The 72,089-nt window shown below is 37.9% G+C and overlaps 1 protein-coding gene across 2 annotated transcripts; it reads right to left on the bottom strand.

Annotated features, from left to right (window-relative positions):
* Positions 1 to 14,145: 14,145 nt before the first annotated feature.
* On the bottom strand, positions 14,146 to 69,906 carry LOC143436006 (rho GTPase-activating protein 20-like). 2 transcript variants are annotated; one of them, XM_076919827.1, is made up of 19 exons: positions 69,433 to 69,906; positions 51,502 to 51,713; positions 48,165 to 48,445; positions 47,136 to 47,255; positions 45,934 to 46,109; positions 42,620 to 42,800; positions 41,680 to 41,829; positions 40,070 to 40,111; positions 38,885 to 38,966; positions 33,150 to 33,227; positions 31,283 to 32,136; positions 31,029 to 31,092; positions 27,868 to 28,053; positions 24,128 to 24,298; positions 23,625 to 23,765; positions 18,919 to 19,028; positions 17,657 to 17,843; positions 15,203 to 15,323; positions 14,151 to 14,298 (listed from the first exon to the last, which is right to left on the bottom strand). In XM_076919827.1, the coding sequence occupies exons 6-11, from the start codon at positions 42,736 to 42,738 to the stop codon at positions 32,050 to 32,052; spliced, it is 558 nt and encodes a 185-aa protein (XP_076775942.1). In that variant the 5' UTR covers positions 42,739 to 42,800; positions 45,934 to 46,109; positions 47,136 to 47,255; positions 48,165 to 48,445; positions 51,502 to 51,713; positions 69,433 to 69,906; the 3' UTR covers positions 14,151 to 14,298; positions 15,203 to 15,323; positions 17,657 to 17,843; positions 18,919 to 19,028; positions 23,625 to 23,765; positions 24,128 to 24,298; positions 27,868 to 28,053; positions 31,029 to 31,092; positions 31,283 to 32,049. The 2 variants fall into 2 exon arrangements, with proteins under 2 accessions (XP_076775941.1, XP_076775942.1); XM_076919826.1 differs by having other exon boundaries at positions 14,146 to 14,298; positions 31,029 to 33,227; positions 69,433 to 69,892.
* Between the last annotated feature and the right edge of the window lie 2,183 nt (positions 69,907 to 72,089).

Below are 72,089 nucleotides of genomic sequence, written 5' to 3'. Positions count from 1 at the left end.
AATACTACAACCAATTTTAACAACCGAAAAAAAAGTTGTCAGAACCAACATCTTTTAAAAAAATGGGGAATTTTTTTTCTTGATACTAAAACTTGTTCTGAGAATTGTATATTGCAGAATATACAGCCTTGGTGTATCTACTCATCAAGCATACTGAGCAGACCTGCCCAAACCTCCGATGTCCTGGAATTCCATCTGGATTCAGTGAAGACACAGCATCAGAGGCTTATCAACTTACTCTTCCCCCCACCCCTCTTCTAAAATCTCAACGCCCTTAATCAGCTTGAAGAAGTTAAAGAAGAGTCAGCGCCCCTATTCCCTGAGCTTGGGGACTAATGTGCTTAATAATGGTCTGTCTTTCTAGGGAAAAGTAGTGGTTTTGTTGGAACAAGGGGGATTAGCTAGGACTTATTGCATAGCCATAACCTATTGGTAGAAATATGTGTAATCGTTTTAAAGATGAAGTTATAATTTCTTAAATGGTATAAAATTTACTTTGATTTAAAATTTAATGTTTTCATTGGTATGAGCTGTATAATTATTATCAAGATGAAGTTATAATTTCTTAAATAGTACAAAATTTACTTTGATTTCAAATTAAGGTTTTCATTGCTATGAGCCTCTTATTAATATAAAAATGAGACGAATATTGATACTCTCATGGGCATTGTGCCTGTATAACACATTTAGGAATACAAGGCCTAGACCCAGCCCTTTTTTAACTTTTTTAACTGATTTGGGACGGTTAACCTATGAGTTAAGGGACTATAGCAAATTCATGGCTTTGAGTTTATTGTTAGGGTGTTTTCCATATTTTATTTAGAAATAGCTGAAAGGAGTGAATAGACAACAGTCCAGGTTACCTTACATGGATAGTTGGTTTTCAAAACATCAGAAGTCCATAGAACTGACGCTACAAATATTTATATATTAATGTTCATATTGATTAGAGACCTGTCTGCTCCTGACAGCTTCCTGTTGTGGATTCTAAGAAGAAATTGAGCATCTTTGGAGTTACTGCAGTTGTGTGGTGACAGCCACTAGGCAAGAATTGCCTCTCTCCATCTACAGACAAATTACTGCCCAGAAAAGGACACACATGCAGAATAGTCGACTGATTATATCTGCCCAGACAGAGTAATCAGCCCTTAATAATCCTGCATCACTAAGGTCTGTCAGATGATTCTGGGCCAGAAGGATGAAGATTTGATGCTCCAACGTTTGGTAGTATAGGGGCTTTTCAGGTGTTCAGCAGTCTCTATAAATTGGCTAAGTTTTAGAAGTTATGTTTAGTGCTTCCTATAACTTCAGTTAAATCAGTCATTCTGGATTTCTGATGGGGTTGAAGACCTATAGTCTCATAGCCAATCCTGGCTATTTACTTTGAGAGAAAAGATCTGAGTAGATGGTTTTCAGCTGACATTCATTCTAAAGCCAAAAAGAGCCAGGATCAAAAGTAAGTGTTTTAGTTAGAAGAGATGACAGAGGTTCTAGTTAGTCAACAAAATGATGGACTGGGTATTAGAACTATCTTATACCTCACTGGTACAATTAGGAATAAGTATGCTCTAATTGTATTTTGAGAGAAAAGTTTTACTTTAACAGGAAGAGTGATATGTAGGAGGAGCTAAGTGGGAAGGAGTACTGAGAGGAAGAGATGGAGCAAGGAGAGAAGATGAAGAAGAGGAGAAGCTAGGTGATGAGAGAGAGAAAGAGAAAGGGGGCATGGAAGCAGATGTTCACATGTCTCCACCAGTCAAAGATAGTTTTTATATCTAGGTTGGGTATTGGGTTACGCTTCTGATTGAGCATTACCAAACTTATAAAGCCTTTGATTAACATTTTAAAAAATCGTATAAAAGTAAAAAGGAAAGGGGGGGGGCATGGGACAGGGGTGTTCTAGGGAGGGGAAATGTGGAAAGGGGATGGCATTTTAAATGTAAATAAAATATAAAATAAAATAAAAAAACTTGTCAAAACCAGAGAGTTCATAGATAACACATTATTTTTTTGTGGAATGAAAATCTCCTGCCCTAGAGGCAATACAAGTACTTTTCATTGTATCTACTTACCAAACCGAAAGAGGAACAAAAACAAAGGAATGATATTATTTACTGTTGCTGTACAGGGTGCCTGATAGTAGACAGTTTACAAAGCAATTGGCTTATTAGGTGATTGCTTCCTAGGCTGAAAATACAAAATGAGTAAGGCAGGTTTGTCCCATCAGCCTCTTAAGAACTTGCACCTGGATATATATTCCATCTTCTGAGATCCTCGATTTCTTTCTTCAGAGACTTGAAGTTCTTGTCATACAGATCTTCCACTTGCTTGGTTACGTTCACACCAAAATATTTTATATTATTTGTGACTATTGTGAAGTTCCCTTTCTTTGTGGTGTCTTTGTGAGGTTTAGGAATGAGTGTGATTGTAGCTTCATAGGAGTAATTGGGTAGTGTTCCTTCTGTTCTATTTTGTGGAATAGTTTGAAGAGAATTGGTATTAGGTCATCTTTGAAGGTCTGATAGAATTCCACAATAAAACCATCTGATCCTGGGCTTTTTTTGGTAGGGAGACTTTTAATGACTGTTGCTATTTCCTTAGGGGTTATGGGACTGTTTAGATGGTTTATTTGCTCCTAATTTAACTTTGGTACCTGGTAGCTCTCTAGAAAATTGTCCATTTCATCCAGATTTTCCAGTTTTGTTGAGTATAGGCTTTGTAGTAGGACCTGATTTTTTTTAATTTCCTCAGTTTCTGTTGTTATGTCTCCCATTTCAGTTCTGATTATATTAATTTGGATAACATCTCTGTGCCCTCTTGTTAGTCTGGCTAAGGGTTCATCTATTTTGTTGATTTTCTCAAAGAACCTGTTCCTGGTATTGTTGATATTTTGTATAAATCTTTCTGTTTCTACTAGGTTGATTTCAGCCCTAAGTTCGATTATTTCCTGTTTTCTACTCTTCTTGGGTATTTTTGCTTCTTTATGTTCTAGAGCTTTCAGGTGTGCTGTCAAGTTATTAATGTATGCTCTTTTCAGTTTTTTTGTAAGTACTTAGAGCTATGAGTTTTTCTCTTAACATTGCTCTCGTTGAGTCCCATATGTTTTAGTATGATGTGTCCTCATTTTCATTAAATTCCAAAAAGTCTTTAATTTTTTTCTTTAATTCTTCCTTGAACAAGTCATAATTGAGTAGAGCATTGTTCAGTTTCCACATGCAAGTATAAAGTGTCCTTTCTAACCTTTCTGATTACTTTTCGTTGCAAGTCGATTTTATATGATATTAGAATTGCTACTCCAGGTTGTTTCTTGGAACCATTTGATTGGAAAATTGTTTTTCATCCTTTTACTCTGAGGTAGTGTCTTTCTTTGTCACTGAGGTGTGTTTCCTGTATGCAGCAAAATTCTGGGTCCTGTTTGTGTATCCAGTCTGATAGTCTATGTCTTTTTATTGGAGAATTGAGTCCATTGATATTAAGAGATATTAAGGAACAGTGATTGTTGCTTGCTGTTATTTTTGTTATTAGAGGTGGAATTATGTTTGTGTAGCTATCTTTTTGGTGGGGTTTGTAGGAAGATTACTTACTTGCTTTTTCTAGGTTGTAGTTTCCCTCCTTATGTTGGAGTTTTCCATCAATGATCCTTTGAAGTGCTGGATTTGTGGGAAAATATTTGTAAATTTGCTTTTGTTATGGAATATCTTAGTTTCTCCATCAATAGTGATTGAGAGTTTTGCTGGGTATAGTAGTCTGGGCTGGCATTTGTGTTCTCTTAGGGTCTGTATGATATCAGTCCAGGATATTCTGGCTTTTATAGTCTCTGGTGAGAAGTCTGGTGTAATTCTTATAGGTCTGCCTTTATATGTCACTTTGCCTTTATCCCTTACTGCATTTAATATTCTCTCTTTGTTTTGTGCATTTGGTGTTTTGATTATTATGAGATGGGAGGTATTTCTTTTCTGGTCTAGTCTATTTGGCATTCTATGGGCATCTTGTATGTTTATGGGCATCTCGTTCTTCAGACTAGGAAAGTTTTCTTCTATAATTTTGTTGAAGATATTTATTGGAGCTTTAAGTTGGGAATCTTCACTCTCATCTATACCTATTATCCTTAGGTTTGGTCTTCTTATTGTGTCTTAGATTTCCTGGATGTTTTGGGTTAGGAGCTTTTTGCATTTTCTTTGACAGTTGTGTCAATGTTTTCCATGGTATCTTCTGCACATGAGATTCCCTCTTCTATCTCTTGTATTCTGTTGGTGATGCTTGCATCTATGGCTCATGATCTCTTTCCTAGGTTTTCTATCTCCAGGGTAGTCTCCCTTTGAGATTTCTTTAATGTTTCTATTTCTATTTTTGGATCCTAGATGGTTTTGTTTAATTCCTTCACCTGTTTGGTTGTGTTTTCTTGCAATTCTTTAAGGGATTTTTGTGTTTCCTCTTTAAGGGCTTCTATCTTTTTGCCTGTGTTCTCCTGTACTTTTTTAAAGGGAGTAACTTATGTCCTTCTTAGAGTCATCTACCATCATCACAAGAAGTGATTTTACTTCTGAATCCTGCTTTTCCAGTGTGATGGGGGTGGCCAGGGCTTGCTATGGTGGGAGAACTGGGTTCTGATGATGCCAAGTAACTTTGGTTTCTGTTGCTTATGTTCTTGCACTTGCCTTTAGCTATCTGGTTAACTCTAGTGTTACCTGCACTCACTGTCTCTGACTGGAGTCTGCCTTTTCAGTTATCTTGCTTGTGTCAGAGCTCCTCAGAGTCCAGATGTCTCTGTGTTTCTGTGATCCTAAGCTCCTGGTGGAAGAACTCCTGGGACCGAGGACACCTCTGGGATCCTGAAATCCTGCTGCTCTGAGTGTAGTGATTCTTCTAAGATGTCTCAGGATGTGGTGTCTTCACAGGAGCAGATCAGCTAGGTGTTCACTGGTCTGAGTGGAGTGACTCCTCTAGAATGGCTCAAGATACAGTGTCCACTGCTCTGAGTGCAGTGGCTCCTCTAGGAAGGCTCAAGATGTGGTGTCTCCACAGGAGCAGACCAACTAGGTGTTTGCCCCAGGCAAAAGGACCAGGCAAGGGGCATAAGAATCCTTGCCAGTTTTTATCACCTTGATCTCCATTTGTTTTCTTATTGTTTTGGTTAGAACTTCAAGTATTATATTGAACAAATAGGGAGAGAGTTGGCAGCCTTGACAAAAAAATTCTCTGATTTTACTGGTATTGCTTTACGTTTCTCTCCATTTACTTCAATGGTGAGTATTTGCTTGCTGTATATTGCTTTGATTATGTTCAGCTTTATGCCCTGTAATCATGATTTCTCTAAAACCTTTCACATGAAGGGGTGTTGGATTTTATCAAATCTTTTTCAGTGTCTAATGAGATAACCGTGTGACCTTTTTCATTCAGTTTGTTTATATGGTAGATTTCTTCATTTTTTTCTATTAAACTCTCTTCATCCCTACTTGATCTTGATTGATGATGTCTTAGATATGTTCCTGGATTCTGTGTTTGAATATCTTATTGAGTATGTTTTGCATCAATGTTCATATCAGAAATCAATCTCAAGTTCTCTTCTTTGTAGAGAGTTTGTATGGTTTGGGTATCTGGGTGACTGTGGCCTCACAGAATGAGGTTAGCAGTGTTTTTTCTGTTTTTATTTTGTGGAATAGTTTGGGGATTATTGGTATAAGCTACTATATAGGCAGTTTTGGAGACAAACCCATGAATTGGTGAGAAGAATGTACATTCTTTTGTGTTTAGCTTATTGATGCTTGTTTGGTCAATTTGATATCTGTTAGTTTCATTATGTCTCTATATTGTTTTCTCTTGATGTCCTTTTAATTGCTGAGAGTGGGCTGTTGTTGTCTCCCAGTATTAATGTGTTGTGTTCAATGTGCAATATAAGTTTTAGCAATGTTTCTTTTCACATGTGAGTGACCATGTCTTGAGGTATAGATATTCAGAATTAAGACTACATCGTGCTAGATTTTTTTTGATGAGTATGAAGTGTCCTGTCCTGTGCCTTTTGATAAATTTTGGATTAAAATCTATTGTATTAGATATTACAATGGCTACCCCAGCTTGTTTCTTGTATCTGTTTGCCTGGAAATTTTTTAGCCCTTTACTCTGACGTCTATCTTTATGGTCGAGGTGTGTTTCTTGTATGGATCAGAATGATAAATTCTACTTTTGCGTCCATTCTGTTAGCATATTTCTTATTATTGGGGAAATGAGTCCATTGATGTTGAGAGATATTAATGACCAGTGATTGTTTTTTCCTGTTATTTTGATGTTGGTGATTGTGTGTGTGTGTGTGTGTGTGTGTGTGTGTGCATGTGTATGGATTTGTGTGTGTTTTCCGTGTTTTTGCTGGATTGAATTAATTTCCTATGTTTTCTTAGATATAATTATCATCCTGGTGTTAAAATTTCCTTCTAGAATTTTTTCTAGGACATGATTTGTGGATAGATATAGTTTGAATTAGGATTTGTCTTGAAATATATTGTTTTTTTCCATGTATGGTGATTAAGATTTTTGTCTGGTGTTGCATTTTAGCTTCTCAACTTGTGGTTTTTTTGAGATTGAAAGATATGTGGCCAGGCCCTTTTAGATTTTACAGTCTCTGTTGAGAAGTCTGGTGCAATTCTGATAGATCCGCCTTTATATCTTGCCAACCCTTTTCCCCTTGCTTCCTTTAATCTTTTTCCTGTAAATTTTGTTTTATTTGTGATGGGGTGATTTACTTCTTATGGTCCAGTATAATTTGAGTGCTCTAAGCTTCTCATATGTTTATAGGCATTACTTTAGGTTTTGTATTTTTTTTAAAAGCTTTTAAAAAAATATCATCTGGCTCAGGGAGCCTGGATTCTTCTGCTATTCTAATTATTCTTAACTGAGGTTTTTTTAAATGGTCTTCCAGTTTTCCTGGGTGATTTGTGTCAGGAATTTTAGATTTAACATGTCTTTTACTGATAATATATTTCTTTTTTATTGGATTTATATTTACATTTCAGATTTTATCCCCTTACCTTATTCCCCACCCACCCAGGAACCCCCTATCCCATCCCTTCTCCTCCTGCTTCTATGATGATGTGCCCCCACCTACCCTCCCAACTCCCCATCCTCAAATTTCCCAACATTTGGTGTCCAGCCTTCATGGGACCAAGGATCTCCTCTCCCATCTATACTCAACAAGGCCATACTCCCCTACATATACAGCTGGAGTCATCGGTCCCTCCCCCCTATGTGCTCCCAGGCTGGTGGTTTAGACACTGGGAGATCTTGTTGGTTGGTATTGTTGCTCTCCTCATGGGGCCACAAACCCTTTCAGCTCCTTCAGTCTTCTAACTTCTCCATTGGAAACCCCTTCACAAGTTCAATGGTTAGCTGTGAGCATCTGCCTCTGAATATGTCAGACTCTGGCAGACCTCTAAGGAGACAGCTATATCAGGCTCTTGTCAGCATGCACTTCCTGACATCCAATCAGTGTCTACCTTTGGTGAATGAACATGGGATGGATAACAAGGTGGAATGGTCTCCAGATGACACCTCCTTCAGCTTCTGTCCCACACTTTGTCTTCATATTTGCTCCCTTGAGTATTTCGTTACCCCTTCTAAGTGGGACCAAGGCACCCACACTTGGTCTTCCTCCTTCATGAGCTTCATGTGTCCTGTGAGTTCAATCTTGGCTATTTCAAGCTTTTGGGCTAATATATGCTTATGAGTGAGTAAATACCATGTTTTCTTTTGTGATTGTGTTACCTTACTCAGGATGATATTTTCTAGTTCTATCCATTTACATAAGAATTTCTCAAATTCATTGTTTTTAATAGCCAAGTAATAACCCATTGTGTAAATGTACCACATATTTTGAATCCATTCCTATAATCTATTCCTTATATTGTGTCTTCCATGCTTCAGAGTCTCTCTCCCATTTCATGGATCTATTGGTGATGTTTGCATATTTAGTTGCCGTTCTCTTTCCTAGGTTTTCCACATTGAAGAATTTTGTGGCTTTTTAAAAAATTGCTTCAATTTGCACATTAAGGTCTTGCACAATTTTATTTCCTTCATTTGTTTAACTACATTTTACTGGATATCTTTAAAGAATTGGTATCCTCTTTAAAGACTTTCAGATGTTTGTATTTTCTTGTGTTGTTGGTGGGTTATTTTATTTATTTTCATTTTAAATGTTTCACCCTTCCCAGTTTCTCCACCACAATGCCTGTCATTTCTATTCTTGCTTCAATGTGGGTATTCACCTCTACACTCCCAACTTACTGCTCAAACATTCTCCTATGCTTGGGCATCAAGCTTCTACAGTACCAAGAGTCTCCTCTCCCATTGTTGTCAGATAAGCCAATCCTCTGCTACATATGCAGTTTGGGCCATGGATCCTCCCCCTATACTCTTTGATTGGGGGTTTTGACCCTGGGATCTTTGGGTGGTCCAGTTAGTTGATATTGTTCTAGCTATAGGGTTGTAAACACCCTCAACTCCTTCAGTCCTTCTAAATCCTCCATTCTTTACTTCTCTAGTGGATGTATATCTTTACTATTTTAAGGTCTCTATCATCTTTATAAAATTGAACTTATGGTCATTTTTTTGTGTTTTCCTCATGTTAGGATATCCAGTTCCTGATATAGTGGGGGTAACTTTACTTTGGATGTGTCATATTGCTCTGGCTTTTGTTGATTGGGTTCTTTTGAGATCTTTTAGCCATCTGTTCAGTCTTGGTCCATTGATGTTCCTGTTGTAGTAGGTACTGAGAAGTGGTCAACTACAATGGTCCAGATGTGGCAGGCCTCTGATGAGTATCCTGAATCTGTATGATTGCAGACCAGCAGGTATGTATGGTAAAAATCTATAGGTCTGTATGGTCAAGATCTGCAGGTCTGATGAGGTTGACAGAGAGGTTGAAAGAAAATGGAAGTCCTGAGGGGATAGCAGGCTATTTGGGCAGTTAGGGCTCAAGTGGAGTGACCTTTGCTGAAGTGCACTACAGTGGAGAGGGGGAACTTGTAGAGTCCACCTCCAGTAAAAAAACAGTGAAGGGATGGGGTTGACTTCCTACAGTCCAAAGCTCTGACCCAGAATTGTTCCTGTCTGAAGAAACTGCAAGGATAAAATTGGAGGAGAGCTTGAGAAAAAGGAGGTCCAGTCAAAGGCCCAAATTGGGATCCATCACAAAAGTGGATTTCAAAACAATTTTCATCAGAAAACGTTAAAAGATGACTATAGGAGTAAAGAGACAATCTGTGACTCTAGTAATATTTTTAAAAATATAGCAAAAACCGATGGCAAAAATTATGGAAACAGCATAATTATATCCACTGATTAAAATGCTAAGATTTCCTGGATTTGATGTGAGAGTCCACAACAATTATGAGAAGTTCATAGGTTTCTGACTGATGTTTTAGTCCTGGTTTTGAAAGCATGAAGGGATGTTAGGGAGCAGCTGAGTCTTGGGAACTATTATAAGGTAGGGGAGGACAATAATGGGGTGCATCCTCACTTTCTGTAGAAGCCCAAAGCATGAAGTGTTCATGGTAAAAAAGTTAGTGATAGACAACACATGAGATAGTGTTCCCCATGGGATCCCAACACAGCCTATTGGTGAGGTACAGTCCATTTGCAAGAAAAATCCTGGCATTTTATAGTTACCTGTACTATGGGATCTGTGCAGTCATGGAGTATAAATAAACTGAAGGAGCATAACAAACTGTGTCCTGCTAACTGCAGATCTAGGGAAATGGTGAGGTTTGTAACACAGAAGATAGTGAGTATCCAATATCTGATGCTGAACTTTTAAACTGTAGAAACTTCCAGGGTTTTTTTGTTTTGTTTTGTTTTTTAAGATCTGATTGTGACTGTTTACTTTTTCATTCATAAGGAATCTTTAACTCATTTTCATTTTTAAATGATTTTTAATTATTTCTCAATCATTTTATTTATTTATATTTCAAATGATATTTCTTCCCATTTACCCCTCCACAGCAAACCTCATTCCATTCTCCTTTCCCCCTTCTGCCTGCTTCTATGAGGGTTCTTATTTACCACTTTATCCAACCCTGCCTCACTGCTCAAGCCTAACCATATGTTGGGGCATTGGGCCTCCACAGGACAAAGGGCCTCCACTCCCATGGACATCAGATAAGGCCATCCTCTGCTACATATATGTCTAGAATCATGGCTTCCTCTATGTATACTCTTTGGTAGGTGGTTTAGTCCCTGGAATCTCAAGGAGGTCCAGTTAGTTGATATTGTTCTTCCTGTGGGGTTGCAAGCCCCTTTGGATCTTTCAGTTTTTCCATGGTAGAATGCAATAACTGAAAGACATTTAAAGACCTTTGGAAAACTTGAGACAATATTTTAGAGAGGCTCAACTTTATAATTGATTTGTGTATTTTAAAACAACAGTTTCTTAAATGTTTTAATTCGTAGACTTAGGGAAAGGCACATAAGATTCCATCCTAGACAAAGAATTATAGGAAATACATGTGTTGCCAGCGTAGACTATCTGAAGAAAAGACAAGGTTAGATTTGTTGTGGGCACAGTACAGCCTGGAATGCAGTGCAAAATCCAGCATATCTGAGAAACAAATGTCTGGGGAGCCGACAGAAGGTGGCTATCATCCTTGCAGCCATCTTGAGCCATATACCCTGACAAGAGATTTGTTTACAATAGCTTACAACAGCTGAGCACACTCTGATAACATCTTGTTTTAGGTACCCAGGATCTTCCCTTGGGTGTGTGACACTTAAAGGTGTGAGACTTAAAGGCATTACTTAAAGGTGTGATTTAGAGGCAAGACTTAAAGGCTTGATTTAAAGACTTGACTAAAGGCATGACTTAGAAGTGGGACATAAAACATGAGAGGCAGACAGAAGAGAGTATTCAAAACTTGGAACTTGGAAAGAGACTAGCAACTTGGAAGAGGATTAGGACTTGAGACTTTGTGTTGTAGCCCAGGACCTGAGACTTGGTACTAGGAACTAGGGACTTGGAGAGAAGAAGAGAGACTGAAGAATAAACAGGATTGAATCACACTCTATCTGGTCTCCATTCTTCAAGTCCAACCTTACTCTCTCTCTTGCTGAACCCCGACCCCTGGACTGCAGCAGCTTGGGGCAGTGCAGGCTCTAACAATTTAGCCCCCAAGGCCTTTGGCAGTGTGGCTTCCAACATTAATAGAGCAGTCCCTGACATTTTGGCCCCCAAGTGTGGGACTGAGCGGTCCATGACACAAATGATCAGGAGATGATTTACAAGGAATGGTAGAAACAAGGAAGTTCATGGTAAAAAACTTTTTTTCACTTAAATTATTATGGTATTACATCTAATATGTATGCACATTTTTATTACTAGATATTTCAACATTTAATATTACAGACTATAGTTAATTAAGGTGAATTGAAGACTTGGAAAGTCGAAAAGGAAAGTAGCCAAAAAGTAAGGAACTTCATACTATATTTACATTTCATTTACTTTGTAATATACTAGTAAAATGAAATTCTCTTGTCAGAGAGGATTGGTTAAGTCAATGGTCCTGCATGGGATAATCCTAAAGACAAATAATAAGGCCTAAATTACTGAACTTTAGAGGCCTCTTTACAATAACAGAATTTTTTTCTGAAAAATCAAATGAAAGACCCAGAACTATGTTCAATTATGTGGTAGATAAACTTTAGTCTAATAAAGACCTCTTGGATACTACTGACATGTAAGTGTCACTTACTGCCCCTCTTCTGATAGCTTTCTGTACTGGTTATTGACATACTTCATAAGTGTTGCAGGAGGGTAGGTACAACTACTAATTACTTCCCTAACATGTCAACTTGCCTGCTGTTTTATGTACCAGAGAAACTCAACTTCAAGCCAGAGGCTTCTAAGTCATATCCTGCTAGAATCAGTTGAATTCAGAGTCATCCCTGTAAGATTTATTTTGCAACAGGCACTAAACCTGTCACCCTGAGAAGAAACCAATGGCTATGACAAACATCAGTATTTTGGGGAAAGTAATTTAAAATATTTTAATATCTGGAAGGATTACTCTCAAAGAGATTGAAAAAAATGATGGCTAACAGCAGAAATCTAGTTGGATTTAGGAAGCTATTGAGGTCGTGGACATGAAAATTTATCAGACTAATTTACTACATCAGCCCAATTCCTTACAGCAGCATTCTAAATTTCATTCTTATACCCACATATAAGTGAAGCCATCAACTCTCATCAAAGAAGCCTCTTTGTACAGGAAATCGAGACCATCATAGAAAACCAAAACTGGAAACAATGATGAGATCAGTGGACTGGGGGAAAACCCAGCACCAAAGAATACTTGTATGTCACAGCACCAGTGTCTATACCTCAGGGAATATTGCAGAAATGGGGTTACAAAGACGAAGAGGCAGCACACCTGAAAGGGTGTTTTGAAATCTCAGAAAATAGATGCAAAACCACAATGATGGCAATATCAATGCAATGTTAATACAATGGTCATAATTCATGGGTCAAAATATTACAGGCAACTAAAGTTGGTAGGCAGAATATTCACCTTTTCTACAAGGGGTAGTCTAAAGGACTGTTTTATACAGCATATTCACCTTGGAAACCATATACATAAACACAAAAGGTGGACTCAAGTGTTTCTATTTTTATAGATAAAATCTTAAATAATCACACTTATATAACAATATTGAAACAATGAGTTTGAGAGTGGGGTGCATGCAATGGGCTAAAGGGAGGAAAGGAAGGCCACAGTGCTTAATTCTACTTTCAATAAAAATTTAAAATAATAATAGTGATAAATGAAACATTTCAAATATGTGTTAATGGGAGTGCAGGAGAGTCCTAGAAATATTTAACGTGGTATTTATGAATGTCTTTACTAGGGATTTTTCTATGATTTCCATATCTCAAATTTGAATCACAGACTCTTACTAGAAATACAAACCATGAATAAAGAATGCTTGTCATTGAGACAAAGGTCTTAGTTTAAGAAGAGACACACTACATCAAATATACTGTATACATATGTGGGTTTCTGAGAATATGTGATGCATGTGCAAATGTGTATCATCTGTGTGTGTGTGTGTGTGTGTGCACGCACATGCGTGCATGTAAGATACATAGCTGACTAAGAATATAGAGTTTTGAGCTTATTTATATTAGAGGACAGAGCCAAGTATTGGTCTTTTTCCCATCTTTTTTTGACACAGGATCTCTTTTGGTCATTACAGAACAACATGTTCATTCCAATCTGCAAATTCCATCTCCAAGTAGAAACTGCTAGCTTACACATAATTGTGGTACAATACCTAGTTTTGTTTGTTTTATAATGTAAGTTTTGATGAACCGAATTCATGTCACAAAGCCTGTGTCTCAATTGCTTTAGACACTGACCTTTCGTTTCAGACCATTTCCTATATTCTTTAAATTGTGATTCAACTCTAATTTTATCATGTGTGAGGATTAATGTTGATTGTCAATGGAATTTTATTTAGAGCTATTTATGACAAAGGATCCCGAGCACAACTCTCAGGGAATATTTAATGTCATTAGTTTCTGTCTACGCCTAAGTAACTGATGTGGGTAAAGTAACACTGTAACTGGGCTGTACTGTTCCTTAGGCAAGCTTCCTGAATGTATAAAAGAAGAAGCTCCCTGAATGTGAACATTCATTGTCCTCTGCTTCTCAATTAGGTGAACAACTTCAGTAGCTCCAATCTCCTGACATCAGAACTGCTGTATGATGATACCCTGAGCCCTCAAATAATGACCTGTTTTTCCTAATGAAATAATTATCTAGAGTACCTATTCACAAAAGTAGGAACATAAATTCCTTTTTAAAAAAAATTGTTGCTCTTATGCCACGGAGCGAGTCTGATTTTATTGTACTACTACATAGTTGATTCTAAGCAATGGGGACTGTTTTATGGTGAGAATCTAGAAGAATTTGGTCAGACAAATCTCCCATGTTCATTTCGTGAGTAGTTCTTAGAATGTCATTTTGATTGTAGTTTGGGAAAGAAATAATAATTGATTATAGTGGATCTGTCACATGAATACAGGTGCCTGAGCAACAGAGGTAGAGGAGAAAACTGAACATGCCATTTTCCAAAGACTATGGAGAATCATGAATCAGGCACATTGAAATCTAAGCAACAACACACTTTAATGAAATTTATTATAATAGGTAAATATATATAATACACAACAGAAGAAGAGTATAGTGAGTGAAACTATTTGGAACAAATAGTTCCTTTGTGGAACATTATATGTTGAAGTTTTTCCATAGTCCCATCCTAAATAAAACATAAAATGTCTTTGTTAGACAAACATTCTCAGATGATAGATTCACCCCATTTCAGGTAAGACTACTTTTTCAGTGCACTTTCTGAACTCTACACAAAAAATTACTTGAGTTAACACTATATCTTCTTTTGAATGGTGTTACCTGTAAAATCTGGTATGTTTTATTTAGCATCTTTATTACTCTTCACATATGTGTTGTAATGGATCCTGTGCAGCTTAATATTTATAGCAAATCCTAAGCATCTGACAAGATTATTTCTCAAAGTAAATTAAGCAATAATTAGTGTTTTACACAAGGATAGCAAAGTTGCTGGCACATGCTTCAGTCTTGTAGTACATTTAATGGATTTGAAAATCAAGTAATTCTTTAAGTGATTTTTTAAAAAAAATTTATATCCAAGATATCTAAATGACTTGTGGACCATGGAAAGAAAAGTGAGAAATATAGCAGGTAATATTCTGAAAGTCTTACAGGGGCTAAATAAGGAGTCCCTCTGACATACATTCATTTACGTATGTGTATATATATGTATATCTATGTATATGTATGTATATATATACATATATATGTGTGTGTATAAGTGTTTGTGTTTCTGTATGTATACATATGTATATATACATATATTCATATATAATTTAAGTAAAGTGTTGTTTAAAAAAACTTTTCCCATACTCGAATATCATGATATGCCCCAATGCTGCTCTGATATTTACAAATTTATGAAATCAGGGAATTTTATCATCCGTCCATTCATGTGATGACTAATTAAAACTTCCCTTACAGTAGAACCTTCCTCCTGAGAAAGAGCAGAGGAAATCTTGAATTCTTCAATAATAGCATTTGAGGTTTTCCCACTATAGCCACCTATGGCCTTTTCATAACAGGTGACTTACCAGCAGTATTTAATGACATCTTTATGTCATCAGATCTCTTTTGACTATCATTACAAATTGTACTATCATCATCTCCCAAAACGTCTACATTGTTGTCAATCATGATTTGCATAAGAGACATCTGTAACACCAAAAGGCAAAAACAAGATCCTCTGTCATTTCAAATAGTTTACAAAATGGAAATCAATAAAACATTAAAATCTAAAATGATGAAGAAAAAAGCAGGTACTACAAGCAGATATGAACCTGTGAAATGAAGTCTGTGTCTAAAATGGAGACACTTTTGAAACTTAAATAATATAGTTAAAATTTCATAGCTATTGCAAAGAATGGAGGAACTAGTAAAGCAAAGTAACATTTCAGAACTGATATGCTGCCAGAATACCTGTGAGTGAATCAAAGTTTAATCGTGATTTTCGAAAGGTGGGGAGGAGGTAGATTTCATTGTGATGGTCTAATTGCAGGCATCACAATATATGATACCATCTTGGTGAGACCTTTTGGGTAGTTTAAGTGGCTTGGCTTTCCTGGAAGAAGTATGTCATTGGTTAGATTTAAAGTTACAGAGGCCAGGTGCCATTGGCTGTGTCCTCTCTCTGCTTCATGTTTTTTGCCTAAGATGAGAGCCACCAGGTCTCTGATTCCTGTTTGGTTGTCCTTCCTTCCTGCAGCCATGCTCCTCTCTCATGACTGTGAAGGAATGTAATCTCTCTACATCTCTAAGTCGCAAATAAATATTTACTTCTACAAGTTGCCTTACTCCTGGTGTTTCATTAAAGAAATAGAAAAATGACTAAGAAGCTGGTGAGAAGAGGGATCTTAGTTGAGAAAATGCCTCCATCAGATTGTCCTAGTGTGTAGCGAAGTCTATTGGACATTGTCGTGATTAACGATGGAAACTGTAGGGCTCCAGGAGGGTACCACCCTTGAGCCATTAATCAGACAAAGAAAGATATGAGGTGCAGGACAGGAAGCACAACTCTTACACAGGTTCTGCTTCAGTTCTTGCCTCCAGGTTCCTACCCTGCTTCAGTTTCAAACCTGACATTTCTCCGTATTTAACTGAGAACTAGAAATAAATCATGAAGTGTCTTCTATAAGTTGCTTTTCATCAGTGTTTTATCATAGCAATAGTAGCAAATTAAGCTACTTTCTAAAGTGAACAAGCTGTTCCCTGGGCTTTTCTACTTCATTAGGAGTAACAACATCACCATGACTTTCTTCCTGTGCACCTTATTCCTGGAAACTACTAGTAAAAATATACCCTTGTGCTGGGTGGTGGTGGCGCACTCCTTTAATCCCAGCACTTGGGAGGCAGAGGCAGGCAGATTTCTGAGTTTGAGGCCAGCCTGCTCTACAGAGTGAGTTCCAGGACAGCCAGGGCTACACAGAGAAACCCTGTCTTGAAAAAAAAAAAAAACAAAAAATACCCTTGCTTTCATTTCTTTCTGTTGTGTTTTTTGTTGTCTATCTTTTTTCCTTTTCAAAATGTATATTCTTCATTGATGCTCTGTGAATTTCTCATCATGCAACCCAGTAACACTCATTTTCATGTCCTTCCATATCTGCCCTCTCCACTGAAAACTCCCCCCCCAAATTAAAAAACAGTTAAATCAAGTTTTAAATTAAAATTAAACTGAGAGAAGAGGAGGTTGTGAGGAGCAGACTTAGTGGAGGTTACTTCAATCAGGATATAAAGTAAACAAATAAAGTAGTAAAAATATTAAAGCATATGAGTGTATAGTTAATTTAAGAGCTATAGAAAACCTGGGGTAAATAGACCTGAACTAATGCAAACATACACAATTCTTTTTTATATAAGTAGGATTTGGTACTAAAATGATAGAAAGTATATAAAATATACAACTTTTTATCAATATTCTTTATATCACATATTGTGTTTATATATATGTACATAATTATATATAAGTATATATATACACACAACAAACACACACACACACACAAACAAACACATGTATTTAAATTGTATGTAATTTGCTTTTCTATGACCAGAAGTGCACTTGGGGTGAGTTTTTCATAATTGTAATATGTCATAACAATGAAGCACCACTATCATGTGCTCCCAGTACATCTACAATAGAAAACCAATAAACAAAAAAAAACCCTAGTTAATCTGGATTTTTTCAACTTGACTGTTGTCTTTTGGACACAGCATGTTGTTGGTTAAACATCAGTATCTAAAATCAATATATGAAAAGAAAGAAAAAAAACAGTAAATAACAAAAGAACCAAAAGAAATTATTCATTTCCTTCAAGCTACATCAACTATCTCCCTTTCCAATCCTTCCTGAAATAGATCAGTGCATATCCCACTCTGGAAGAATGCAATCCCAGGGTGTCCCTTAATGTCAATGAGCTTTCTGAGGTAGTCCCAGTTCCTGGATCACCATGAGGACTTTGTTCCCAAAAGAAAAAATCAGATCCTTTTACCTTTTCTGAGCAGTCCCTCCCAAATAATGAGTTCCTGCAAGTCTGATCCCACAGCACATGAGGAGCTAAGTGGAGAGATAAGAAGTCGATGTCTAGGTGAATCCTGGAAGAGGTTTTAATTTTTAATGATTCACGGATAAGATGGTTGAGCAAGAGGACATATGGTTGTGGCATATTCAATGTAATACTATAAAAAGAAAAAGGAGAATTTTACTGTTGATTGTCTAACAAGTAATGTTACTTAAAAAAACTCTAAATAAAAAGAAAAATGAGCATAAATGTTTTGTAGATCAGCTACTTTTAAAATCAAAATTCAAAAGAAGAATATACAGCTAATGTATTGCCTAGAATATTTTCTGCAAATCACTTCTCCCTATAGAATCATGGGAATTTTTGAAAATTATGTATGAATATCTGTGTGCTACATGCTACCCACAGAACCCAGGGGAAGGTGTCAGGTTCCCTGGAAATAGAATAAATGAAGATAGTTACAGTCCATGTGTGTTCAGTGTATGGAAACAGTGTTGTTAGACAGTGAACCATCTTTCCCGCCACAATGAGGACATATTTAATATCTAATGTAGTATGAATAGACATAACACACTTGTGACACACTGGAACATGAGGAGTATAAAACACACTAGTGACCCTACACAATACAGTTATAAAAGCTTCTGCTATAGGTAAGACAGAGATACTAAGGTCATGGGTAGAAATTGGAGCTCAAAGTTAATTTTATCTAAGAAATCATTCCATGCAGTATCACCGGCAAGAAAAATGATTCAAAAAGTCAAAGCTATACCTGACCCAGACCTCTCTAGGTAGTTATAGTTAAGAAAGACAAACTCAGTAATAGCCTAATTTTCTAATCAATGACACATATTAAACAAGTACAATATTCACAATACTATGGTAATAATATTAGGATGTAAATAATCCACAAATATTATACATACTAATTTATTTCATACAGTAACTCAAACTAGGCTGACCTGCACACAACTGTGTAGCATAGACTGTCTTGCAAACCATGGCAGTTATAATGGAGATGACACACAAATGGTGGGACTACAGACATGGTACAACACTCTTGCTTGAGAAAGGCACCTGTTTATAAAGTGACTATACATGTCTGAGAAAAGGGAACCTCTCAGAATAGGACATCACTCCTTTTTATAGTCCTGTAAATACAAGCCTATGTACCTTCAAATTGCATTGCTTCTATCTTTGTGCAGTTCCTCAATATCTTACTCTATCATTACCTTTGTGTGGCAGAATTGTTTCCAAGCACAGAATCTTCATCTGGGATACTAATCCAATTTTCATATGAATCTGAAGAAGACCAGTTTCCTTGTATATTTCTAGTGAAATCCTTTTTTTAATGCCCAAAAAAAAAAAAAAACCAAGCATAGTAATGGTCAATGTACAGTGTAGAAAGTATTTGGGAAACATTTTTGTATAAAAATAACATTTTAGACCAGTGATTCTCAACCTGTGTGTCAAAATCCATAAGGGGGTCACAACCCATATATCCAGCATATCAGATATTGTTGGGGGCCGACTTTTAGCAGAAAGCGGCTATCAGCTTTGCAGCCATCTTGAGCCATATACCCTGACATGTGACTTGCATTACAATAGCCTACAACAGCTGAGAACACTCTGATAATCTTGGTTTAGATACCTTGAGATTAAAGGTGCGTGAGATTAAAGGTGTGTGAGATTAAAGGTGTGTGACTTAAGAGTGTAATTTAGAGATAAGATTTAGAGACAAGACCTAACAGGCATGTTTAAAGGTGTGACCAAAAGGCGTGGCTTAGAAGTGAGACATATAAAAGGCAGAGAAAGAACAGATCAGAATCAGACACATCAGACATTAGGGAGACACAGAGGAGAGGACCAGACACAGCAGAGAGAAGACAGGTAGCAGGCACTTGGAAGAGAACTTGGAAGAAGTAACTTGGAACTTGGAGGGACTAGGAGCTAGGGACTAGGCACTAGGAACTCAAGACTTAGGACTTAGAATGAAGAATAAACAGGATTGAATTACACTCTGTCTGGTCTGCATTCTTTGAGTCCGTCCTCACTCTCCCTCTTGCTGAACTCCGACCCGCAGACCAGAGCAGCAGCTTGGGCCGGGATCAGTGGCAGCCCAAACATGGTTCGGCCTGGGCCTCAACATTTTGCTTGGGCCATGACAAGATATACCATACATTATGCATTATAATTCACAACAATAGCAAAATTTCAATTATAAAATAAGAGCAAAATGGTGTTATGGTTAGGAATGACCACAGCATGATGAACTATATTAGTGTCTCAGGATTAGGAAGACTGAGAACAGCTGGTTGAGACCCTACTTTCTTAAGAGATTCCCAACCTGTCACCAACCAGAATTTTGGCTCAAATTTGGAACATACAGGCAGGAGTTTATGTGTTATTATGCAAGACTAGAATCAAAGAAGCAGAGTTCTGGCTCCAGTATCAATTAAGTAAACTTACTGTCTATTCATATTTCCTTTCCTGCCTTCCAGTCCACACTACTACCTGCAATCAGAGATCTGCAGTCTACTTCAGCCTGAAGCTCTGCCTGTCTCAAAGGCAGCCAGCTCCTATGTGGGACATTCAGATAGGAGCCTATCATAACTCCTCTCTGAGAGGCTCCACCCAGCAGCTGACTAAAGCAGATAAAGAAACCAACAGCCAAACATTGGATGGAGCTCAAGGACTCCTGTGGAAGTGTTGGGGAAAGGATTCATGGTCCTGAAGGAGATAGGGACTCCACAGGAACAACAACAGAGTCAACTAACCTGCACTATTGGCAGCTATCAAAAAGAATACCAAAGCTCCATCATGACCTATGGCATGTATGTAGTAAATGTGCAGCTCAGTCTCCATGTGGGTTTTCCAACATGTGGACTGGGGGCTATCCTTAAAGCTGTTGACTGTCTGTGGAAACCCTTCACAAACTGGCCTCAGTAGAAGAAGATGTGCTAACCCTGAAGAGAGTGGATGTGCCAGGGGGTGAAGATAACACAGGGGACCCTAACATGCTCAGAGGAGAAGGGAAGAGACTCTGTGAAGGGTGATGAGGGAGGGGTCAGCATTCAAGATGAATAAATGAATGTGTAATGATAATAATATCAAAAATAAATAATAAACAATAATTTTTTAAAAAAAAGCAAAAAACAATCAAGGAACAAAACCAAATGCTTCTTCAGAAAATAATCAACCATCAAACAATGACAGGGCCAGAAAACACCTCATTCTGATCATATAATTTGTTGAATTAGTACTTTTCAGTTCACAGTAAAGTTGGAATATACATGTACAACTCTGCTTACAGGCTCACCTGGAATAGTAGCCAATGTTCTTACATGACCACCCTGTTTTACCTGTGAGAAGGTCTTACAGTTTCACATCCATTCCTTAAAAATTGTAAATATTCAACTATTTAAACTAATAAAATTAATTGTAAGCAGCGGGTTGTTTGAAGAACAGAAAAGTGTCTTTGTTCATGAAATAAAACAATTAACTTTCACAGGCGAAGGATAGCAAATCAGAAAAAATGGATGATTCCCAGATATTTCTGTACCTTTAAATTGTTCTCCATACACATGGTCACCTTCCGTTATTGATCCACTTTTCCTTGCATCATGAGGCCCCAGGCTTCTGGCAAGAAGAGCCAGAAACACTTGCCAAGCTCAAGGGCCAGGGAGGGATAATTCAGTACCTTTACCTAATGTTATTCAGCATGCCTACTCTCAGACCTTTGTCTTTTCTTGATATCTGGGGCCATTGCTCCACAGTCTACTGAGAGAAAAGCTGAGATCATGGCCAAAATAAAAATAAATCAATGATATTTGCTTCAGAGTTACTGCTGCTCACTGCTAAGTTAAGTGTTGTAGATTATTTGCAAGTAGGTTAGGCTAATTTTTGATTATTTGACATGGGGTTAGGATGGCAATACCTGGCAAAAATGAAAGTCCTGCTACATATTTTGGTAGAGAAGGAAAAAATTTCATGCATCTACTGGACAGATGGTAACATCCAAGTCTCTTATAATCTATTATTAGTTTGTGGTGGAGTATCTATTTTGTACTGTTTTTGTTATTTGTGAGAAATATTTTTTTATGATTTAAGACATGTATATTTTAAAACAAAATATTACCACTATTCTTCCTCCTTCTGCTATGCACTCACATGCTACAGTTATAGAGGTGACATGAGTGGGAACATTAGTAATGCCAAAACAATGCCCATCTGATATATGAGGAAGTTAACTTCCAACAGAAGGTGTTAACTTGTGTCTTTGTGATTAATCTTTGAGCTTGTCAGACTTTTGCCCTCCTTGCCTCTTATCCAGAGGTCATGTGTCCTAAGTTCAAGGAAACTGTGAGCATCAGGTAATCTCAAGGCCAGAAAGCACATATGCATCTCTCTAGCGATGGTGAATGTTGGTGATACAAAATCCTTCCTTACCATTAAAACTGAACCTACAATAAGCAGGGCCTCTTCATTCCAGTCAATCTGCAGTTGAGTGTTAATTTTATACTACAGGGACCAGCGTAATTTTTACAATAACAACCTGGATATTTGATCAAATTCTTGCCCCTTTTCCACAATTATGGATAATATATCTTGTGTGGATAAGGACAAGCTTCTATTATTACAGATCCAAACAGCAGAAGTACAAATATGTCTTTTAAGGTAAATCAGAAACTTGGCAATTATGGATGCATAGCTACAACTGAAAGGAATGAAGAAGGCATTGAACTTTTTTTCTTTTTAGCTTCCAAATATAGTATCTTCCCTAACCATTATTCCCAATTTGAAACATCAAGGTTGTCTTGGAATCAGATAATCCTCAGGACTGAACCACACCAAAGCATTTTGGTCAATGGTCCTCTCTTACTTTTTTCTTCTTCTATGATTATCTTTCTCAAGCATGCCAATCTAAGTTACTATTGGCCATTTCTCTTATGAAGACCAAATCACTATTTTACTTCCTGTCTGCCCTAACCTCTATTATAAATCCTATCATTTGTGTTTTTAAGAAAGCTTTCTTTTTCACTACACTTCTGAGACTTTCATTTCCTTCCTCTGTGACTTCTTATTTTCAACTATCTTTATCTAAAGATACTGTCACATTTAAGAACCCAGTGAACTGAACCCAATTTCAGTCATTTCCCATGTTTTCAGTCTGTAAAAATGATGACCACACACAGATTTACTCCATATTTTTGCTCTTTGAAATTGATTACATGATTACAGTTATTGATGACGGAAAAGTCTGCTCTAAAATACCTGAGGAGTGGGCAGTAATTCTCATGTGTCTAACAAGATAAACTTGTTCCCTTGCAGCATAAATTCCTGATGAAAACTTAGTGCTAAAATAGATGCTGGACATAAATGATTATTATACACTAAGTGGAAATCTAGTACAGTATTTAAAATACACTAAACTATACTAGGTGGCAATTATATATAGTCTACTAGGATAAAAAGATCAATATATATAGTAAAGAACAACATGTCCATCTAATGCATTGATAATATCAAATAAAGGTTTGTAGATATTTTTAATTATAAGATGGAGTAATCTCAGAGGCGATGTCATTAAGGTAAATTCTAGGTTAACATGGAATCATAACACAGCTGACAGAATTGATAGTTGGAGAATGAGGGGGAAACTTCCATAGATCCATTTCATCCAACATGCTGGTGAGTTTGGGTCTTTGCTGAAATCAGTGCAAAATATAGGAATACAATTTCTTTTCTCTCTTTTCATTTTTCTTTAAATTAGAAGACTCAAACTTTAGTAGTTTCTATTTCTGTTTAAAAAATCTTACACTCATGAATAGGTTATCTATTACATTCATTAGTTTGATGAAATAATTTACACTTAGAATGAAGATTTCCAGAAATTATGTGAAATAGGACAACTCTAGAAACACAAAATGAAGCTCACAAGTATTGGACCAGGCAGCATTCTGTCCATGGAAACAGTGGGTGTAAATTGACGAACTAGTTGGTTTTTTTGCTGCTGATGGTGGATTCCGAAAAATTGTTTTCCCGGTTTCAGACACATTTGCTTGTAATTTCTCTGAATCTAATAAAGAAGGAAATTGTTATTTGTTGTAACTGAATTCACTTAGGCCTTGCATGCCCTTCACATTTTGTAACCTGAATGCCTTCTGCATCACCACAAATACACAGAAAATAACTAATCAGTATTATTACATTTATAATAATGACACTGATTCATAAGGCACTGGATATCTAGTTGTATATGGCTCATACTTCTGCCATAAAATGTAAATTCTTGTATTTGCCTTGAAAGCTATGCATATAGGTAATGGAGTCAAGCAATAATATAGTACCAAACTTTACTCCTCCTCTGTGACTGTCTAACTAAACACCCATGGGCAACTTAAATTAACAGCAGTATCTGCACTTCACAACAAGACTTGCCTGTGGGCAGGTTGCCATCAAGACAAATAGAACTCAGCTCTTTTCCAAAGGGTTGTTCTCTTGAATTAACTCTTGGGACAGTACATGATTGGTACAGCTGAGGAACAGAGCCACGACGGAAATATGATGTCACCAAAGTTTTTTGTTTCTTATCATGTCTTTTCTTAACATCTGAGGAGAAAATGAGATCATTACATGGAACGTGTAATTTCTACAGTTCTTTTAAAAAACCAAATTTCCATTGCATTAAGTCTCTGTTCTACTGGGTTAGTCATCCTATAGTGTCTATATATTCTTTCCAATGCTCTACACTGTTACCAATCTTACAGAGATGTCTCTAAGACAGGATGTAGGTGTTCTCTATGACATGATCTAGTGTGAATACTGAGAAGATGATGCTCTGTAAGTCACATTGCATCATAAGATAATTGATATCCAATTGAACAAGTTCCCTGAACTCTGTAGAGGCAGGTGCTTCAGTAGTTATATCTGTTTTCATAGCCACCTTCACTTTTATTCACATCAATCAGTTTTCTATCGTCTTCAAATGTCATAGTGAAGCTATTCGCATCCTGAGTTTTCTTGTTGTGCTTGAAGAACCATTGTTAAACGTCTCTCATCAGTAGTATGTCCCCTTCATAGGAATGTATGTATGACTATTTTATCCAACTCTGGACCATGGTTTTAACTGTGTAAGTTCAAATCTGAGATCAAAGTTTAGTTTTCTCTTCTAAGACTTATTTTCAAAACTTGGACCACAATGAAATGTTATATATGCTACTTAAAACAAAAGCATTCAGAATAAACAAAGGAGTCATATAACAAAATATAAAATAAACAGTCTTTGTGAGTGTAGAACATACACGCTATTTGTCTAAAACAGAATAGTCAGGCCTGAAAACACAAGTAACATGATACAGACTGAATAAGATGTATGAGGTTTTGTGTGTTGTATGTATGTGTTCAAATCCACATGAATTTATCTGTGTGTGTATGTGTGTATATGCACACACAAAAACTTTTTATAAAAACAAAAATGTAAAAACTATAAAGGGGGTACATTTGAGTAAAGAGGAAAATAATAAAATTACACTATTATTTTTTTAAATCCAAAACTCAACTTTAAAAGCCCCATTCCTTAATTATCACGTCTATTTGAAATGCAGACAAAGGTGTATAAGACACAAGGTATTGAAGTTAAATCAGGATCAGATAAACCATCTAAATGGTACCATAACCCCTAAAGAAATAGAAGCAGTCATTAATAGTCTCCCAAGCAAATTAAGTCTAGGACCAGATGGGTTTAGTACAGAAATCTATCAGACTTTTCAAGGAAGACCTAATACCAATATTCTTCAAAATATTCCACAAAATAGAAACAGAAAGAACACCACCCAAATAGTTCTATGAATTGACAATTATGCTTATAACTAAACCACACAAATACCCAACAATGAAACAGAACTTCAGACCAATTTATGTCATGAATATTGAATCAAAAATACTCAATAAAAATTCTCACAAATCAAATCCAAGAACACATGAAAACAATCATGCATCATGGTCAAGTAGACTTCATCCTAGGGACTCAAGAATGGTTCAGTATATAGAAACCCATTGATGTAATTGACTATATAAACAACCTCAAAGAAAAAATCCACATGATCAGTTCATGAGATGCTGAGAAAGCATTTGACAAAATACAATACCCCTTCATGATAAAAGTCTTGGAAAGAACATGAATTCAAGTCCCATACCTAAACATAGTAAAAGGAATATAAAGCAAACCAGTAGACAACATCAAACTAAATGGAGATAAACTTGAAGCAATCCCACTAAAATCAGGGACTAGACAAGGCTGCCCACTCTTTCCCTACATACTAAATACAGTACTTGAAGTCCTAGCCAGAGCAATTAGACAGCAAAAAGAAGTCAAAGAGATACCCACTAGAAAGGAAGAAATTTTAAAAAAACTCTACTTGCAGATGATATAATAGTATACTTAACTGACCCCAAAAATTCCACCAGGGAACTCCTCAACCTGATAAACAACTTCAGCAAAGTGGCTGCATATAACATTAACTCAAATAAATCATTAGCCTTCCTCCACTCAAAGGATAAACAGACTGATAAAGAAATTAGGGATATGACACCCTTCACAATAGTCACAAATAAAAATACCTTAGTGTGACTCTAATAATAACACCATTATTTTTCCAGGCAATAGCATAATTACAATTTTGTTCTGTATGACAAAATCTTCAAGTCTCTAAAGACATGCCCCAACATCTAACAAGGACATCTTTTCCACTATGTTCATAGCAGCCTTGTTTTCAATAAACAGAAGCTGGAAAGAACGCAGATGTCCTTCAACAGAGGAAAGGATATGGAAAATGTGGAGCATTTACACAATGGAGTACTATACAGTTACTAAAAAAATTACTTCATGAAATTCTTACAAAAATGGATGGAAGTAGAAAATATCATACTGAGTAAGGTAATCCAGTCACAAAAAAACACACATAATATACACTCACTAATAAGGTGATATTAGCCCAAAAGCTAGGAATACTCAAAATACAATTCAAAGACAACCTGAAACTCAAGAAGAAGGAAGAACAAAGTATGGATGGGTAATTTGGTTCTTCTTAGAAGGGGGAACCAAATAATCATGGGAGGAGACACAGACACAAAGTGTAGAGCACAGACTGAAGGAAAAGACATCCAGAGACTGCAACACCTGGGGATCAAAGCCATATAAAGTTACTAGATCCAAACACAATTGTGGATGCGAAGAAGTGCTTGCTGACAGGAGCCTGATATAGCTGTCTCTTGAGAGGCTCTGAAAGAGCCTGATAAATTACAGAAGTGGATGTTCACAGCCAATCATTGGACTGAGCAGAGTCCCCAGTGGAGAAGTTAGAGAAAGGACTGAAGGAGCCAAAGGGGTTTGCAACCCTATAGGAAGAACAACAAGATGAGCCAACCAGAGTCCCAAGAGCTCCCGGGACTGAACCACCAAACAAAGAGTACGCATGGAGCAACTCATGGCTCCAGGTGCATATGTAGCAGAGGATGGCTTTGTTGGACACCAATGGGAGAAGAGGCTCCTGTTCCGGTGAAGGCTTCATGTCCCAGTGTATGAGAAAGCCAGTACGAATACGTGGTAGTGGGTATGTGGGGGGACACCCTCATAGAAGCAAGGGGAGAAGGGTGGGATAAGGTATTTTCATAGGGGATAACATTTGAAATGTAAATGAAGAAAATAGTGGATTAAAAAAAGAAGAAAACTTGAGTCTGGCCTAAGAGACTAATGTTATTTCTACTTTAGTCTGAAAAAGATGATCTTCAATTCCATACATAAAACTTTCCTGTTTCTCTTGCAATACAATAGCTTAAATGCAGTTTGTAGGTCCTTTTCTGCTTTGATCATGAAACTAAGGAAAATCATGTTCTAATGGGAGAAAAGATGTTTGCACACACACTCATGTGCATATAGTGTCTGGGCATGCCAGCGTATGTTGACTATCTATCTAGAACAAGTATAATGTTCTTCCTATAATCAAGCTTCATATAACAATATAGAGATCTCAGGCTAGACTTGGGCCATATTGTTTTGTTTGCGGTTTGTTTTCTACAGTGCCCCTTCCTCAAGCAAGAAAATGACAACATGCATTGGTATTTTGTGCCAAATTGAGATGGGAACTGAGATGGTACTTGAAGGAAGATGGAGGACTCACTTTGCTGCTGGCTTGTAGGTGAGTATGTTAAGGCAGGCTTTAAGATGAATTGCCCCTGTGCATCCAAGTATATGTCGTTCACAAGCAGCCCAGGCAAGCTGGGAAAAGCAGGGAACATTTTTGAGTTCCTTCTATTGAAGTTAGTTTGAAGGTTGGTCAGTATAATATCATGTAGACACTCCTGGCCTATAAGAAGAAAATAAGAGAATGAATTAAATCTAGTAATAATGAGTGGGCAAACCTTCCAATGGGATTTAACATGCACTGCTGTGCTTTGTGTCTCATTCTTCTTCTGGACAATGTAGACTGTATACCCTAAGCATTAGGAGACTTACAAGGATATTATAATAAAGGAAGGATGTATAAGCTGAAAACCCTAAAATCGAGGAGATAATTTTCAATTTATCACTTTATTTATATCTACCAGAGCACTTTGTTTGACAGATTCTGCTGTGTTCTGTTCCAACAGTATTAAGACCTGCCTATTGTAGTCTTGATATCAATAAGATTTTTACATCATGAGAAATTTAGTTTACTTGCCTAGTTTTATATTAATCAATTTAAATAATTCCCCCTGCATATATGTCTTCATATAATTGGGAGCATGGAACTCTATAAGTAATACTATTAGCCATAGAAAGCACTTCTCTGTCTAATACTTTTTTCTCTCATGATGACAACCACATTTATAGAGAGTCCATTTCCATTCACAATATGAGGACAGGGCTTCTTGGAATCTGTGAACTGGAATGGCCTCTGCTTCCTCCCATTGCTGTTCTCCTTCACAATGGTCAGGGTGATGCTTTATGGTCTAGAAAACACATGAGCCCTTCTGGACACACAACAGTTTCTTAGTACTCCAGTTGGAGACATGGACCTGGAAGAATGTGGCCTAATAATGAGGCAGGATGAATGTGTATGCAATAGACACCTTTTCTCATCACAGCAGATAATTTAGAAACTGAAGGTTATGAAGAGTCACCAGAGGAATGTGTACAATTCCAAAGCTGGATAGACAAATCGTGTTTCTTCATAGAGCCATATGAACGATAACAGATGAAGTAAACTCTCTCCTATCTGCTACTGCTTGGGAGGTCATGCAAGCACATTTAAAGAACAATTCAGTGTCTTTAAGGAAACTGCAATTCAAGACATTTTTTCTTGTGTGTGTGTGTGTGTGTGTGTTTGAAGATTTCTCACAAGCAGTAAGAATAATTCCTTTCTCACAACACAACTTTTAGACTATTCCAACAAACAGTTAACTCTGGGCCAGAAATACAAATACAAAATTGGAATTAAATCAATGTTCTTAATGTGCTCTCCCCTGTTTTAAGTTATTTCTTCTCTAATGAAATGTCAAAAGAGTATGTGCTGTGTGATAGACATGGTTTTCTAGGAAGTATGAAACCTTGGCTTTGTCCAGTTCTGATGAATCACCAATATGATTAAAGTCTTGATTTGCCTTTGTTTCTGACACAGATGGAATGTCAGTGCTACAATGAGAGCAAGATTTAAATCAATATTGAGATGAAAGGACTCCAGATCCTTCCCAGTGATCAATGGGAAAAAATATAGACATGAGGGATACTTACTAGCATATGGCCTGTGAGTTGAAATACACATTTAAAATCATGCTGAGAAACTAAGAAGAGCTTTAAGTTCTTGGGATTTCTGAAGCATCCATGATGAACAAAGCTCTTCCAAACCTTAAAATGTTATCAATTTGACACATTTCACTCCATAAATTTATTTTAAATGTCTGCATTTATCTTTTCATGGACTGAGTACTGCTATTGTGTCCACCTTATAAAAAGTGAAAAGACAAGATGATTTTGGCAGATTCCTGTATTTTCAGCACTCATTTGATTGAAATGGTAAGGGCTGAGAGTTCCTTACTTGCCTGAACTCAATAGCGATACTCTGTTGCATGAAGGAAAATAAAGTCCAATGAGTGGGTTAAGGGTCTAGTTTACTAAACCCCTGAAAATAAATATTGAGGACAACCAAAAATATTGGTTTTGGATTCCTTCAAATGATCAAGAATATCCCCACAGTTTCTTTTCATGATACATGAGAAAATTTTGAATAACAATATTCTCTCATCTCCAAAAGACATTGTTACTGTCACTTGTCTGAAGGTCACCTTATGCATTAGAGCTTCATGTTTCCGTTAGCTTTTAAAAGATCAACTTTGCAAGCACTCTTGATCTCACAATTTAAATCTTATCCAAATGCTTCTGATCATTTTATTACTATTATGTATTTGGCAATAATGTAGTTAGGGAGAAATTTAAAAACTGCATTAGAAGGAATGGCAGGTGATTCAATCAGGAAGTCTCCAATAATCTGATAATGATTTCTCATTCAGTAGGGGAATTACTGGTCAAAGGAAGATGTGAACTGAATATTTCACATGGACTCAGAGATATATATGCATATTTCTGAGTTATGAAACACATTATGTTTCATTATGAAACATAATCTACATAGTTTAGAATGAACAGAATTATTTTTAAAGTTTCCAAATTTCTTACTGCTTATGAAAAACCTTCACACAGACACAAAAGAAAAAAAGGCTTGTGGCTGAAGTTTCCTTAAAGACAGTGAGTTGTTCTTTGAACCTGTTTTCATTTTAATTTTAGACTTGTTTCTGGTTGTAACTGTTTGGCTTCTATGTACATCTTTGTACCATTCTGAGCCTGATACCTGAGCAGGTCAGAACAGGGAATTTGATCTCCTGAAACTGGAGTTATGGATGACTATTAGCTATTACCTGGGTGTTGGAAATCACTGAAAATTTTCTTCTACTTGTAGAATTTTCTGTAATGATCACCAAATGATTTTTTTCAGTTATTTTCTTCAGAAACAATACATACCGAGTTTTGTTTATTCTCTTTTTAGGAAAATTATGTTTCTCAAAAAAACCACAGAATTTCAGTTGTTTATTTTTGTTAGACCTACGACTCTTTCATAATGACATGTTATCATGTGCCAGAAAGCTGTATTAAAATTATTAATTATGAATATAATAAATGAAAAACTGTTTAGTTATTTTGCTTTAGTGTGTACTTATATTTAAGACTAAATAATGAAAACATTGAGACTTGAGGCTTAGATTACTGAACTCAGCTGGTCCTTCCTTAGATTTTCCTGTTACTTACCTTGGAGTAATCTTGGAGCTTCCCATTGGCCAGGACAGAACCACAGTTGGTATTCTTCAATGTACTGGGAGCCAAAAAGAACCAACCGTCACAAATAATCTGACAGTAGAATCTTGAAGAATCTAGTGGTTTCATTTCTTACAATTTCAAGCTCTCTAGCAGGGAAATTACTAGAACCAGTATTAATGGCATGTGTTCTGACCACGGGTTTGAGTCATCAGGACTAATTTCAGAGGAAACCCTTGGGTACCTACCTGCCTTTCCTCTCTGAGGAAACCTTGGTCTATTGCACAGTAGAATAATTGCATTCTGCCATCAACAGTAACAAAGAAAATATTATAAAATTACTTGCATAGATCTCTCCAGTCTGTCAGTAGAATATTGAAGGTTGATTTGGTTTGAGCACACCCTAGTACCCACAGAGTCATATACTCCCAGTGATTATGCTGACTTGATAAAGAACATTTGAAAGCTATGGTTGCTTCAGCAACATGAAAAAAATAGACCAAAACAGAGAAGCTTTGAAGGTGCCTAGGATTACACACAACTTTGGTTTTCATTCAGAGATAAGCAGCCTGTAGAAAGGACAAAGGTGTGTCTAATTTGGAAAATAGGCCAGATACTGGAAAGAAGTTCCACAACATTATTATTGCACACCAAGTAATGGATCCATTCAAAACAGTCATATAAATAGAAGGTCCTGTTGAAGTATTTAGAAGCTGCTGAACCCTGTGGTTGCATTAGGGATAGGCTGAAAGAAGCTGAGGAGGATGACCCTGTAGGAGGACCAGCAGTCTCACTCAATCTGGATCCCTGGGATTTCTCAAACACTGGACCACCAAAATGCAGCATAGACTAGCAAATATGAGGCCCCCAACACATGTACTGCAGAGGACTGCTGGGTCTGTGTTCAATCAGTGATGATACACTTAATCCTCAAGAGACTGGAGGCCATTGTGTGTTTTGAGGTCAGGTTGGGTGGCATATGAGGGGTGGGGACATCCTCAGGGAGACAGGAGGGTCAGGAAAAGGTATAGGATGTTGAACAGAATGAGTGAGGGTGGATGCAGGCTCGGCAGTCATCAATGAAATATGGAGTGCAAAAAACCTAAATAATAAATGAAAAGAAAGAAATGGTTAGCAACCTCCAGGATTGACTAAAGTGATAATATGCTCTAACTGGTATTATCATTAATTGTACTTTCTTGCTGATTCATGATTAAATCAATAAAATTGTCCCATAGAGTTCTTAAGTATTACACTAGGGGATTAAAGTCCACTCAATCAGACACGCTTACCTACACCCACCGAAACATACAAGGAGAGGAAATAGTGAGTCAGAGAAAGAGTGATAGAGACTGAGAAACAGAACGACACTCAGGGAGTCATCATACAAACTCACAGGAAGTGATAGAGAGCAATGTACACACGTTCAATAAACACACATACTCACACAAAGACAGAGACAGAGAGACACACTCACACAGAAAGTCAGAAATAGACAGAGATACACATGCACATTTAAAACAGAAAGACCAAATATACAGACATGTATGCAAAGAGAAAGAACATATACAAAAATCTTTATTATAGATTTAAAAATAACAACACCACACTAGAACATGCACACTTACACCTTGATGCACAGAGAAATGAAAACAAGAAGGAATGAGAGAGGATAGAATTTATATACCATGAAGGAAATCAATAAAATTTTAATGAAGAGAAAGTAAGAAAGAAAAAATGAAAAGAAAGAAAGAGAAAAAAATCTTGTCTCTAAGATTGGCATCTTTTAAATTATTGTGCGTGCATATGACCAATTAATCTCACTTTGTTAGGATGCATCTTTAGTGTCTAGTAACACTAAAAATATAGCTCAATATCCTTGGGCTATGAGTTTAATTTCTATGGAATCGTAGATAAGAAATTCAAGAAAAAGTCCCTGTAAAGATTATTATTATATCTTAGATACCATTGGTTCTAAAGGGAAAGGATTGTAAAATATGATTTGTAAATTTATCATGATTAAGTTTTATATGTATTATTTATTTGCATACACACTTGCACATACCTCAAAAACAAAATTCAAGTTTAACTCAAAGTAACTTGAAAATAACTTACAGGCACTCTAATCATCGGTAGTAGCTTCTTCATTATATCATTCACCATATCGATGGTTGTTGCTGGTACACATAAAGGCTATGAAAAGTACAGAGAAGCGTGGTATAAAATAACTTTGAACCTCATGATTACAAAATTAGTGTCTAATCATTACTATAATCTAAAGTCTGTAATGGCAACTCTAATACAGAAGAAACAATTAGATTTATTTCCTTGAGTTAAATCGGGAAGACTGTCAGTCTACCATATTAATCACAAAATTAACTATGTGGGTACTTGGAATTCAAACATAACTGTAACAGGTTGTATATAATGAAGGATTACTAAGTAGCCATGGGTGCAGGAGCACAGAATCCTGGTTTTTTTTCTTGAATTATGGCAGTGGAAAGCAGGGAGGGTGGTTAACACAGAGCAAAACCCTTTGCTTCCTTTCCATCCAGACTTCATCATTTTACATCCTTTCATTCATACACAGCATGAGCTCAGTTCTAGGAAAATCAGGACAAATGTAGCTGCACTTAAAAAATCAAACAAGACAAAAACAAACAAAAATAAAAAATTATAAACAAAACAAACAAAAGATGAGTGAGTACTCTCTTCATTATCATGCTTTGTATACAGTTAGATAATGTACAGATATACAACACTGAAATAAGTAATGGTGATAGAATTAGGAACCCGAAATAAATAATTTAGAATTACTCCATCACTTAATACTGCCAAGAACAAGCAAAGTGCTTGTATTATTAGCTCTCTACCACCTCTCACATTTAAAAATTGCTCCAGAGACCTAGGAAAACAGCAAGAAGAAAATAGCATTAAATCAAATGATACGAATCTGAGAAGATACCACTGTTACACTGGAATTCTAATACATTACCAAAGTGTATGACAGTGAGTAGATAGGTATATCTTTATGAAGTTAGTTTCTACAGTATCAGCTATTTGCCATAAGCATTGTAAGTTTCTCAGAAACAATCCTTTATGTAAGAATCATGACACAGTGCTGACTTCCCACTATCTATAACCAACCTTGACCCAAGACCAAAGGAAACCACTTCATAAGCCATCTCTTTCACAGAGTTTTCTTTAGTGTCTTCTAACTGCTGGGCATAACCTATTACTCTGAAAATAAGTGTGTGTGTGTGTGTGTGTGTGTGTGTATGTGTGTGTGTGTGTGCCTGCACGCAGGTGTGTGTTTTGCTGTATATTTCTCCAAGACCCTATCATAACATGCCAGTTTACGTGAATTTTATGAACAAGGACATCTCACACTACCTGATTTTATATCTTGCTATCCATAGAGTAACAATTAGGCAAAATATCTTAGAATGTGTATGAACAGCTCTGTTCTTGTAGTTTTAATGTAAACACGAAGGAACCAATGTGCGCATCTGCTCAGAATGTAGAGTTAGTCATCTAAAGGTGAAAACATAGCTCATGATTCAGAAATCACATATTCTAGAAGAACATAGTCGAACACCACATACATGAGCACACATACACATGCATGAACACACACACTGACACACACAAATGGAGCATAATACATTAAAGCTTCTGATATTTTGTTGAGTATCTGAAAACTTCTGTAAAATTTAAAAACAACAAAGTATTATTATAAAAAACCACACAGGAGGTAGAGAAATAATTCACATAGATTTTAATTCACATATTGTGAAATACTGTGTTATCAGAGAATTTCAAATATATTAAGATCTACTAATATTTGCAAAGATGTTACATTTCTTTTTGATGCTGATGTTGTTTATAAAACAGAAATATTTCAGAGACAGAGTTTTTAACCAAAATAGTTCTAAAAATAATGTTTTTAAAGCACGAAAATGAAAGACAGATGGGAGGTTTTTTAACATGTTAAAATATTTCTTGACTCATGGTGAACCAGGGATATGTAAGTAATTCTCAGAAGATCAGCCTTATGATAGATCACATGTTCCTACTACGAGGAAAAAAATTAGTAATTGTTCAATGATACAAAAATGTTTACTGTATAAAAAAGGAAGTATACACTCAGATAAAAATCCTGTAACTTTTTAATTTATATATTAATAAACAATGTCAAACAGTGAGGTTTTGCTATCACTAAGGTATGAATTTCAAAACATATTACTTAAAACCATCAGGGCATGTAGAAAAATGCTGTCCTCCAGCCATGGCATAGGCATTGACTCATGAAAACAGTGTAGTTAATTGTTATCTCTACAATATTAGGTCAAAAACTCAGTATTTTACATATTTGTATTTGAAGTCAAGAATAGGAGAGGACATGCACAACTTAGGGAGAAGTTTGGGGATATCTTAGGATTCATGCAGGTGAGTAGGCAGTGGATTTCTATAATTATATGAAATTATCAAACAAAGATGATTTTAGAATCATCTCCATCTATGTTTTAAAATATCAAGAGAGTCTGAGAAATCTACGTTCACTCCTAAAAATAATTTAAAGAAGTAAAATTGCAAGGACAAGAAATCCATAAGTAAGAATAGTAAAAACATTTTCCTAATTCATTGAAAGGAAAAAAACTACAGGATTATCTTAAGTAATGAAATACAGGGATGATTCAAAGAACTCTTAAACCTAAAGGGCCAAACTGTAAACAAAATACCAAAGAAAACCACCAAAAACTGGCAAATACATGAGTGATCATTACTGAATACTCACTAGGGAACCTGTAGAAAGAAAAGTGATGGAGGATATTTATTCAAATTAGAAGAATATTTTCAATTCCTGAAAACATCTCTTCAAGATCAAAAGGGAATTAAACATAGCATCTCCTGAAGAAAGGCTGAAAAGTGTCTATTACCAATCTTCAGAAATACAGAAAATGTTTTCAACAATTAAGGCAGGATAAAATATGAAAGCACTAGAGTTGTGGGTGAAAATAAGTAAAAATGTTTCCTTTAAGGAGTTGGACCTAAGTCACAGCGGTGTTGTAAGACACCAGGGAAATTGCTCATGTACAATGAGCTTTTGCCACAGCTGACATCAAGCAGCAGAGGCAAGAGAACACTTCCCTAAAGGACTATCTGCTCTTCTTCTCTTCTCTCTCCTGAAGACAAACCTAGTTCAGCCAAGCTAGTGAGTGTTCTCCTAATTTATGTCACTGGATAGAAATTACTTTACACTACATTTTTCTCTTTAAGTACTGATTTTATAACCTAGAAAGATGTGCAAAAGATGCCCCACCATGCCACAGGTGTCAGTGTTCCACTATGTTCATAGCAGACTTATTTGTGATAGGCAGAAGTTAGAAACAACCCAGATGTCCCACTAGAGAAGAAAGGATCCAGAAACTGTGCTTCATTTCCTGTTACTCAGCTATTAAGAAGGAAGACATCCTGAGTTTTGCATTCAAATGGATTGAGCTAGAAAATATCAACCAGAAGTGAGGTAACTCAGACCCAAAAGGACATGCATGGTATGTTTTCACTAATGATCAGATATTAGCCAGAAGAAAGAAAGAAAGAAAGAAAGAAAGAAAGAAAGAAAGAAAGAAAGAAAGAGAAAGAAAGAGAGAAAGAAAGATGATAGATAGATAGATAGATAGATAGATAGATAGATAGATAGATAGAATGTACCAAATACCCATGATACAGTCCACATATCTAAGTAATGTCAACAATCTAAAGGACCCAAGTGAGGATTCCTCAGTCCCACTTGGGAAGGAAAAAAGCAATCTCAGGTGGGGAGGGAGAGAGGGACCTGGGAAAGAAAGCACACAGGGGTGGAAGAGCCTATGGGGGGAAGAAGAGACCTGATCTTGTACTGGGCAAGGGAAAAGGACTGAAGCCCTGAGGGCCAACAGAAAGAATGGAAACAGCCTAAGGAGGTAGGAAGTACTGGGGACCCTCCAAAGTGCACCAGAGACCTGGAAGGTGAGAAACTCCCAGGACTCTAAGGGAGGGAACTTAGATGAAATGCCCAACAGTAGGGAGATGGAATGTAGAGAGCCCACCTCCAGCAGGAAGACAGGGCATCAAGAGAGGGAAGGGGTTGTCATCCCACAGTCTAACTCTGAACCATATTTTTTCCTGTCTGAAAGAACTGCAGGGATAGAAACGGAAAGAAGCCTGAGGAAAAGAAGGCCCAGCAACAGGCCCAAGGTAGGATCTAGCTCAAGGGAGGTTCCAAGGCCTGACACTATTACTGAGGCCATGGAACACTCACAAAAATGTATGTAGCATGACCACACTCCAGATGGCCCAACAAGCAGCAGACAAGAGCCAGATGCAGATATTTACACCCAACCAATAGACAGAAGCTGTTTATCACTGTGGTTGAATTAAGAAAAGGCTGGAAGAAGCTGAAGAGGAGGGGACCCCTGTGGGAGGACAAGAAATCTCAATTAATCTGAACCCCTGAGAACTCACAAACACTAAACCACCAACCATGCAGCATATACTAGCTGATATGAAGACCCCAACACATATACAGTAGAGGACTCCTGGGAATGGGTCAGAGAATTCGCACACAACCCTCAAGAGACTGTAGACCCCAGGGAGTTTAGAGGTTTGGCTGGGTGTGGGTATATGTGGTGGAGACATCTTCATGGAGACAGGAGATGGGGAGGAGGTATGGGATGTGGAACAGTTGGAGGGTGGATGTGGGGAATGAAATCTGGAATTTAAAATGTAAATAAAAGATGAAAAAGAAAAGAGTATGAAGATCAAATTGCGTGGTGATCATTATACACATCTTGGTAAGTTGAGTGCAATTTCAAAAGTGACGTGTTCAAATATTGACTCTAGGTACGTATTATACCCATTAGCATTTATAAAAGTCAGAGAGATGGTGATCCTCTGGGCTACATTCTGTTCTGCTTTACAGTAGGAATGGTCTTCAATGCTCTGCATGCTGCATAACATTTAAATTTATGATCTGCACTAAAGCCAATAGTGAAAATGGAACAATAATATAAGTATTAGAAAAAATAGACAAGTATTTAATAGCTGTGTGTGTAACTCAATGATAAAATTACTATGTAGTACGTGTGAGGTCATGAGATATATTCTAAGCTCTGTACACACCTATGAACACACACCAATGGTAAGTTAATAAAAATATTTCTAAACAGAAGATACAAGAAAAATATATCCATATGCCTAGAACATTCAACTAAATAAGAGGATCAAGAACCATGATTATGTACTGGGCCTTCCAAAGCAGGTGTCAGGATGCGCAGTAAGAGACATCCTGAAGGAGCAGAGGACAGAGGTATAAAGATAAAAAGTTATGATCCATCTGGATGAGGGGAGGAAATTAATTCTTGATAATATTTTGCTTTGTTTATGGTTATCTTATATAATTATTTGATTAATCAGAAATATTAAATAAATGACACTTGAACAACACATAAGTTAATATATAAGAAATAAGAACTTGGGATAAAGCAGCTTAATTTTAATAATAATAATCCTTGGCTTGGAAATGTATGCTGTTGCAATTACCTGACTCAATTTTCAGTCCTTTAAGAAAAAATATTTACTCTTTTATCTTGCTCTATGATGTGGATCAATATTGCTTCATATTTTTTTCTACATTTCACATATAAAAGACACATGTGTGCATGCCATACACTTACAGCTTTTCCATATACATAAATTCTTACTATCTCCCCCCTCCACCTTCTTCTTTGTTTCCATCTCCTTTACTCTACAAACTGCCTCTCTTTGCTAGTCATGACCTTGAAATTTCAGTTTTGACTTCCACATACACTGTCACAGGTTGGGATGTTCTCAGTGAATATCTGCAGTGAGAATGTTTTCTTGATACCATTCTTGGCTGTATCAATGGCTCTGCTCAAATGCAATAAAAACACAAAACATAGTAAAATTAATTTGTTAGTAGTTTCTTTTAAGCTAATCACTGTTAATATTTTATAAGTACCATCTTAGTGTTAAATACAGGACAATCAGTTTAGCAATATGCATTATTGGATTAGGGAACATTTAAAAATGTTTCAGAACCAAAACCTCGGTCAGGTAATAGTACATTGATCTAGGAAGCACAGCCTGTCCTCAGAACTTTTTGTTTGCAAGGTTATTGTCATCATGACTACATCTGGAATGAGCTACAATCCAGAAATGAAGGGCACACCTGTAATCCAAACCTTGAGGCTGGAAGACACAGGCTTTTGACTTGGACCTTGACATGCAGATCTTGAGGCATAGGTGCCATGAATTGCTTAGGCCCAGGCAACATAGAATTGGCACACCCACCCATGGGATTAATATCCCAGGAGACTGAGGGACGTGGATCTCTGAGTGCAAGGTCTGCCTGGAACAAAGCAAGGTCCCAATGTAGGCATGGTGGTACACACATCTGAGCCACACCTTCTGATGGAGGTCTACATAAGGACATTGACAGAAGGCAGACTCACTCTTCTTTGCCTGACTGCAGTTACTGCCAGCACATCTGTTGATATCTACTTCTTCAGGATTCCAGTTTATACAGAAGATCAGGTGAAACAAACTAGCCTCATGGGCTGAACAACTATTAGATTTTTTGATTTCCCATTCACAGCTGCCCAATGTTGGGTTGGTTGGACTACAGAATGTAAGTCATTACAGTAAATTCCCTTAAATCTGCTTGACCTCAAAGGAGAAAGTAGCAGATGGTTTGGATGCACACGGTAGAGTAACATCTATGAAATGGAATTTAAAGTAAGACTGAAGAGTACTGTTTACTCCAATAGAAAGAGGAGACAATGAATACAGAATTCCTCAAAATTAAATAAAATATGCAATAGACAGGAGACTCAAAAGCAGTATCCAGTGATCATCTAATCAACAACATACTTGGAGACAGGCTACCAAATATAATTTTAAGAAAGAAATAAAGCACAAACTGCAATTCTCATATCAGTTACAGAATTAAAGTATAATCACAAGAAAAATACCTTTTCAGAAAATAATACCATTGATCTTTCTGTTCTTTCGAACTGTAATGTTAAAAGAGATAAACAGGATTAGAGACGAGAATGATAAAATTATTTCACATAAAAATTATAAAAATTATTATAAGGCAATGGCCACCATGAGGGTACAGGGGTAGATGGCATTTCCCACATGACTGCCCTTCTGAATGACATGTTTCATGGAACACTTGTATGACAGGAAGTTGAATATAGTGTGGAAGCTAGTTGGGAATGTCAAGACTTGACCATGTTCTAAGAGCTGTGTGATTATGCCTGGGTCAGCAATTACTTCTAGCATCGGTTTCATATATATAAAAGGATAGTTAGTTGTTGAACATAGGTAGGAGTGGAGGTTCTTGGTTCTGTGAAGGCTGGATGCCTGAGTGTGGGGGAATATGAATGCAGGGAGATGGGTTGGGGCACATCCTCATAGAAGCAGAAGGAAGGGGGATAGAATAGGGGTTTTCTGAGTGGGAGAGAAATGGGGAAAGGGGATAATATCTAAAATATAAAAAACATTCCAAAAAAATTAATTCAATTATAAAGGTGTATACCACCAAAAATAGAGGAAAAGGAAAAAGTCCAGTGTTCTCTTAATGTGAGGTCATGTTCACACAGAAATGTACCATGATTCATAGAAGACAGGAGATCCTAGAAACTAGTACTTCATCTGTGTGTCATCACATTAAATCTCCTGGTATAAATTAATAAGACCACCACTATTCTACTTTAGCATGTAATACTCTCAATTAAGATGGATTAAAGATGAACTCACAATGCTAACATTGTATAACTGCAAATTATATGTGGAATCAGTTAGAACTTATTGATATTTGACACAATCACAGTGTCTTATAGTCATCAATATTATGTTCTTGTTCAATGTTTTTCTTATCCAAACAGCAACCATTACCCAATGTACTACTACTCTTCCCCATGTTCACTACCCTATGTCAGGTATAGTTTTTCCATCTGTAAATTATGTGTACATTGTTTCCTCGTCCTGAAAATAATTATCCATGCTGCAAAATCTTTCATTCACAGAACTTTCTTCTCCCCTTTTCCATGGTTCAAACATCTCTAACTCAACCTGATTTTCTATGGAGAAATCATTCCTGCCCAAAGACTGGCACATTCTTGTTTGTGCCATTAACTGTTCACCCACTCTATCCTCCAGGTGCAACCAGTTTTATCAGAAGAGTGGCTCATGCTTCTACCCCTCAACCTACACACACAAACATACACAGACACATATATACTTAACTTATTGAATGTCAGTAAAATAAAAAGTGATGTTATTGCAAGAAAACATATTGTTACATGGTCATATTTAGGGGTTGGTTCTGATGCTGTGATCAGGAATCACTGCATGTGAACACTGAAGGTAATGTTTTCCAATTGGGGAATCATCTAGAACCATCAAATACGAGAAAAATTTGAGTTGGCAACCTGTATACAATCAGACTAAAATGGATTTGTATTTTGCAAACATTCTGGTTAATTGGTTTAAACTGTGAATTATGAAGCATTAACTGGCCTTCAATTTATATAGCTATCCTATTGTGAATACAGGTACAAACTGTAGGTCTTACCGAAAGATGACATAAAAATTTTTAGTGGGCCAAGATATGTAAAGGGTCTTGGAACTACAGTTTTCCTTTCTTCTGACAAGGAACACATCATCCAAGGCCCACAGGTTATTCAGTGGGAATATACATTTTATCTTAAACTTCTTCCTTTTCCTAGAAAGAGAATCAAGTATATGTTAGTTTGATTTGCATTGTAGTTGTAATCACTTGTAGATATACCCAGTTCTTCCTGCCCCAGAGCAGAACAGGACTCCTTCATTTTATCACTCAGGCACAGTTCAAACCATGGTAGATGGAATTCAACAAATCATGTGTTGAAAGAAGTTACTGGATACAAGATTCTCAATGCACACAAATTGACATAGCCTTATTGTTTTTGGACGAGAGAATGTGAATGGCTAATCTATGAATATACATTGTGTATGCATATGTGTATATACATATGGCAGTTTTAAGATGTGTTTCAAGATTTCTTTCATCAGTTTTGTTTATTAGTAACCAGTTTGCTTTATTTCCTTAATTTCCATAAAACATTGGTTAAGATTATATATTTTAATTAATTACATTTAATAATCTTTCCAAAATAAACAATATTGAAATATTGCCTGACTGAATAAAATTCATGTTCCACATCCTTCTCTGTATATTACAGTGACTGATCAGGGTTGGCAGCCAAATTTACCAAATTGGTAGCAGGAGAGAACATTAAATAATTCGCTTTTTAAAATTATGTCTAAAACATTTGTCAAAACTAATTGAGAAACTTGTAGGGAGTGTCCACCAAACCTAAGCCATGGTAGAGGAAAGAGAAGTTGCAATCCTGGAGAAATAAATTGTAATCTATTTTAAAAATGAAGTAAAAGGACATAGGTTATTTTTGTACAAAAAGGCCTAAGTAAAGTGTAGCCTCTCATAGTAAGGAATGCATGCTGCGTATACTCACAGGTTGCTAGACACAACCAGAACATCATTAAATAAGGATAGATATCTTTTCTTCCTTTCGTTGTAGCTCTTGATTTCCACAGGGCCTTGGCACAGCAAAGTTCGATGCATTTGTTCCATGTCGCCCTTAACAAGTTATTTCTATATCAAAAATATAGGATACTCCTGGTACAGGTCTCCACCTGACAGAACAAGATTTAGTGGATAAGTTATAAGACCAATGTTCATACTACATTTTGAAGAGGTCATGAAATTAAAATGCAGTAAAGTTGAAAAAAATCTGAGAAATATTATAGCAACATTTATAATGATAGCAGTTAACATATGATATACATGTATGAAATTAAAAAATGAATAAAAATGGAGTAATTGTAACTTGTAACATAAATGATATCCTAATGAAAATATATATTATGTATATATGTATATATACATAGATATATATACACACACACACAAACACACACACACACACATACAGCACACACACACACACACACACACACACACACACACGTCTTTTCTTTTATTGGCCTATATAACTGTTTCCTTAAGAAATTTCCTCTTAAAGTGATTGTCCCTTCTCCAAACCGTTTTGAATGATGAAAACTTAGAAATCTACAGGTGGTATACATTGTCTTTTCAAGGTGTATTTGGATTAATCTAAACAATTCAAGCCAGAGACTTCTGATGTTCAGTTGAGCTGTCAAAACTGTTATAAAAAACTCGATCTTTGTCAAATCAGCAAAACAAAGAAACAGTCAAACCAACCCTTCGGCTCTCAAAAATATATGTGAAGTTGGTTTTTTCCAAAATAAAGGGTCATTTCATTGACTCTTGCCAGTGGCTCCTGTACGGATATCATCATGGATTCTGGGCCTTAAAAACACTTGTACATTTTTAAGTCTCCACCTAGATTTCTGTACCTCTACAAACCTCTCCATCTCCTGTGCTATGCTAACTATACAGTCTCCTCCATCTTTATGAGTGCAAAGTTTCTCCTACTCAAGTTATCCCCATTTTCTCTCCTGATATTCTTCCTTCTCTAATACCCAGACTTGGCCATAGCAAATCTGTTTCTTTTTTCTCTCTACTCAGAACTCTTCCACCTGCCTCTGAACATGATTCTTCTCATATCCCTAATAAAATTCTCCCCTGTGATACTGGAGTGGCAAATCCTTCTGGTGGTTTCTTTAATGTGACCTGCTCAAATAAATGGTATATTTATGATAGACATTTTCTTTAAGGGAATATAATTCTGGCAGAAACATGTTATATCTTTCAAACAATATGTACAGAGGCACCATATCTTTTAATTGGAAAGCATTTAGGATTCCTGTGAATCACAATGTCAAAGAGATATACCTGCCAACAGTTGTCATCAATACTTCAAACAATAATGTAAAACATATGACAAAAAATACCAACTCAATTTCACAATAAGCAAAATTGAAAGCAAATGAACATGTGTGGAAAGTAGCTCTTGTCTATTGGAATTAATATTCAAATCCTTGGATAGACTCCAAAGAACACAATATGTATTAGAAACTATGACAATCGGAAGAAAGCAAGCAAGTTATTAAATTTTGAATGTACCAAAAAGTCTGACCAATTGTTTTTTAAATCTCCGTGGTCATGTGATTAAAACAATTGGGTTGCATATAAAATAATCCTCACTTATAAGTTGGGCAGATTTTTTTAAGATTTATAAAATCTCTTCGCCTGTATGCTCAAAGCATACCTCTCCTCGCAGAATAATTTTTTTTAGAGAAGACTGGTACTGAATATTTCTACAATGACTACGTATTCAAGAAACCATTGCTGAGTTGAGAGTTAGCTCATATGATCTGTAGAAATGAAGAAAGAACATTAACCGATATGATCAGTCTATTATGAGAATCTAATTAGTTATAAAATACCTTTTCTGGGCAGCCTGGAAGGGAGAACCTTTTAATAGACCTGAATTTTTTATATTTTTAGTCTTTCTTCCTCTTTCACTGAAAGATTTTTTATTTGATATTTTATTTATTTACATTTCAAATGTTATCCCCTTTCCTGATTCCATCTCCCCCCTTAACCCCCTATCCTATCCCTCCTCCTCCTTTTTTTGCTTTCAGATCATTATAATTACATGCAAGTATTAAGGTCAGTTCTAGGTTGAGGAACTAGCTATATAATAGATGCAAATAGTCAAGGAGCACGCAAGACAATAAACCCAGATAGTAAAAGAACAAACAGAACAATAAACAGATGGACTTGAAATTTTATTTTGCTTTCCTACTCCTGAACACCAAACTGGTGACTGCATTTGGTAGACAAACCACCAAAGTCTGGGGGCTCTGTAGTAATTAAGCTGTAGGACCATTGTGATGTCAATAGTCTAAGGCTCATGCCATCTGACAAGGTGACACATGCATTTCCTTTCCTTATACTTAGTGGCTTTAAAAGTTTTTCTAGCAATTGTTGAACTGTAAGCTTTTGTAAGGAATAACATTTTCACAACCAAGTATAGTATGAAAGTCATATAGCTGAGAGATCGAATATAGAGAAGGATAATAAATCAATAGACAAGTACATTCATAGATACTCTTTGGGTGGTTTCTTTACTGTACTCTGCTCATATAATTCCAACAGTAAAACATATATTAAGTGAATATCATGCTGCCCAAAACATATATCTTTCAATTATATGTAGAGAGACACCACCTATTGCCTAGAAAGCAGTTAAGACCCATGAGATTCAAGGAGTCAGGAGGAACAGCAGGCAATGGTTATCATCACTCACATTCCACAATAATGTAAAGATGTTTACAAAAATAATACCAACTCAGTTTCATGATATCGAAAAGTAAATGAATATGTTTTGAAACCGATTCCTTTCGACCTGGATGAACATTAAAATATTGAAAACTTAAAAAAAAAACCACAACATATCTAGGAAAAAATAACAATTTTCTGAAAACCACAGAGTTCATAGACTCTAGGTTGAAGTCTGACCAGTTTACATCAAAAGTTTGTGTTCATAGTAGGTAAAAACAATTAAATAGTCTAGAAAATAATCCTCTTTCATGTGCAAGATAGGTATTGTTTGAAGACTTATAGAAAACTTTCTCCTGGAGGCTCAAAGCATACCACCCTTTACCTGACAACTCTGTTTTTTTTAGAATATTGGTACTAAAAATTTCTAATGAGTAAGTTTTTATGAAAACACTGCTGAGGTAAAAGTTAGTTCACATGTCCTGAAGGAATCAAGATAGAACACTTCTTGATTCCATTAGACTATCATAAGAATCAAGTTAGTTATTGTATACATACCTTTACAGTGGAGCCTGCAATCGAGAACCAATCAATGGACTTGAAATTATCGCTTTCCTTCTAGGCACTAAAACCCAAAGTGAACACTGCAGTTGGTAAACCAACCACTGAAGTCTGAGGAGTCTTTGGGAGTCAGGGTGGCAGGTCATTGTGATGTCAAGATTCAAAGGCTTATGCTGTAGTTGACAAAGTGACAAGTGCATTTCATGTCCTTCAATATTTTGGTTTTAAAAACATATTCTTTTAACAATTGTTGAACCATAGGTATTTTTTATTAAATAATAGATTTTCACAAAAGTATGTGTGATATGATAGATAGATGATAGTTAGATGATAGACAGATAGATGATTGATAGATAGATACATTATAGATTCTCATTAGTAATAATACCAGTTAATGAAAAGGAGAAACATTGTAAAATGCATATTCATTTCCAAATATTCTCAATACATATGTTTTTACATATCAAAGGTATACATGAAAGGAAATATCATTAACACTGTGAACCTGAAAGACCAACATGCAAGAATCATAGGAGACCTTACAAATGAATGTGCTTTACTGAATATATTCAGAAAGCTTCATCCATAGGGAGGTCAGAAAGCATTGAAGATATGTATATTATTTTTCCCACCACAATGATGCTTATTTCAGATTATAGTTAAGTATAAAATATACTAGTTAAGTCAATTCATTCTATCATCTACAATGTCAGTATAAAAACCATTAAAATAAATATAAAATACAATTCTATTTTATTTTATTACTATTATTGAAGTTTGAGATTTAAGAATTAGGTCCTGTTCTTCCTTTCATCAGATGAATCATTATATTTTCTTCCACCTTCCTTTTATTAAATATAGATTCTTTATTTATACAACACATTCTGATAGTTTTCACTACCACCTCTCTACCATACACACACACACACATGCATGCACATACACACACACACATACACACACACACACACACACACATACACACACACACACACATTCCTTCTCTCATATCTGAGTTCAGTTTATTTTTCCTCTCATTAGAAAAGAACAGGCTTCTTAAAGATAACAACATAACGTATCAAAATAAAATACAGTAAAATAAAACAACACCCATTATAATAAAGTTGGACAAGCTAAGCCAACAGAAAGTAAAAGACCCCAACACAAGGCAAAAGAATCCGAGGCTCACTCATTTACACTTTCCTAGTATATATACAGAGGGTCCTTGTAGACTTCTGCAGGCCTTGCAATTCCTACTTCAGTTTCCATGAGTTATTTGAGTTTTGTTGCTCCCCTGCTCTTCCATCCCCTGCAGCTTCCTAATTCCCAGAATAGAAAAGCAGTCTTTATAATCATTATTACAGAATTTGCACGCTACAAATATTCATTACTTTTCAGAATAAATTTAAAAATCTTGTAATATGGGAATTGATAGATTAAGGTAAATGACCAAAGTATCAATGGGTCCAAGATTTCCGTATTTCAGTCAGTTAGAAGTGATTGTAATTATACAGATTTTTTCTCTATATTTATATATCATTCTACTTACTCCCTTAGTACAAGCACTTAAGTAAAAAATTAAGAAAAATATTTAGGCTTCAAACATTATTTCTCAATCAGAAATTATAAATTTGTACATAACTCACTTTGCAATGCTGACAGAATTAAGTTTGTTCCTCTTGAACAATGTGAAGTAAACTGAGGATTTCTACTCCATGGTAAGTCATGCAAGTTCCAAAATTAGAAACCGTTATGCATGCACATTTATAGAATATACAATTATTACACATTTAAAGAATGGAGTTGTGTCAGAATCCTGAATGCTTGTGAGAAAGCTCCAAGGAAACAAGATGTGAATCTGGTAGCCTCAGTTTCTTCAAATACAAAATTGTTCTTGGAGTGTTTTGTGCTCCTCCCAGGGGTACTGGATAGGCATGTTTACTTCAGCTGTTGTTATTCACATACCTCCATGGAAATACAGGTTTTTGTCATGTGTGCCTTGTCCTTGTAATTGAAATCCTTACTCCTCTTTTTTTTTTTACTCTTTTTCTTTATCTTTTTTTCTTTCTCCTGCCCTTTCCCACCCACACACATCCTGGGACTTCAAGTCTCTGCAAGGTTAGGTGCTTCATCTCCCATTGAAGCCCCAATGTAGCCCAGCTAGAACACTTCACAAGGACAGGCAACAGCTTATAATACAGCCCCCATTCCATTTATCTGTGACTCACATGAAGACTGGGATGCACATCTGCGACACATGTGTGTGGAATCATAGGTCCAGCTCGTCTATGAGCTTTGTTTGGTGCTTCAGTGGAATAGTGTTGAGAGTCACAAGAATCCAGGTTTGTACACTGTTGATCTTCCTGTGGAGTTCCTATCCCGTTTGGAGCCTGCAATGCTTCTTCTTATTCTTCAATAAGAGTCACCAAGCACCATCCATAGATTGTGTGTCTGTGTCTGTTTGAGTCAGCTCTCGGGCAGAACCACTCAGAGAACATGTAGTTCCTGTCTGGAATCAAAAACGAGCATCATGAGTAGTGTTAGGGATTGGTGCTTGCCCATGGTCACAAGTTGGGCTGGTTATTGGATGGCCATTCCCTTAGTTTCTTCTCTATCACCCATGCCTATATTTCTAATAAGATAAATTTGGGGTTGAAAGTTTTGTGTGTAGGTTGGGGATTCTGTAGCTTCACTGGGGTTTCTGCCTGGCTACAGGTGGCAGCCTCTTCAGGTTGCATTTCCCCAGTGTAGAAAGTCACAGCTAAGGTCATCTTCTTTGATGCTTGGGTGCCTCCCTTGTCCAATCTCACTCCTGTTCTGTTGATGCCCACTGTCTTCTCACCCCAGTCAGTTGCAAATATCTATTAATTTTCATGGCCATCTAGCCATCTCTCCTGACATTCCCTTACCTGGCCCTAAACCCAATATTCCCCCTCCCCATCACCATCCTTCCCAGTTCCCTCCATCTGCCTCTTATGAGTATTTCCTTCCCCCTTCAAAGTGAGATACAATCTTGGGCTTTCCTTCTTGGTTAGCTTCTTTGAGTCTGTGGAATGTAACATGATATATTTTATCATTTTATGGCTAATATACAGTGATAACTGATTCTATGACATGCATGCCTTTTTGGGACTGAGCAACTTCTCTCAGGATGATAATCTCAAGTTTGATCCATTAGCCTGCAAAATTCATGCTGTCTTTGGATTTTTTATTGGATATTTTACTTATTTACATTTTACATGCCATCCCCTTTCCCCATCCATCCCCCACAAACCCCCATTCTATCCCCTTCCTCCTTCTTGCTTTTATACCATTTTAATTACATGCAAGTATTAAGGTCAGTTCTAAGTTGAGGAACTAGCAAATACAATAGATGAAAATAGTCAAGGAACAAGCAAGACAATAAACATAAATAGTCAAATAACTGGCAAGGCCATAAACAAAGTCCTGTGATCACTCCTGTGATCAATGTTTCTAAAGGCTTATCAGGATGACTTAAATATCTGGGCCTACTTCCCTGTCCTAGCCCAAAGTAATTTCCATGCCTGTAGCCTACTTCTTTGTTCTATCCTAAGATTTAGATTCCTGCCTGAAATTACTTCTTTGTTCTATCCTCATGTCAGATTCCTGCCTGAATCCCAATTCCTCCTCTTTGCCAAAGTCAGATTTTTTCCAAGCAGCCCCAAAAGCTCTCCAATTTTCCCTTTTTATTTCATAAACAAGACTGAGCTTGTCTTAGATCATTCTGACAAGAATACCTTTCTTACCCATCATGGAATATGCATTCCCAAAGCAATGCACTTAGGTTGGTAAGGCTCTGTGCAAAATCTTACCCATCCTTGGCTTGCCAGCCTGTTAAATTAAGAACTCTGTCCTACTCCATTGTGTAGATGTACTGCATATTTTGGTTTGTTTCTTTGTAATATTTTTTGTTTTATCCATTCTTCGGTTGGGAGACATTTTTATTTTTTGTTTCTGGCTATTACATTAGTTCTCTGGTTTGTATTTTCTAGATGACCTCTTTTATTGGATATTTTATTTACATTTCAGATGCTATTCCTTTTACCCATTTCTCCCCCCTCCCCCAAAAAACCCATATCCCATGCCCCCTTTTCCTTTTTGCTTTTATACACTTTTAAAAAATGCTAATCAAAGTCTTTATACATTTGGTAATGCTCAATCGGAAGTGTAACCCATTACCCAACCTAGATATATCAACTGTCTTTGACTGGTGGAGACACATGAACATCTACCTCCATATCCTCACCCCTCTCTTTCTCTCTCTTTCTCTCTCTCATCACCTAGCTTCTCCTCTCATTCTTCTTCTCCTCTCCTTACTCCTTCTCTTCCTCTCAGTACTCCTCCCACAGTAGCTCCTCCTACATATCATCCTTCCTTTTAAAATCAAACTTTTCTCTCAAAATACAATTAGAGCATAATTATGCCAATTTCTACCAGTGAGGTACAAGACAGTCCTAATACTCAGTCCATCATTTTGTTGACTAACCAGAACCTCTGTCATCTCTCCTAACTAAAACACTTAGTTCTGAACCTGGCTTTTTTCTTAGCTTTAGAATGAATATCTGCTGAAAACCATGCACTCAGATCTTTTCTCTAAAAGTAAGTAGCCACAATTGGCTACGAGACTATAAGTTTTCAACCCCTTCAGAAATCCAGAATGGCTGAGTTAACTAAAATTATGGGAAGTACAAAGTATAGCTTCTAAAACTTAGCAAATTTATAGGGAAAACTGAACACCGGGACATTCCCTATACTAAAAAACGTTGGAGCATCTCATCTTCAGCCTTCTGGCCCAGGACCATCTGACAAACCTTAGAGCTGCAGAATTATTAAGGGCTGATGACTCTGTCTAGGCAGATATAATCAGTAGACTATTCTTCAAGTGTGTCCTTTTCTGGACAGTAATTTGTCTGTAGATGGAAAGCAACATTAAATTGATAGCAGTATCTGCACTTTAGCAACACAACTTGCCTGGCTGCACTTCTATTACACCCCTTGGCTTCCTTCCCCACTGAACTGTGAACTCAAATCTGAGATCATAGTGTCTAGGTTTCCCCCATGGGTGTACTATGTTATATTTTAAATCTTACTTAAGAGAAAAGCATGCTGGCACATGCCTTTATTTCCAGATCTTGGACACAGAGCCAAGAGGTTCTCTGTGAGTTTTAGATCAGCCTGGTCTACAAAGAAAGATTCAGGACAGCCAGCCAGAGGTTTTACATAGAGAAATTCCAATTCAGTATCAAATTGCTATTCTATGTATTAGACATATCTAAGTTAATAGTCAATATATCAAAATAAGTAACATGTCCCTAATTTATTAATTTATCTTATTTCTGATATTTACCTCATACATAGATTCAGGAACAGTGAAAAGAGGTATCAAAATGTGGAGGCAATTTCTAGCAATAGGAAATTATCTGTAACACACAGGTGCAGTTTCCCTTTATATGGTTTGGTTAATTCTTCATTGCTGTTTGTTATAAACCAAATTTTCATTGGTAAATGATTATTAAGTTATGGTAGTAGAATATCTAGACATACCTTTAATGTTCTCAGACACAAGAGGAGAAGCTTGACTTCTTGACAGTTCATAATGGCCAGGCTAGCATGTGCTGACACTGGGGCAGCTGCTGAGTCCATGTTCTGTTTCCTCCATGTTCCTGATGTTAGATGGAGTATTCTGGGAACATGAGGCCTTTTCTCCACTTGGGTGAAAAAGTGATGTTTGGTACCAGACAGAATGCATGTCAATTCTGAAAATAATTGGAGAATTTTCAATCATATATGTTATCAGAGAAATCCATGAAAAAAAACAAGAAAAACACAGAGTGTCTCTTGTCATTTTTCATGGTTGCAAATCACATTTTACTTGAGACTTGGCGTCTAAAAATATGTAGTTCAAAATTCTAAAAAAGTCAGTAGTTATAAAAATAAGGGGGAATATTACTGTTAGATGCTTGTGAGATTAGATATTCAAGTGTGTTCAACAATGTGGTATAATATATAAGAGGATAATTTCCTGCTTTCACATTGGGATGGCCAGTATGTGAAGCACACAGACCATGTGAGTAACTTTGGTTGCCTCTGACACACTCATGGCTGTGCATATCTGTAAGGATGCTTATAGAATGGCATACCTAAGGTGGGAAGAAGTCATCTGAATGAGGGACTATCCTACTGAAAGTTCCCATGGCTGGATAAAAAGCAGGAGACATGCAAACCCATCTGAGAAGTAATATTTACATGTCTCTGATAGCTCACTGCAGATGTAGTGGTAACAGCTTGATCCTTGCGTTTATTATAGTGGGAGGTATCTGAAATAATGTCTATTTGGAGCAAACTGGATAGTTATGGATATCCAGTGGAAGATTCTTTGGAACCCTATTTTTCTTCTGATATTTGATCCTATACAATACAAGGAACATTTTCCCCTCAGTCTATACTACAACATATACCTAACAGCTCCAAGGGCAGTTGGTCTATTGCCAATGAATCAGAAACTCAAACACTGGAAGTAAAAATAACCATTTGATCCCAGTACCCTAGACGTTTCAGCATTTTATTTAGCATTTGAAAGGCAGCTACAGAAGAATAGTGTACTATATAATTTCCCTAAACCAATAAAAACCAGCATCAAGAGGCCAAGGATATAGTCAACCAAACTAATCAGGCGTCATAATAACCATATCTGAAAAATAAACCAATCCAAAATATATTGTCTTTGTTTTGTTGGGATAATCACCTTAAAATCAAGTAGAATTTCACACATTCTAGACTGATTATATCAGAATTCAGTCATATGGGTTTATGGCTCTTAGAGAAGGTCCTATTGCCATGTCAATAAAGCAAGCATGATTCCCAACTCTGTTGTAAATATTTAACCTAGTATTTATAGATAATATAGCCCTTACCTGATCCAGTCTGTTCAGGTCAGTCAACAGGGTCTAGCAAGAGAGAGTGGCGATGAAGGGGCAAGAGACAGGAAGAATGGAGACAAGACAGAGTGTCTGATCCAGTCCACTTTATTGAAAGGAAATCCTGGGTATTTATAGGTACAAGCAGGGGAACACAGCTGAAGGCACTTTGCCACATGCCTTGCAGCTGTGGGCACTATACAACAAAACAGCATATGTGAGAAAAACAGTGTTTATCAGAGTATGCTCAGCTGTTGTGGGCTGTTAAAAACAAGTCTCTTGTCAGGGTATATGGCCTGAGATGGCTGCAAAGATGATAGCCACTTTCTGCCAGGAGTCGACTCCCAATAGGTCCCCCTTTTTATTTATTTTATACTTTCCCAAAAGGGCAGGCTGGGAAAAATTATGGAAACCTTATCTGTCTTAGGTCAGAACAAAGGACCCCAGCCTCCCTATCCTGTCTTTGGATACTCAACAGTCATTTGGTTGAGCACCTCTCTTAGGATGGTGAGGCCCCCAGAGAGGGGCAAGGGACTTCGGGACTTCAGTTGTTCTCTTACCCATCACTGACTATCTGGCTTAGCATGTAAGTTAGGGGTTAATCCTCATCAGTCTTGATGACAGAGGTTTTAGAGTACCCTACTTCCAGCCTGTAATAATGGACCTGTATGGGTTTCATTTGAATAGCGTAAAAAAGCCATCAGTCTGTTGAACAGCATGGACCCGAGAGAAGAAACTTAATAATGCCTGAATGGTTGGTATAAAAGCAACACTCTTTTTTAAGGGCAACATACAACCTCCTCTGTTAGAAAAGTAAAAAGTACAAGTCTCTTCTATTCTGTAGCAATATTTCAGCTGAGAAGGATAATGAATTTTACAAATGTGATATAGCAGATTCCATTCTTTCTAAATCCAAATCTATAGAAGTACAGAACTGATCATAGCTTTTGATCTCAACAAAACAAGTAATGAAATCCCCTCCTTGCCCCAGTCAATACCCCACTAAGTTGTAAATCAGGGAACCAAGAGTCCAATAGAGCCACCCTGGAAGTGCTGGAGGTGATGTCTCCTTCCACAGTGAGAACTTCCCAAGTCAGGTTTGCTAGTTTATCTGTTCCAGTTTGAAGGTTATTGTGAAGCATATTCATGTTTCTTGCAAAGATAAAAATACTATTCTCAGGGGGTTTCTCCTCCCTGGATTTGTTATTATTGTCTATTTGTTTAATCAGTCTCTCTGGCAGCCAGCATGCAGCATCCACTGTTTGGGAATATATGCAGACAGAACCTCTTCTCCAGATATGCACTGGATCTGACCCATGTCAGTTCAATGATTTCTTGCATTATCTTGACACATAGTGGGTCTTCTGCCTTCCATCTCTGTTGGGCCTCATTTTGCCTCAGAACCAGAGTCAGTATTGAGTTTGTTCTCAAGGCCCAAAACAGGGACAAATTGGGGCCCAACACATCTCCACCTTCAACATTAAATATACCACATCTCTCCAAAGGTCATACCTATTCCAGTACCCTGCACTCAGTGAGGAGGTTGAAGCAAGTGTCCAATGAGTGAAGGTCAAGCTCTGGAGTTTTCACAGTCTGAGCGACACTACTTATGTTCTGGGAAACACTTGACTTCTTGGTGAGATCTTGATCTCCTGTAAATGACCAACAACCTGTTCACGGAACAATGTTCCTCTGACATGATGAAAACATGTGGACAGTGAGACCACAAAAGGAAATGGTTCCAATGTCTACCACTCTAATGCACCCAATTCTGTCTTCTAGGGATCACTAACAAATCTGCATACTGCCCAGAAGATGAGTCAAGGTGTTGCAGTTAGCATGGCTGGTGACATGAATCACACAGAAGTTCATCACAAATCAGAAAGACAAGATTCAGGTGGTCTCAAGGGTCTTTCCTTAGTCTCCTTTTAGAGACAGAATTGAAATACACAGTGGACCTCATCTTTTACATTCAGGTAATATGATGAATTTAGATAATGTAGCCTTTATGCTAAGACACTGGGATTCCAAACAGCTATGAGAGGAAAGGGCCCAAAGTGGAGCTCAGTCCTGCAGCTCATACCATGCATAGCTGATGTCCTGAGGTTCTGTTCTCAGAGGGCAGCATGGGGAAATGTCTATTTCTTGTAAAAGGAAACACTCCCAAGCAGTCTCAGGTCTCTGCACCTCGAGTAGAGGCATTGATTGCACCACATGCTAAATAAAGTGAGGCTGGAAACATGGCTGCAATATGAATAATCCTACCACGCTTGCTGCAGTTGACGTCATGGATATGCCCCCTATAGCTTTATCCAATGCCATCCAGGTTTGAGTTACATACTCTTGCTAGAATAACAACCCAATGCTTCTAAATTATCAATATATGGGAGAAGAGGGTATTTATTGTGCTTTGGGTAAAAGTACCCATGTCTGTCCATACTTGACATAAATATTCACTGTGTCCTTGTGAGAAGGGGGAAACCAGGCTGAGGAAGGTCAGTCCTGAGAATGACTGCCCTGACAACAGAGAAACCCATCAAGGTGCACAGGAAAGGGCCACATCTGAAGCCCTGCTTGACAGGCCACAGACCCACTATTTCACCTTCCTCCTGTCTTTCTTTGTCCATTTCAGTCATTTTTACAGCCATCACCTTGGCACACAGTCTGCATGTCATCCAGTTCTTACACCTCTCCCATTGTGTAACATGGAAGGATGGTGGTCATGTCCAGTGTCCTGACAGTTCTACAGTAAGCCTGCCTCACTACACATTCAGACCTGTCACAGCAGACTTTGCTCTTGTGTAGTATGGGCAGATGGTGGCCACATCCAGTGTCCTAACAGCTCTAAAATGAACCCACTTTACTATACATCTAGGCCTGTCACAGCAGGATTTGCTGTGAACCATGTAGGCATTTTCCTCCTTTTGTGTACTTTTCTTGAAATGTAGACATAGGGGATGATATCTGAGCATATCCCTGAACCTTGTAAGTCTTCACAGCTCCTTCATCATGTCTGTGGCATTTTTTTAAGTTTCTTTTTTTAATTGGATATTTTATTTACACTTCAGATGCCATCTCCTTTCCCCATTCCCACCCTTGGAAAATCCCTATCCCATGCCCCATTTTCCTTTTTGCATTTATACATTTTTTAAAAAAATGTTAATAATAGGCTTTATAAGTTTGGTATTGTTAAATCAGAGGTGTAAACCCACTACCCAACCTACATATATCAGGAAATGCACCTTTGTGGAAAAGACAGACACTACCTCAGTGTAAAAGGTTGAAAAACAATCTTCCAAGCAAATGGTCCCAAGAAACAAGCGGGAGTAGCAATTCTAATATCAAATAAAATCAGTTTTCAACCAGAAGTAATCAAAAAAGATAAAGAAGGACACTTCATATTCATCAAAGGAAAAATGTACCAAGAGGAACTCGCAATTCTCAACATCTATGCCCCAAATACAAGGGCACCCACATACATAAAAGAAACTTTACTAAAGCTTAAAGCATACATTACACCCTACACAATAATAGTGGGAGATTTCAACACCCCACTCTCAGCTATGGACAGATCATGGAAACAGAAACTAAATCGAGACACAATGAAACTAACAGAAGTTATGAACCAATTGGACTTAACTAACATCTATAGAACATTTCATCCTAAAACAAAAGAATATACCTTCTTCTCAGCACTTCATGGTACCTTCTCCAAAATAGACCATATAATTAGTCACAAAACAGGCCTCAACAGATACAAAAAGACTGAAATAATCCCTAGTACCTTATCAGATCACCATGGACTAAGACTCGTCTGTGGCATTTTGAAATGAGCCACTGCTCCAATTTCAACCATTGCAATGGCAGCCAAATACCTCATTCATTCCTGAACTGGTACTCATCTCACCTCCAAACTACTCAGAGTATATAATCCCTCTCTCAATTCCCTGAGGTCTAGAAGATGAGCTGACTCTTGGAGGGAAAGCAGAGGTGAAAGATCCTCTCTTGAGCATCTTCAGAGAGTTTTAGCTATTCAGATCCACATAGAGGGAGATCATGACTGCATTCTGGTCTTTGAGAGCACCATATATTCTTGGGACATGAAGCAATGACATTGGGATTCCACTAAAGTTGAAGAGGCCCATACTCTCATAGCAGAGTGCTGTGTCTTTTTAAATCTTAGGGGAGAGATGGTCTCCCTCCACAGATATGAACAGGGTTTAGTACTGCTCAAGCTGAGAGATGAGCACAGTCAATCAGAAGGTAGACTATTTCTTCTGGCCCAACATGGAGGCATGGATCACCTGTCTGATTCTTTCTGCTGCCTGGAAATCCCAGGCTCTTTTGAGTTTAGCATAGGGAACCACTGGGTTCAGGACAATGGGGGTCTATGATTTAGAAGTGCCTCCATTTCCAGCACATTCTGTGCACATACCAACTACACTCTCTTGATACAAAGATCACCTGATCTTTGACAAAGGAGCTAAAACCATACAGTGGAAAAAAGACAGTATTTTCAACAGGTGGTACTGGTTGAACTGGAGGTCAGCATGTGGGAAAATGCAAATCGAGCCATTCATATCTCCTTGTACAAAACTCAAGTCCAACTGGATTAAGGACTTCCATATAAAAGCAGACACACTGAAACTAATAGAAGAGAAAGTGGGGAAGATCCTCAAACACATGGGCACATGGATACATGGGAGAAGTTCCTGAACAGGACACTAATGGCTTATGCTCTAAGATCAAGAATTGACAAATGGGACCTCATAAAATTGAAAAGCTTCTGTAAGGCAAGGGACACTGTCAATAGGACAAAAATAGCCACCCACAGATTGGGAAAAGATCTTTACCAATCCAACATCAGAAATGCAGTTTTAATATCTTCAGACAGAAATCTGATATTAGGCTAGAACAAAAAAGAAATTTCAGGTAGGAATCTAAATCTTAGGATTGAACAAAGAAGTAATTTCAGACACGAATCTAAATTTTAGACTATACCAAGGAAGTAGTCATTAGACATGAAAATGACCTTACTCTAGGACAGAGAAGTAGACTCAGTTACTTTGATAAGCCCTTAGAAACAGTGATCATGGGAGTGTTCACATAACTGGGTTTAATGCATTGCATTTTCTTTGACTATTTGTGTTTATTGTCTTGCTTGTTCCTTGACTATTTGCATCTATTGTATTGCTAGACCCTCAACCTAGAAGTGACCTTAATACAAGCAAATAATCAAATGGTATAAAAGCATAAAGGAGTAGGGGCAATGTGATAGGGGGTTCTAGAGAGGGGAGATGGGAAAAAGTATGGTATTGTAAATAAATAAAATATCCAATAAAAACAATTTTAAAATACTGCAGTTCTGTGCTTTGTGGTTATTGATCCTTTTCAAACTTGTTTGGGCACAAGGCTCAGAGGCTGATATTTCCAAGATTTGCACCTATGAAATTCACAATCCCACAGCTCAAAACAGTACGGACACCACTCTGGAATGCATCCAAAGACAAGGTGTCTGATTTAAGAATTTTACAGATTTGTTTATAGGTCCAGGACTCAGGAACACAAAACCTACAAAGAATCATTAAGGGATTCCAACTTTAGAAACTGAGGGATGCCATTAAAGAAATGACCCATGGGATGCTCACACAGACACAGTATTTCCTCTGTGACCCACAGTGCTGTGATTGGCATGCTCTCTGGCAACCTCAAAATGAGGTCACCATTTATAGAATAACAGTGCAGGGGGCAGAGCAGTCCAGTGGCCCTAGAGTGGTGTAGTGGGTGGTCCCAGGAGATACTGAGATCACTCCATCCCCTACATCTAGGATGAAAGCAAGAGTAAAACAGGAAGGATTTTGTGAGATTGAGATCTCTGGCCCAAATGAGGCCTAGGTGTCAGCCACCAGGCTGGAAGAGCACATCTGCCTCTGTATAGAGGATTCAGGTCAGGAATGTCAACAGGGACAGAGGAGTCAATGCTCACCCTATGAATATACTGTACCTAACATCTTGCACTATGACAAAACAAAGATAAGGTAGCTTGCCGATACAGGCATGGCACACTGCTGGCATAGTGAGATTCACTGGAAAGTACAAGATTGGTTGAGTACACAGGAGGGCTGGCAATGCGGCAGAAGTGTAGGACACACACTGAGATCATGTGCCAGGTAACATGAGCTACATAGCCACACAGCTGAACAGAGGGGCTTTCTTGCTCTGACTGGAGGAGAACCATGGTAGGGCCTGCCTCAGCCCTCAATCTGTACCTTTGATTTCCACTGCTTCTCTCTCTTGCAAGTCACAAGCAGTATGAAGCACTACCCTTGGCTGCCAGCATCTCTTTGGCTTTGTTCATATTACAGACAGGGCAAAGAAGAATCTATTCTCCTGCTACCTATGACCTAGACTAGGGACAAGAGAACATCAGATCCATAGGCCCAGTATTCTGACCATTCCTACAGGGCATCAGGGATATAGTTTATCATTGGATTTCCTGCCCTTAGAAGCCAAATAAATCTGTCAGTCCAGCAATCTTATCAAGGATGATACTCTGGGAGTCATCTAAGCCAGCCTTATACTTAACCCTTCCTGCTGGCTATTTGCTGGTCAGTCAATTCCTCTGTGGTATTGAAGAGCAATGAGCTAAGTAAGGACCTCAAAGTCACCCTAAGACTCCATCCTATTGTTCACACCGTGAGAAGAACTTAAGATTGACCTGAGAACAGCTCAAGAGTTCACACTTGGGCAGCACCACAAAGAACAGTAGAGCAAAGCTCACATGGACTCAGGAGTTTGGACCCTGACTCCATAGTGCTTTGTCAGAGAGTATTTTACACACTATACTGTATCCTCAGGACCAGAGCCACTAAGTGAGTGGCAGGATATGTGTGCAGTTAATAGCCAATGGCATCATCAGTGACAAGCTGCAGGGAAACCTCTAACCCAGACTCCAAGATGGGGCCAAGAGCCATCAAGGAAAGCTTCCTAAGAGAAAACTATTCCCAAGAGAATTACAGCTCAATAACACTGATGCTCTCAGATGATTCTTGCTGAAATAATTCATGTATTTTTTACCTTCTGAACAGGGAACTTATAAACAATATGGAGTCAGACAAAGTGGCAGCCTACAGAACTGAAAAAGGTTTTTACCATCTATACATATAAAAGACGGCAAATATTCAAAATATATAAAGAATTTTAAAATCTGGACATCTAGAAAACAATTCAATTTTTTAAAAATGAGGTATATATAAACAAACAATTTTCTAAAGAGGAATTGCAAATGGCTGAGAAGCACTTAAAGAAATGTTCAACACCCTTAGTTATCAAGGAAATGCAAATCAAAAAACTACTCTGAAATTTCATCTTACACCAGTCATAGTAGCTAAGAAAATAAAACAAAAGATAGCTGTGCTGGTGAGGATGTGGAGTCAGAACACTCCTCCATTGTTGGTGGGAGGACAAACTTGCATAGCCACTGTGGCAATCAGTGTGGCAGTTCCTCAGAAAGATGAGAATTATCTCCCCCAAGACCAGCTAAATCATTCTCAGGTATATACCCAAGGTATGCTTCATTCTATCACAGAGACATACTTGCTCAACTATGCTCATTGCTAATCTATTCATAATGGCCAGAAACTGCAAACTGCCTGGATGATTTGTCAGTGGATGAAGAAATATAGAAAATGTGGTACATTTACACAATGCAGTATTACTCAGCTGTTAAGAAAATGAATTCAAGAAATCAGCAGGCAAATGAATGGAACTAGGGGAAAATTCATCCTGAATGAGGTAACCCAAACCCAGAAAGACAAATATGGTGTATATCTGCTTATATGTGATGTTAGTTATAAGTTTTTAATAAGCAAGCTACAATCCTTATAGCCACAGAGATTAGGGATAAAGTAAGGGAATGGAGAAGAGGGAGTGTCCTGAGGAAGGGAAAATACCTATGCCAGATGGATAAGGCATAGACAGGAAATAGAAGGATCTAATGGTGAGGATTTTTCTCTAATTTAAAAATTTGTTTATGGTCAGAATGTGAACTGTTCCCAATGAACACTTCCCACAGTCAAAATTTCTGACCAAGAATTGTTCCTGTCTAAGAGAACTGCAGGGAGAAAAATAGAGAAAAGATTAAAGGAAAGGCAGGCCAATAACCAGCCCAAGTTGGGATCTATCTCATCAGGGTGGGGTTGGAGAGACATCAAGTCCTGGCACTATTACTGATGCTCTGATGTGCTTACAGACAGGTGCCTGGCATGGCTGTCCTCTGAGAGGCCCAACCAGCAGCTGACTGAGACAGAGGCAGATACCTACACCCAACCATTGGACTGCAGTTGGGGACCCCTAAAGTTGAATTAGGGAAAGAACTGAAGAAGCTCAAGCAAAGGGTGACCCCATAGGAAGACCAGCACACTCAACTAACCCAGAATCCTGGGAGCTTCCAGAGACTGAGCCACCAACCAGGAGCATACACAGGACAGTCCACATAGCAGAGGTCTGCCTGGTCTGGCCACAATGGGCGAAGATGTGCTTGATCCTCAGGAGACTTGAGGCCCCAGGGAAGAGAGAGGCCTAATTGGGTATAGCATTCTCTTGGAGGCAAGGCAGAGGAAGAACAGGATAAGGAACTGTGGGATGGGAGACAAATAGGAGGCAATTACTAGAATGTAAATAAATAAAATAACTTAATAATAAAAAGAAAAATCAAAGCAAAGTCAAACATATCCCACGCCTGAGTGTCACTATCAGTCCTGCTTACACTGGCCCATCACCTCATAATCTCTCCCTATGCTATTTGATGAAAACACAAGTAACTAAAACATTTCCTATTATATTATCCTCTTCATAATGCATCCCACAGATCTCTCTACTTAAGTACTGCAAGGTTTTTTTGTTTTTGTTTTATTTTCTTTCATACATTACATGCCTACCACAGTATTCCCTCCTTCCTCTCTTCCCAGTCCCTCCCCCCTCCCTCTCCCCCAAGATCCACGCCTACATTTTCTTTTAAGATATTTAAGAAATGTTCCCAGAGATAACAACCATACACAGGATATTATGGAACTGTAAATCTAGTTACATCCCTTCATATTAGGGCTGGATGAAGCAACCTAGTAGGAGGAAAATGGGCCCAAAAGCAGGCAACAGAGACAGAAACCACCCCTGCCCGCACTCTTATGAGTCCCACAAGAAGAAAAAACTACACAACTATAACATACAGGCCTAGGCCAGAACCATATAGGCTCCCTGATTGTCAGTTCAGTCTCTGTGAGCCCATATGAGCCCTGGTCAGTCAATTCTGTGGGCCAATTTCTTGTGGTGTCCTTGACAGCTCTGGCTCCTACAATTCTTCCTTCTCTTCTTCCACAGACTCTCTTGAGCTCCACCTAGTGTTTGGCTGTTGGTCTCACACGGCAAGGTCTGTGCTTAACCACAATTTATTCAAGCAGTTGTATATTGATACATAACTGGGTTATATTTGTCCTATTTGTTATACTACCTTTCATCTATTTGTATTCTGCCCTAGCATATGGTATGAATTTTAATTTGCTCCACAAAAGGATATTTCCAAGTAGCTATCCTGCATTCTAAACCATCTACTGAATTTTTTCTATCCACATTGGCTGAAGCTACTGTCTTTAGTAAAGAATAAATTATGTGTATGCAAGTCTGTCCTGTACTTCTTCTTCATGGGCTAATTCTAGAGGCTGCAGACACAGTAGGCCTACCAGTGCTCTTACTATGAGTTTTCTAATGATTCTTCTTAGAGTGTTTGTGTGTTGGTTCACTTTTTAAGGGGAGCATCTGCTGCTTTATTGACCAGACTCAGGGAAAACTCCTAGGCAGAAGCAATTCACCTGACTCAGCCTCCTGAATAGTTCAGACTACAAATGTGTGCTACCACACCCAGCTCCAGAAATGCTGTCTTTCAATACAACCTTTGCAACAGCCCTATCAGATAATTAGCATGTATATGAACTGTCTAATAATGGTCTTACCTCGTTTATAACAAGTGCTTTTCTCTTCTATCTTCTGTAGTTGCTTATATATGTTAATTGTGTCGACACATATACTTATTAGTGAACTGTCTCTGTATTTGTAGTAAGTTTCATTACTACCCTAGGTTTATATAAAATATCACAGATGGGATGATAGCGTGGCTCAATTGGAGAAGCCTAACATGTACAATACCCTGATTTCAAAACACCATATCTGTAAACTGTGCAATTAATTAATTCTAATTGTACCTTTCTAATTTTCACACTCATCATCTAAACAGTCCAATAAAAATGCAGATATTAGAATGTATTAAAATGTAAAGCTTAACTAGATACATCCAGAAAGGTTCACTTTAAACACAACCTTAGGAGAAAAGGGTTCAAACCATAGGAAAGTTGACTAACAGGAGGAATCAAAGATCAAGATGGGAAACCTCAGCTCACATAAAAGAGCAGGCCATAATGACGAGCATCAGAATGACATAGCTACTGAATACTGAATGTGTATGTTCCTACTGTAACAGATTTCAACATCAGGAAATATAGACAACTCTGGGAGAGAAACAAACACCCCCTTAGTCACTGACAGAACTAAACATCAATCAGCAAATTATGGAAGTTCTTAATAATGGTACTGGCCATCTCAATTTCACTGGCATTTTACTCAATTTCTTGACTTCCACACAGGAAGAAATAAGTGTTATTCTACATTATTTTCAAGGGCATTTGAAATGTTCATTAGGAACAGTTCACATTCTGACCATCAGCACATTTTGAAAGTGGAGAAAAATCATAGGTATATTATCTCACTGGATCAAAGCACTTGAAACAGCCAAAATTTTAAAATAAAGAATAATATCAACTTCTGAAACAGATATTTAAGTAACATTTTGAAATTAATGATAATAAAAATTATCTGTGGAATGAAGTTAATCACCAATAAAAGCAAGATCATGTTTCTGTGTTTACATTGGGATGAAAAAGAGGCAAAGATATAGGTTTCTACCCTGAAAAGATAGAAAATAAATGTGGAACCTAAACCAAAGAAAAGGATCACAGAGGTGAAAACAGATGTTCAGTGTTTAAAAAAAGACCAAACTTTAGACAGGAGCTGAAGAGAGGGCTCCCTGAGTAAGCAAACTTGCTATACAAGCATGAGGAGCTGAGTTTGAATCCCTAGCACCCAGGTTAAAAAAAACTAAGGCACAAGGGTGCCTGCATGAAACCTCAGTGTTACAAGGCAAACACAGTTGGACCCATCCATGTGCTAGCTGGCCAGCAAACTTAAAACCAAGGCGAGCTTCCAGTTCTGAGAGACCACAGACCATCTCAAGGCAATAATGAAGAGAAGGGACCCAATTCTTGCTCTGGTCTCTGCATATATGCACACTCACATGCAATGCACACACAACATGCACATGAGTGTGTATACACACAGAGATAACTCTCCAGATAAAAGTAGCTTTGACATTTAATTGCATTAAAAACCTCTAATAATACTCAAGAAAAACTAAGCATGGATCATGAACATCAAAGAAAGAGCCTCACCTCAGAGTCTATAAGAAGCAAAAATAATAATGAATATTATAAACAAACTCACGGCAATGAAATAAAAATTAAATGTTAGCAGACATAATCCATGAAAAATAAACCATACTGAAGCTGATAACTGAATCTGAAAAAGCTGACTAGCTAACTCTAAAACAATTAAGTGTTAATCAGTTATATGTACTAAAAACCCAAGTTCAGACAGTTGCATTATTGTACTCCATCAAACATTTAGGGAAAAAAGCAATTTCCAAACATTGGGAAACAAATACACTTCCTCAACTCCTTATTTAAATTCACCACAACCCTAATAACAATGCCTGAAAATGATAAAAACAAAATGTCATGGGTCAACACTCACCATGAATACAGATGTAAAACTAGCTGACAAAATATTGATTAACTGAAGCAAAAACATCTTGAAAGATGATCCTAATGTATAGTCTCCATACCAGGAATTGCTTTAATAGTTGAAAAATCAATTATATACCGACACTGAAAGCATAATCCGTGAAAGTAAACAGTGATTAGGATTTTGTTAAAACTGAAAACTTCTGTTCTGTAATACAAAGAATAATGTTAACATTCACATGTCAACATGGACAAACACTCTTAACAAAAATCAATGCTGCAAACCCCAAAGTGCCTTACCTTAAGTGATGCTACAGTGCTGTTTTAGTTAGGATTTCTATTGTTGTGATAAAACAGCATGACCAAAAAGCAAATTGGGGAGAAAAAGAATTTATCTGGCTTACACTTCCACACTGTAGTTTATCACTGAATGAAACCAAGGCAGGAACTCACAGGGCAGTAACCTGGGGGTTAGGTACAGATGCAGAGGCCATGAAGGGGTAATGCTTACTGGCTTGCTCAGCCTGTACTGAAAAAAGTTTAAACCCACTACAGTTTTGAAAACCTACCAAACCCACCAATCCCTGAGCCCAAAAAACTACCAATCCCTGGGCTCGTCTTGAAATCCCACCAATCCTATCCTAGAAATCAAGAAACCCTATATAAAGCCTGCCTCCTGCTCAGTTCCCTGTGGCTTCTCACCTAAGCAGAGGCAGCCACTCTCCTGTGTCTTTCCCTGAAGTGGAAACTTAAGGGTTATTTGAAAAGTCAGTTGGATGGTGTTTTTGCTGGGGAAACCCTCAACCTAGAACTGACCTTAATACATGGAAGTAATTAAAATGGTATAAAAGCATAAAGGAGGAAAGGGGGTTGGATAGGGAGTTCTAGGGAGGGGAAATGGGAAAAGGGGATGACATCTGTATTGTAAATAAATAAAATGTTCAATTAAACATTTTTTAACAAAAGAAGATAAAATTAGGTCCAAATATATTGTTAGAAATTTAAAACACCCCATAGTGAAACAAAAGTAAACAAATATAAAATTGTCAATCCACTAAAAAGTCCAATAAGGAATAAAATTCACGTAAAACTAAAGAGAAAAGCAAAAACATGGAAGAAATAAGGCAAATATAAAATTCTAAAGTCATCAATAACAATAAATGTGAAGAGATAATATTTTGCTACCAGAGGTTGAGAACTCAAAGCAGGTTATTCATCTATGCTATAGAAGAGTCCTTCAAGCTGAACCTGGTAGCACAGGCCTGAAATTGCAGCCACTTTGAAGGCTGAGGCAGTAGGACTCAAAATTCAAGGCAAACCTCAGCAACTCTGAGATCCTATCTCAGAAAATTAAATTGAGGGCTGGGGATGTAGTTCAGGCATACAGCATATGGATAGCATCCTGACAACCCCCTCCCACCCACAAAACAAAGAAAGATCAGGAAGAGGAACCAGCATTTAAGGAAAAAGGCAAAGCAAAGATAAATCAGATAAATAAAAACAAACACTATTCAAAGCCAAAAGTACTCAAATAAGGAATAAGCTACAGAGGGATTTGTAGGCCACAGTCCATAGGATGAATACATACAATCCACTGTTTGCTTTTGTATGGCCTGAAAGCCATTTTTATATATGTAAAGGGTTGCATAAAAATAGGAATATGAAAATATTCATGAATATGAAATAAAAATATGAAATACTCATGGTTTACAAAGCCTAAAGTATTCACTGAGTAATGCTTTAAGAAAATGTTACTATCTTTGCACATTTTGTGCAACTATAAAAGAATTAGCTAAGACTAGAAAATTCATAATTTATAGAAAGTTTGCTCACAGTCTAGAAAGTGCAAGATCCAGGAACCAGAATCTGGCAAGTGCCTGCTTTCCTCCCATTAGAGAACGTGGAAATATAAGATGTGCACATGGGAATACCAGAGGAAACCCATTTTTAGTATCACAGCCCTTATAACCTAACCATCTCTTAAAGGGCACCTCTCACCACTGACACACTGAGGATTACGTGTCCATCCAACATATGAACACTACGGAGTACACTAAAACCAAAGGATCTGCCAAGGTAGTCTGCACTATACTCTAGATGGACAGGTGTGAGATGGCCTGATTCAGAATACTACACACACTGTCACCACTTAGCATGTCACTAAGGTTTCTTTGGCATGTTGATATTGGCATGTACAACTTTTATATGATTACATTTACCAGTCTTTTATTTCTGTTTTCAAGGATATACATTAGAAAGAGGTTCTCCACTTCAACAGTATTTTTTGTTTAAATGTATTACTTTTTCCCCTTATTTTAAAAAATTATCTTTAATCATTTTTTACAGTCCAATAGTTTCCCTCCTCCCAGGTCTGCCCTCCAACAGTTCCTCATACCATTCCTCCTCCCCCAAGCCACCCCCAACTCCACAAGAATGTTCCCACCCCTTACCCCAATCCACAGACCTCCCCACTCCCTGGGGCCTCATGTCTCTCTAGGGTTAGGTGCATGTTCTCTAACTGAGGCCAGACCAGACAGTCCTCTGCTGTATATGTTTCAGGTCTCGGATCAGCTAGTGTATGCTGCCTGGTTGGTGGCTAAGTGTCTGAGTGATCTCAGGGTTTCAGGGCAGTTGAGACTTCTGGTCTTCCTATGGGGTCACCCTCCTCCTCAGCTTCTTCCACTCTTTCCCACAGGGTCTCCAGCTCTGTCCATTGTTTAGATTTAAGTATCTACATCTGACTTGTTCAGCTGCTTGTTGGGCCTCTCCACGGGCAGCCATGCTAGGTTCCTGTCTCACTCAGGATGATATTTTCTAGTTCCATCCATTGGCCTGCAAAACTCATGATTTCCTTGGTCCTAGTAGCTGAATAGTATTTCATTGTGTAAATGAACCACATTTTCTGTATCCATTCTTCTGTTGTGGGACATCTGGGTTGTTTCTAGCTTCTGGCTATTACAAATAAGGCTGCTATGAACATAGTGGAGCATGTGCCCCTGTGGCATGGTGGGGAATCTTTTTGGGTATAGGATTAAGAGTGGTATAGCTGAGTCTTCAGGTAGATCTATTTCCAAAAGTAAATCACTCTGACTGGAGTTAGTGATAAGATGGCAAGGAAAGGTGCAAGGCAAACACATTTTCTGTATCCATTCCTCTATTGAAATACCAATGGCTTGTGCACTAGACCAAGAATTTACAAATGGGACCTCATAAAACTGTAAAGCTTCTGAGTACCGGTGCTCCTTTTGATGGGTCAGAAAAACAGACAGCAATTCATAACAAATTCTGACTTAAGGTCCTCATGTTAATGTTGTAACATAACCTCAGCTTATGTTACATAATGTAACATAACATGAAGAAGGTTGGATGAGAAAACTCACAAGTGATGGTAATTACAGCTCTTCCAAGTTGTTGACTCTAGTCTCTTGATGAACATGTATAAAAGAAGAGTTGTCTAAGGTCTTGAACCAATATATTGACTTTTTCTAAGAATTTCTGGTAAAATCCTAATTAAGAACAGGAAGTTACTAATGTGTCTCAAATGATTTGCCAGAGTTTACATATTACATTTACAAGAAATACGCTTTCCCAAGACATTGCCATGACCATGAGATGATAATACTCTAACAGCAAGACTGCAGAGCTGAGATTAGTGGAGAGAATTCCAGAAGCACTGGACAAATTGAGGAAAGAGAAGGAGGAGGATGGGCAGAAGTAGGTGACAGGGCTTTGGAAGACTTGAAACTCTTCTTGCTGGAAAGACTAAGGTGTACTCTGCTGCAGCCCTGAAGAATATTCACAGCTGATGAAGTCCTACTATCTCACATCTCCACCACCCTACACTATTAGAGAACAGAGCCTGGGCAAAGAATACAACACACTGTTGTCTCTGCACAGGAACTCAACTTTTCTATGAGGTTGGATTAGGATGGAATCTTTTCCTTGTTCCCTCATTGCCTTCCTGAGATGTCAGTAGATGTTACTTTACATTTCTCTGGAAAAAGTCACTCAACAAACCTAACTCAACAAACAAAACTTAGTGGACCCTGGACCTCATGCTTTTTGTAAAGGTACAGCTTATAAAATGTCTGGAGGATTTCTTCCAGAAGTGATTCCCTAGAAGGATTATACTTTGCCTAGAAAGAAAAACTGTGCTTTCTCTTGTGAACCACAAGGAGTTGAGAGTTGAGCAAAGAGAAATCAGGTAATTCCTCCCCTTGCTTTTCCTCCCCTATCCTCAAGGGGAAAGAAAGCTGGGTCTGGAGTCCGCTATAATAAATGAATGTTTTTTCTCCACACTATGAGTTACCTAGACACACGTCAACATTAAAGATTACAACCCTTTCAGAGGCCTAAAATATCAAGGCCATTAAGATCTGGGGGTGACTAATTCTCCTCCTCATTATTTCTCACAAATCAAGGAAGTAGCTCCCATCAAACACAGACACATAACTTACAGGTGAAAGCTAAAGTGTTTCAGGGTCGTCGGTACTCTCTACTACCAAGTCTGAACTATTTAATATTGACCACATCTACAACTCTTCAACGGTGTAAGCAATTGGGTCCCTGGACTAAAACCAACTCACAGATGGGTCACTAAGGCATCGACACCCGATTCGTGGACACCGCAATTGAAAGCGCTTCGGACTCACCGCCACCTGTTGATGCCCAAGTTGGAAGAGCCTGTGAACCAGGGGTCGAGGATGTAGACACAGCGGATGGTGTCCGCGCCCTGGATGCACTCCTTCAGGGCGGGGTTTTCGTGGAGCTGGAGTCCCTTTCCGAACCAATGCACCGCGTTCACCCCCATGTTCTGGGTGCGGCGGGTCACCCCGACTTCCTCTACCGAGAGCTTCAAGGCGGGGAAGCCGGGCTCATGACCCACACCTGCGCTTCCAGGAGAACCTCCTCACCCGAGGAGTGGGGAAAGGGCTGCAGAGAGGGGCGCGGAGGCGGCGAGCGAGCAGCTGGCAGATGAATGGAGGCTGCGGAGGCGCCGGGATCCACGCGCGACGTCCTTCAGGAGCCGGCGCCCAGCGTCCGGAGGACACACATACCTTCCAGGGCCTGAGACCCCCGGAGCGCACGCGATCACGCGGGGCTCGAACCGCCACGACGGCCCGAGCTGGTCGCAGCCACACGGGGAGGTTCGTCACGGAAACCTCAACCAACCGAGCGGTCCGCGGGGAGACGGTGGCGCGCCCGAGACGGACTCCACGGGTGGACACGAGCACACGCGGCCTCCATGCGATGCGGCCTGTGCGCCCCGGAGTGGGCAGCGAGCTCTGAGAGCGCGGGCTGGAGCTCCAGAGGTTGCCCTGGTGACTCCGCGGCCTCCGCCCCGCCCCCGGCTTCTCATTGGGCAGCGCCGGCCCCACGTGACCACCGGCACCTCATGTTTCTGAAGTTTACTAGGATGGCTCCGATCCCAGCGTGTGCTACTGTGAGCATTGCTCCGGACCTGTCGAGGTCACTGGGCGATCGCAACCTGAGTTCTCCCGTGGGAGCCAGGCTCGCAGCCTCTGCGAGTCTCTTCAGCCCCAGGCCGCTCGAGGGGACCACAGGCCGCGGGGAGACGGAGGAGGCGTAGCTCTGCCCATGGGGCCGAGAGCCAGCTCCATTGGCTAAGGCTCTGGCGACCCGGATGAGCACGGAGCTGCGGGGCGCTCGCGGGCACGTGCTCGGCATGAGCCATAATGTTCACCAGAAGGTCTAATCTGTTCCCACGCTCTGATAGATATTGCCCTAAGTTGGTCATGAATTTCCTCAGGAGATTCCTGTGCTTGAACATGAGCATCATTATATTGTCCTGTCCCTGTTAGCAGGCATGAGAAATAACTTGTAATGTGGGGTTAGCACTAACTCCATTTGGTCTTGCTTTCTCTATAAATAACTCATTAAACCACATTTGCCTTTGCAAGTATTCAGGTTCCTTTAATAATACTCGTCACAATACCTTCCAATCCTTTGGTGCCCAATTATTACAATGTGGAGCCATACCATTTAATAATTCCTTGACATAATGAGATTGAGGTCCATATATAGTTACTGCCTTTTTCAACTGACCAATAAATCGACAAGAATTTCTTCATAATAAGCCCTTGTGCCACACCTAATTATAAGAAAAGAAAAAGCAGGAAATTCATCACCATCATCATCTGAATCTGTTGTTAACATGTCATCCTCTGGAAAGGATGCAGAAAAAACTGCTCCAGGCAGTGGCACAGACAGTGAAACTTTTACTTTTGCTTTTCTGGCTCCTGGTACTCTTAGAGAATCGAAATCCTTCTGTAACTGATCAGTCCTTCCTGACAATTGTTTAAGAGACTCAGAAGCATCATACAAAGGTTGTGCCAAGTTCTCTCTGGCTTTAATAATTCCTGTTTATCTTTATTTATTTCATCCTTAACTTCCTCATCTAAATTTAAATCCTTTCTTGAAGGCACAGCTCCTTTTGCTACATTTGTTGTTACCCTGTCTTCATTTATAGCCTTAAATACGGTAAAAAAATAACAGCCCATATAGACCAAAACCGATTGGAATCTTTTTCCCTGCCTTGCAGCCTTTTCCACATTAGCTTTCACTCTAGGCCAAATGTCAGAATCTATGGAACCCTCATCAGGGAAGCAAGGATTATAGTCTCTTCCTGTCTGTAGACACAACTCTAAATCAGACTGAGAGACACAAATTCCCAGCACTTTTAAGAGATGCTTAAGCATAGCAAGATAAGGAGAAGATTTACCTTGTTTTATTTCCCTGTGATAAAATAAACTTACCTTGTCTGACCATCCTGAATCACGTTCAGGGTCCCTGTTCAGTCATCAATTGTCAGTGTCTAGTGTGTTGGGGAGCCTGGGTATCGATCTTGAAAGAACCTAGGACATGGGATGCAGAGCAAAGGCAGAAGCAACTGCATACTGCCACAAACTTTATTAGGCCTTACATAGATAAAAACACGAATTCCATCAAATTCCCTTTGGCAAGCTAAAATCATAAAATCTTTATTCCCATAATACTAGGAATATAGGCAAGACTAAGCAAATGCTTCTTCTTAAAACATTTAATTAACAAATCACTCCAGTATTTATAACTCAGAGACCTTGAGAGCCTCTTCCACAAAGACAGATGGAAGCAGAACATAGCTGAGGCCAAGTGAGAAAAACATTTTCTCCTCAAGGGCAGCATTCCAGCCCCTCCTTGCACCTTTCACCAATCCTTACTTGATCCTGCCTGGGAGCTGTATCTCCATGTCTCCACATCCTAGCACTTAGGAAGTAGAGACAAAAGAATCAGAAGTTTAAGGTCATAT

Source organism: Arvicanthis niloticus, chromosome 22, assembly GCF_011762505.2.
Source record: "Arvicanthis niloticus isolate mArvNil1 chromosome 22, mArvNil1.pat.X, whole genome shotgun sequence".
Lineage (NCBI taxonomy): Eukaryota > Metazoa > Chordata > Mammalia > Rodentia > Muridae > Arvicanthis > Arvicanthis niloticus.
This window is presented reverse-complemented; position numbering and strand designations above follow the sequence as displayed.

Coding starts and splice junctions, on each gene's coding strand:
- LOC143436006 (XM_076919826.1), bottom strand. Junction 17,844..18,918: donor AACAATTCTGCCACACAAAG/GTAATGATAGAG, acceptor TTCTTTTTATAG/TATTACATTGAATATGCCAC. Junction 15,324..17,656: donor GGAGGGACTGCTCAGAAAAG/GTAAAAGGATCT, acceptor TTGGTGTTACAG/ATGTCTCTTATGCAAATCAT.